A 72089-nucleotide genomic window follows, 5' to 3' on the forward strand; every position below is an offset into this window, starting at 1 on the left:
ATTTGCCTTTCAATCATATTTTGCCTTTGTTGAATTTAGTTACTAAATCTTCCATTTTAGTTCCCATTTACAATGCTACAAGCTAAATCTTGCTTTATTCTTCTATTTTAATTAGACAGTGGAAGGATCATGATCTTTCTCTGGCATGTGGGGCTTATTTGGGGATTTCGGTTTTGGTTTGTTTAGCACTATTAGAACATCTTTGGGTTTTTTAATGATTTTTGTCTTTTTGCTATTGTTGCTCACAAGACAACTTTCTTCTTCCAGTAATAGATTACTGTCATTATGAAAGGTCCTTCTGTTCCTAATGAACTTCAAATTATTTGTTCTAGTCCTTTGGCTCTGGTGGATATTAGTATTGCCTTTTTTGTTTCCCTTCTCCATTTTCTACAATGCCTAACTTCTGTTTTCTACTTATCATTTTCACCTTTTTCTTTCTTCCATTTGTTATGGGCATTTGAAAATTTGCAGATGCTTGCATTTCCATTGAAAGCCTGCATTTCTGTAACCACTGTGATTCTATTTTGAATCATGACATAGTGGCTTTTTTGGGGTATCTAATACAAGGTATTCTTAAACCCTTGCCAGTCATTGTCATCTTTGCCTCATATTTTGGTTTTTCCTGCTGGGTGCATTCAGGCCTAATTGCATTCACCTCCTTTTAAGCTGACCCTAGAACAGCACCAAGTGGAAAGGTAAATGGTTTTGTGTGCTGTGCAAATGTAGCAGATGTGATGGAGCCCTGCTTACTTGTATTTAAGGAGCTAGAGTTCTCAGTTCTGTTTCTGTTCTTTCTCAATGGCTAAAACATTATGTTGTATGGGATGAAGGTACTCCGTGGGATGCAGAGAACTTCACCCTCTCCTTGTTTACTGAGTTATATTGGCTTTGATGATTTTCTTTTCCATTTCCCCAATGTGGAACAGACAGAATTAGCTAATAATTGATGCTTATCTTGCTGGGACATTGATGTTGGTTTGGGCTGGTTGAAGGGCTCTGTCAGAGGTGTCAGGCTTAGTTCTGCCCCTCCTTGACTTCTACTGTACGTTGGTAACAGATGTGGTGTGCAGGCTGCTGCTTCCCTGGCAACCCTGGTGTGGTGAATGCATGGCAACTACACTGAAGTCCAGCTATGTAATACAGATCCAGAGCAGCTCACAACAGATTTTCTCTGTTAAAAAATAAGGGGGGGGGGGGGACCTGGGGGGGGGTACTGTAACATTAGCCAGATGTGAAACCCTTTAGGGCAACTTTTGCAAACTGGTTCACAAATAGGTGGTAATAGAGAAGATTCCACCTGTTTTCCCTCCTTATACAAGAGCAAGGGAAAACGAGTATCCTACCAATGCCAGTGAGGAGAGCCAGATGGTTAGCTATTCTTGGTTATGCACCTTTCACAGTGTTGTGCTGCCCTTCTTGCTTTGTTCCCATCTGTATCTGCAGTGCTGCATTCCATGTTGAAGTGTTGTTGAAGCATCTAGGAAACATGGGGATGCAGCAGAGGAAAAAAACTGTTTTGTCCAAATTATCCAACTCAGAATTAGGGCTGAAGATTATTTAACCCTGGTGATAGTATCTGGGTGAGTTAGGGATTTCCATTCTCTTGCAGTAATGTCCTCCTAGAGAGGACACCAAACTTCCAGGCTCTGTCAAAGGGTAATGGAATATGCAAGAAGGGTTCATCCAAAGAAGAGAGGCTGACAAAAGCTTTTCAAGTAAAGTCTTGGGAAGAACAACTTAGAAAGCATCTTATTCTCTCCAATTAATCTGTCTGATCTCCAGTTCAGGTAGAGAGATGCTACATTCCTGATGGGCATGAATGTCTGATTCCACTTTCACTCCTTAGTTTCTGTGAAATAGGAAATTAGGCAGCTCTGTTTGCAAGCTGGGAGGGAAGCATGTTAGAGACTATTTGTGACAAACCCCAAAATTTCCCATCTTGACAGAGTCTGAGATCAGTGACTGCACAAATAATATGTGACAGGCCACACCACTTGCAGGGTGTATGGCAAGTGTGTGGGATGATGATTTTTAGTAGTTTGTTCTTTACACATCTTTTCAATCTGACATACATATGTCTGTGCAATTCATAACTCACCTTATTAATAATTTGCATTTCAGACTGCTAAGCACATACAGTAGCATGCATGCATCCCAGGTGGGTAACTCTTGTTGATGTTTGACAAAACCACAACTCTTTTACAGTCTTTGCAGTCGCTTGAGAGGACGTTTGAAAGCTGGAGTAGTGTGGCAATCCCTGCTAGGTCTGACAGTGTATGAGGAGAACTTTTGCGTTTTATCTTTTTTTCCTTCCTGATGCTACTGACTCATCCATACTTTTTGCTGTCTGCTTATGCTCATTTATATGCACTAATTCAGCTGACTGGTTAAGTTCCACCACCCACTCAAAGCTCCAATGAATAATGTTTTAGGCCCAGTGTCTCACAAGTGCAGGCCCCTCACACATCAATGTCATTATTGGTACTGCTTTTACTGATAGCAGCCACGTGGCAGGTGTACAGAGAGCAGCCTGCAGAACGAGCAGCATGAAGGGCATCATTCATCAGGTTTGCTTACAAAAACTTGCCTTGTCTCTTAGCATGAAAAACTTGTGGTCCCCTGCCTCCATTCTTTTTCTTCTGCTGCCTGTGATGACAATGTGTGCTTTTTCTCACTGTCTTGATTTTTCACATTTTCTTTTTGAGTGAGGAGTCCAGATAGGATTAGTTTGTGTCTTACTGTTGCATAGAAACCTTTGAAGAAGATTCAAGGAATCACCTGTGCTTTTGGAGGATGCAGGAAGGTTCTACCTACTACCACATACTCCAGAGCAGTTTGATTATCTTTAGTAAAATATATACTTGTCTGAAATACTTCAAGTGAGTGGCTCAAATTAAGCTGTTGCTTAAATTTAAACACATATTAAACATAAGTTTTTCCTGAACTGGATCCATGTCCTCATAGGGACAGACTGCAACAGGTTTATAGCACTACTTGTGGGAGGGACAGTCCTCACTTGGTTCTTCTGGCTATTGATGATTTATTTGGGCTTTTATGTTAACAAAGTGTCTCTGCTTGCTTGGTATAATCGCCGCAATGAAGCCAGTAAGCTTTCATGACCTTAAGAAGGGTAACTTAATATTGGCATTAGATTTTAAAAGGGGGGGGGGGGGGTTGTTTTGTTTTTTTTTTGTTATGATTGTTCTTAATTGAATCTGAAAGACAAAAAAGACTATAAAGATCTCAGCTGGCATTTGAAAGAATGCCCTCTTCTTGTTCTAGGGTGTATTTTCTCATTAAAATGCCCCCTTTCCTGTAATCACTATTTCACAGTTCAGCCATCTCTAGATACTGCGAAACAGCTGTGTAAAGGTCAAGTACAAGAGGGCAATAGGAGAAGAAAATGACACCACAGCTCCCAGGGTTTCCAACCACCCTGTTAACAAATTTACTGACACAGGGCATAATTTTCACTGACGCTGCCCATTTTTTACTGACACTGACTCTTAAGACTCCGTAGGGAGCAGATGCTGACATCTCTCTTGACTTTGAAAAGCTCATTGCTGAAACAAAAGGGGTTTATGCAAAGATTTACATAAGTGTCTAAACATTAAGTGGGGGATCAATAGTTCTTCAAGTCTGAGTAATGATCCCACATAGCAAAGCTACATTTTAATTAATAAGAATGCATCCATACTTTATCTTTGTATTTTCACACACAGAGACACCCCCTCTCCCCCCTGCCCTGGCCCATCTTGGGCTTTTTCAAGCATATACTCTTTCTTATCACATCCTAGTCTGAGTCTCTTTGGGCGGTGATTCTTCTTTGAGACTTGTGCTGACAGACCTAACACCTTTATGGCTTTTTAGTGAGGCCAACAGACCTAACACCTTTATGGCTTTTTAGTGAGGCCAACAGAGCTTGGTGCACCTGTACAACCTTGCAGATAATACTGTAAGATCAAGCCCTTGGTTGAGAGATAAGGGTAGCTGGTAGATCCCAAAGAGCTTATTCCCTCCTGGATAGTTTTGATTTAAACTAGACCTTGCTCTTCAGAAACAAGAATTTTCTGCTTTAGTACCATGCTTAGGTTTTGTCTTCTTGGTCTCTCCAGTTATTTGCTGTTGACTTTTCAGTCTCACATAAACATGGTTTTGTCCAGTTCATCTCTTAAACCTGACTGCTATACTGTGCTCTGTGTGGTGCACTTGTAATTCCTTCTCCTTTGCTGCTTGTGTTCCCTCAGTTGTTGACTGTGACTGGAAAATAGGCGTACAAAGCATTTTGCATTCTCTGAATGTACCACACAGTAATTCTGCTGTCTGAAAACTCTGTAATGTCAATAATTGATGCACTTGAGAAGTGGTAATTAAATTAGTTAATTATGCTGGTAAAATTACATGCAATTATGTGACTGCAGGGTATGTTTAGTAAATTAGGCTTTCCCATACTCACTACATATTGTGGTGCCAATTTTGTTCCTTGATGATTAGGTAGCTTTTGATACTTCTTAATTGATTTAATACCTGGATCTTCATTAGCCCTCGATTGCTATGCAATGTATGTCTGACATTTTTCTCTCTGATATTTCACAGAATATCATTCATCAAAAAAAAAAGAAAAAAGGGGGGGAAAAAAAAAGGAAAAAAAAATCAATCCATACATATATACACATTCCTGTCGGAAGTTAAAGCATCAAGACTTCAGGGAAAATGCTGTCTTCTACAAGTGTCTTGCAGTGACTTGCCCACTAGTAAGAGATGCCAATCAACTAACTGTCCCTGGGAACCCTCTAATATAGAATGACTGATTTCATTTATGTTTCTCTTGAAAGATCCAAATAAATAGGTGTCTCAGGGAAGACTGGCACAGTGACAGCTGTTTTAATGACACCTGTTATCTTTGCAGAGAGCAGTGAAAGGTTATTAAAAGGTAACATTAACTCAAATGAAAATTTCAAGAGGGTCAGATTTGATTGCGTCTGGTGCTTGGGTGGGGCTTGCTGTATTTCATTCATGCTGCCTCAGTATTTTATGTGTCAGAATAACCTCCCAGCAGATGGTTACCTTCATGATGGCTGTGTTTACTATTGCACACCTCTCCCAGATCTGCCTGTCTCCACGCCCTGTGTTTCCCCCCACCAGTGCATACTCTATTGCTGTCAAAAATGATTCTTCTGAGTATGATCCCTGTTTAGGGCTGCTAGTGACAAACTGCACTAAAGGCTAAGAGCCAGGTTTGGTTTTTTTGGTGGTGGTGGGTTTTTTTTTTTTTTGTTTTGTTTTGTTTTTTTTTGCTTATAGAGCAGAATCTCTGCAGGGGAAAGGAAAGGGTGGGGTGGAACTTGTTCTTTGGTTTTGGAGTCATGAAGCATATAACATGGTCTCTACCTGTGCCCAGTCCAGCAGTGGGTCTGAGTGACAGAGCATTTAAATAACTGGGCTGAACTGACCTGAGAAGAAAAGGCTCCACTACTGTGATGACTTCAGAAAAGGATGAATGAACACTATCCTGTTCATGTTATATTTCCAGGGATTTGATACAGATAGAGGCAGGCTGGACCCTTGGTTTGTCAGTCAACTGTTTGTGAGACACACCTTCCTCTGATTCTGTCCCTTCATGGTGTCATTTGTGAGGTAGCTGGGAAGCATGGACTGAGTACTTGTGTAAGAGAACAAAGGGTGCCCATGCTCATTAAATCTTTACTCCCCAGTAAACTCAAAATATACTGGTCAGAGAAATAACTTGTGAGGAAAGATCTTTGGAGGTGTACAGGCAGCTTTGTCTGAGCTTTACTTCTTAAAGAAAAAACAACTTTTTGTAATTTTCTGTGGCTGCTAGAGCATCTTTATGATGGATTGAATATTCATCTGGGGGGATCATTTCATGTTGCTTCTGTTTGCTTTGTTTAGGCCTTCAGTATCTTTTCCATTTTCCTACTTCTTTTTAACAATGTTTATTACCTAAGTCCCTTTTCTTCCCGTCCCCTCAACTCAAATTTTGGCCAACTCTTTTTATATGGCCAATACACAACTTAGGCGTAAAACTTTCCAGGAGAGAATTTCCAGTATTTCCAGAGGGCTCAGTCATAGCTAGAGCTGGCAAACCATCTGGCTTCTTAAACCCTGTCTGTTGTGGCTCTTTAGACTTGCTGGTGTTGGGGAACGGAGGCTGTGTGGTTCGCAAGCACAAGCGAACTTCCAAAGAGAGAGTCTTCATTTCTCCAGACCCTTAAATTATTGTGAATAGGGAAGTTTCTACTTCTATGAATACAACAATATCACAGATTCTTGTGATGTTTTTGTAATTTTCATGCTCACATTAAAATTGAAGTTAAATGAGTACTACTGGATGTGAAGGCTTTCCTATATACTTACCAACAGCAAGAACTCTGGTTCTATTTGAGAGGCTAATCAATGCTTGAAAAATCATAGTTTTGTTCAATGAAAAGAGATGCTCTTAAAATAGGAATGAGTAGAATCAATTAGAAAGAAAACAGTGAAGAAATGTGCCGATTTAGACGGGAAACCTCTTTCCTAAGGATTTTAGTGGGGAGTATAGATGCAGGGAGGGGACCTCCTGGAGGCATGCAATGGCCTTACCAGTGAGTCTGTTAAAATACTCCCTGCTTGGCTTGGTAATTTAACAATGTTGTTAAGACTCTTCTGTGTTGTTAAGATGCTTGAATATTGAAAATAAAAGGGAGATCAAACCTAAAATAACTTGGGTAATGCTGGGGATATGTAGAAGCTCCTTGCTATTTGTCTATAGTGGGAACGTGGCTCTTGCTGTCTTCTGAAAGCAATGCATTCAGAAGAACCTATCTTTATTTGGCACATTTGTGCTAGTAAGGTTGGCATGCTACCTTGTTAGCTGGCATCATGCCATCCCAACAGATGGACAGGAGTATAGACAGCCAGGAGACCATGTACAAGCATCAGTATGTGTGTTGAGGGCAAGATCCCCTAGCTAGAAGTGTTGAAATGCTTGTCTGTTCTGTGTTTCTGCACTTGTGGCTAAGTAAGACTATGTACCAGCCCTGAGTGGAATCAGCTGCACTGGTATAAGCTAATCCTTCACCTCCCAGGCAGGAGTTGCTCACACAGAATTTGGGTTGGTATTCCTGTGGGAAGTCTGGGGCTTCCTGAAAAACACTAGTGCTTTCTACATAGCACATAGTTCAAAGTGTGGTGAGACCAACTTTTAAAGTCATGTGTTCAATAGGTCATACTCAGACAACAAACAGAGCTCCATCAATGGTGAAGAAGCCAGAGGTGTAAATGACTGGGTCCAAGTCTGACTGATTTATTGAGTGAAGGGTTCTGCTAATCTTGGAGAGTGGAGAGAGCTTGTCTGTAGATTGCCACAGAAATTCATTGTTAGACTTCTCTGAACATCTTTCATGCTGTTTGTCTTTGCCTCAGGAGGCAGCGTTTTCCTAGTGAGACACACAAAGCCAAATCTGTTAACATTAAGTGCTTTTGTAAATTCAAGTAGTAACTTGACTGAATTTGTGGAATCAAAGATGAAGAAGAATGGATACATCTAATGTGTAGTTTAACGGGTAGAAGGAAGGCCATGCTTCCATAAGACTATGACATTAGTTGAATTCTAATCAGCTTTAAATTTAAAATTCAAATAATGGATGTTTAGTTTGAGAACGGTCACTTTTGTATAAGTTCAAATTTGCCTCAAGGTGCTGTAAAGTACACACACAAAAAAAAAAAAAAATCCCTGTTCATAATTGAACTAGCACTTATTTGTAACTTTCTTGCTAACTAAATTGGTTTAAATTTACTGGAGTTAAATTCTAATCAAACTCCAAATACACTTTTCATGCTTCTGCTTGAGTTTACTTCATTCAAAGAACTGGAAATAATTTCAGAAGAGTTGTGGGGCATTTTTAAAACCTTGTAGAAGAAAATGATAGAATGCTATGAAGCATCACACAAGGGGTTGGGATCTGTGGTTCAGAGGCCTGCACAATGCTGAGCAATGGCAGGCAACAATATTAGCAATGATTCATGAAACCAATATTTGGAAAATTATCCTTGCAACTTAAAGGCTGTATACTTATATTTTCTCTTCCATCATCAAAGTATTAGATTCAGCTATTAGCTGAAATATTTTCATCTTGCCATAGGTGTCTAGGTAGACATTTTGGTCCCAGGGTCAAGGTCTTTGGTAGGTACTTTATCATGTGATACCTTTCCCATACCATGTACTAACAGATATTTTAGGATAACTTTGTGTGAAAGACATGTATTTATATTTTGCTAATTATAGGAAGTGGAACTAGCTGAAGTTGCAATATTCACACTTGTGCATGAGCAATCTAACAAATGAATTAGCTCCCTGTAAGAATATTTAAATGTAAAACCCAGTAGCTACCTGGTTTGAATTGCAAAGAGTCTCACAGATAAGTTAAAGTCCCCAGTATGGTTCATGATCTTCATGTCTAGTGGACAAAATACTAAATGAATTGGTCCTAGTTTACTTCCAAATACTTATATATGGATAGGTAGCAGAAATGTGTGCTGGCTTACACCCAGCTTTAGGAAAGATTGTTGAGATATCTGTTAGACTGGAAAAGGAAAGGCTTTGAGGATCACAATCAAAGTATAAAAACATCTGAATCGAGGGAGGGAAGAGGACAGAGGCAGGCTATTTTCAGTGGTGCCCAGTGACAGGACCAGAGGCAATGGGCACAAACTGAAGCATGAGAGGTTCCCTCTGAACACCAGGAAACACTTTTATTACTGTGAGGGTGATTCAGCGGTCACACAGGTTGCCCTGGGGGTCTCTCTCCTTAGAGATATTTAGAAGCAATCTGGAGGTGGGCCTGAGCAGCTGGCTCTAGGTGACCCTGCTTGAGTGGGGGTTTGGACAAGATGATAACCAGAGCTCTCTCCCAACCTCCACAAGGAAACTAATTGCTATTGTGATTGAATTCAGTTCATATGTGCCAGACCTCTCAGCCAAAGGGAATTTGGTTCTTTTTTTTTTTTTTTTTTTTTTTTTTGGTTATGTGCAGAGGTAGTGAGATGTATTCATCTTATCAGCATACTTCCTCCTTTTGTCTGCAGGAAGTGCTCAGCATCAAAGCACTGAAGAGCAGTTAAAATGTACTCAGCAGGTCCTTGATTCTCTATTAGTGCTGTTAGCGATTTTTTGTAAAGCAGGTCCTTATGTGAAGGCACAGGAGAAAGCTGCTCCTGTGATCTTTCTGATCACTCTTTCCAAGAGTTACAGCTCCCAGCATGGGGCTATTTGGGTGTATCCCAGTGAGAGATTCGGATCTTTGTGATAATGGCCTCTGTTCCAGTCTTTCACCATGGCATGCTGATGAACTAGGTAGGAATACTCTTTGCCTGCAGAATACTCTACATCATTACTTGCAGTGATAATATCATCACTTGTATATCCTTAAACCAAAAAGAGAAACCACTTAAGTATAATCTCCTCTAGAAACCTGTGGGTAACCAATTTGATTTCACAGAGTCATTCCAGGACCACTTAGATTCATAAAGGCCCACATACAGTGTGACCAAACATGCAGTGGAGTACTAGTGCATGTCAGTTTGCACAAATATGCCTACACTAGATATTAAATCTTCACAGTAGACTTTCTACCAATATATCTTTGTCCTTTTCATTTTATATTTGAAATTATAATTAGTAACAACAGGTGCAGACTAGATTCTCCATGCAGAAAATGCTATTGGAGAGCTAGCAAGGGAAGGAATGAAGATTTTAGAATGGTACATGGAACAGCTACAGTACAATTTTATGCTGGATTGGCTGTGGCTCTTCTGAGCCACCACAGCTTGTCCGCTATTTGTATCAAGTTCAAAGTTGTCTCCATAAGAAACATTCCATTTCCTCACAAACCAATGACACTTGTTTACTCTTGCAGCTCTCCTTTCATCTTTGTTACTTAATGATTCTTGGCTTTTCTCTCTTTGCTGTCTTCACTGTCATGTTGATGCAGCTGATAGTGAATGCTGTCCTTATTTTAACCCCAGTCATTTTATGTTTGCCTTTTCAAGCATCCAATCCACAGCGAGTCTGGAATCAGACATTTAGCTACATTAGTTGCAAAGTGGGTGCATTGCAGTGGCTTTCGTACACTGGCTGGATGTTTGACCATTTAGAGAAATTTCCTCCACTTGCTGCTGCCTAATATACATGTTTAGACTGCTGGGCACCAGTAAATATGCTTCATTGCCCTTTTAATTTTTTTTCATTAAGTCTGAAATCTGCTACAACTAGTTTTCTGTCACATAGATACCTTACACATGTCCTGTCTACTTTGTTGGTTCCTGATGGGAAATACAGCTGGGAAGTCTAGGCAGAGGGTTTTGAGAAGATTGAGACTTCAGAGTAACTCAGAGCAACTGTAGTGTCTCAGTTTACTGCTACAGTTGAACAAATGACAGGACTGTTAGTATGCACCTGGAGCCAAAACATATTTGAAGCTCAATCTAGTCCTATCCCAGAGGCCCTGGAAGCTCAAATTTGGATGCTAAAGCTGTACTATTATATTAGAAATAACTGTACAAAATGGTGGCTCAGCTTACAAAGACCTTGGGTTCTGTTGACTTTGCCAGGGGAAGAGGCAAAATGGAAATTGTGCAGGGTGAGGTTTCTAGGTGAAATAATTTAATATCTTGTCTGTGTTCTGATACCACCAGTCTCAAGTATTTAAATGCTCTTAAGTTAATCCTCTAGAGGGTTTATGTTGTGAGATGCAAGACACTAAAGCAAATTATCAACTGATAAAGCAGCTGTATATTTTCTTTTTAAGTATTTTCTCATTTTTGAGTTCCAAGGTGCCAGTTTGGCCATGATTTGAAGTGATTGTGTTGTTTTGAATTTTGTGTTCCTTGTTTGTGTTTTCACTTGTGTTCTGTTGGGTTTTGGGTGTTTTTACAAAACTGCTAGTTTTTTAGAGGAATTTTAGATCTCGCATAACTGCTAACTTTTGGGAGCTGGAACTTTAACCAGAACATCAAAGGCTGAAGACTTTTGATTGAAATTGTTAGAGCTGGCAAAACTTGACTTTCTGATTGCCAGTTTATTTTATAAGCATGATCAATTGCAGTAGGTCACATAAAATAACACCTGTTATTATTTACAGTTGGTTTACAGCTGTGAAGAACCCAAAACCTAAAATGGTGTATTCCTTCAGTCAAAGTAATCGAGAACATCAAACATCCAAATCCCAAATGTGTTATACATGTTGATCTGTAATTACAGGTTACAGTGCGTATATACAGTGTATTAGATTGCGTGCTTTATATGCATATTTGCAAAGATTTTTGTGTCTTTGCATAAAGAATATTTTTATTTTACAGTGCATCAAAAGTAACCCTAACTAAGCCATATAAAGGCATATCACATCCTTCAGTTTTGTGACTCACTTCATTATATGCCAAGCACAAATTCCAGCTCCTTGTGTTTTACTTACAATAACATTAGTGTTTAATTCCACAAACTCAATCAAAGCTACACTTAATATAAAGAAAACAGAGTCCTTATTTTATAGCTGCATTAAATACTTTCCCCTAAAATGGTTTAGGGGGTGGTTTTTGTTTTTTTTCCTTTTAGATTTATGGATTTTTTCACAAAGCTAGAGACTGTTTTGTTTTTAGTACTTGTATTTATAGTTGTGGAATGATCATTTTCTGGTTGATTTCACATTGAGCTCTCTCAAAACTTGTTTTAATAGTTCCATGCCCTTTAAATCTTTTTCTTTCTATCACTGCTGTTACAATATATTATACTTTATATTCTTAAGCTATTAACTTGGCGCTCAGTTAATGATTTGTTGGTGGTTTAAGGGAGTGTGTCTGGGTTGTTTGTATTGGTACTAGCTTTTTTTATTTTTTAGAATAGCAAATGATATAAATAATTCCAGTAGCAGAAAAAAATAAACCATCAAGGAGTTTCATGAGGCTTAGATAAGATGAGCCAGCACATAATATATCAATCAACCTATTTTTGGCTAAAAGCTTGCATGGTTTTTGGTAGTTAATGATGATATGCTTTTCTTGGAGAGATGCAAAGGACAAAAGGGATTTTTCTTTTCTTGATGCCTCACCTCAAATGTTTAAGGAAATTTCTGACTTACTTCTGGGCTGTTTTCACTAATCTACAGTACCTGTTGGGTCTAGACTGTGGGATGATCTCTAAGCAGAAGATGGAGAGGGAGTAAAACAAAGCAGGAAAGAGGAATCTAGGGAATGGAAAGTGAACTGCTTCCCCACTCTCATATTGTGCCTGTTGATGAAGCTTCACTTTGTAAGGAGCAATCTCTTTGCTGTTCCTAGACTTTCAAAATCAGATGGTTATGTATGACAACACCACACCTGAAATGATGCAGCACACTATGCCCTCTAAGGACCCTGGGTTTCCACTGTGTCCTAGGTTAGGGCAGTACAGGGATACTTCTTTGAGGCTCCCTGAAGTTTGCTATGGCTTGAGTATGGAGAGTAACCAAGTGCCTCATATGGAGTTCCTTTGTCAAGTGTGGACCTGAATGTACTCCTGTGCCCAGTGTCTCATTTGTTTCATAGGTGCTATTTATTTTCCTCTTAGCTCCACTGTCCCTACAGGACAAAATGTCATCTATCTTTCTTGCTCTGGGACTGGCTGCTCTTTTAATTCCTGAACTAAGTGCTGGTCTTCCTTGTTTTTTGACAGGGCTACTGCTTCCTAATGTCTAGTGTCTTCTTTCTCTTTAGTAAATGTATATGCACAGAGTAATGTATTAACTTTGGAATGACAAAAAGATATCTATTTCAGATAGACCAAACTCATGGCATAGCTGTACTTAACCACAGACTTATTTTTTCCTTCTTGAGAAGTTGGACAGGTATGGAAGATCCTTTTCAGGCTTTGATAATTGATACTTGATCAATATGTGCTTCCATGAAACAAAATAACCCTTATGGTTATAATTATTGAATATTTATATTTTATTATGCTTATTCTGAAAAGGTTTGCATGTACATATAAATCATATAATGGCACAGATGATCAAATCAAAGGTTTTAGTTCCTTGAGGCTAAGAATTTATTTTGATAAGTATGGTCTGACGTTGGTCTGAAGTATGAGAAGTATGGTCTGAAGTATGGTCTGAATTGTGGCACAAACTGGACAAGGTTTTACAGTGAAATATCATAAAAGCACACCATGAAAAGGTGAAGTCAGAATGGAGAATGCGCCATTGAAAGGTCTGATTTTTCAGCTGTTGTATTTACAAGTAGGTAGAGAAAATGAGTAAAACTGCATGGAGCGAGGAAAAGTTAGTGTCCTTTGCTGCAACCTGTGTTTTGGCACTCCTCTTTCTCCTCGGTACCAGAATAATAATTCCAGGAAATGCAATTTTTCTGCTGAGTTCCTTTAGGGTCTGGATCTAAGTACATATGGGTAGGATTCTTAACACTGCCTATTATGTCCTGCATCTTTTGAAGAGATGTTCTTCCTCTCCATCTGATGGAAATGTCTGATACGTGCTGAACGTGCACCTGGAGTTACTGTCTATTGGCTTCCCACTGTAAGCAACCCAAGGAAAGGTTGCAGCTTTTTACCTGTATGGTGATTTTTCCATCCTCCAGGCGACTACAGAGGTGATGTTGGTGCAGGTCTTCCTTTGAGTCAAAATCTGCCAACTCACATATAAATATATATAATTCCCCTAGTGCTGTCAGAAACATACCTTTGCACTGAATGTTTTAAATTGAGAAACATGTGAAATACCTGGCCTCATCTTCCAAAATCAATGAAGTTTATAAGATATTTGCAAGTCATATATGTGTAGATATGCATCTAGTCCTTGTTGTGCTGTTCCAGGGCTGTGTTAAACTGCTAAACATAAATGTGCTCAGGGAGGATTTAAAGTCTAATGCTCTTTCTGAAGCAGAGTCACCAAGGGTTTACTATTCCCGTATAGAAATGTTGCTGTAGGTGATGTTTTGTCAATGGGAGAAGATATTGCTATGCTGTTTCTGGGAAGCACTAAAATCTATCTATTTTATAACTGCACTTTTTCCCACCTTAGCAGTCTCTAGTCTTAGCATCATACTTTTTTGGGCTTTTTTTGTGGGTTTTGGTGTTTGGTTTTCGTTTTTCTTTGTTTTTTTTTCTTTTTATTTTTTCCATTCCTAATATTAAACCTGGATGATACATTTTATTTTGGAAAGCATCTCTCACATAATATCCACCATCACTTGAGGGATATATAGGATAGCTTATGCCATCTGGTATGCGTATAAAGGTTATTATATTGAGTAAGGTAAGGGATGTGGAAGAGAGATGCCTCAACTTTCTTTGTCTGAGAAGCCTTTTGCAGTCAGGACATCAGCAGAGGTACCAAAGAAAATGGTGAGCTGTAGTCGAAGGGGAGAGAAATCAAGGGGAAAATAAGGTGACAAAAAAAGTCTTTGAGGGAGTAGGAGCTTGCTTTTTGTTGCTGCTGCTGAGTTTTTTTTGTGTGGGTAGACTGGTGAATCACAAAGCAGATGTAGGAAGTTATGGGAGAGAAAGGCAAGAATGAGTGAAAGGATAGAAAGAAAGCCAGTACTTGTTGAATAGAGGGGACACAGTTCACTGGTTGGCCAGATTAAGCCTGTGAAGGATTTTTGAAACAAGGAGATTGATTTTGATCTGAATCCCATAATGATGTGAAAACCAGTGGAGTTGTCCATGGCAGACAAATCCAAGTATTCAAAGTTTGTGAGTTTTCTCTTTGTGTTCTCTCAAGTATATTGAAATTGGTCTAAATGTCACAGGACTTAAAAAAATTATCCAAAGTGGTTTTGTTTCCTTTTTTTGTTAAAACTTAATTCTTTTCATCCAGATTTATCAATTTTCATCCTTCTCTGAGACCTTGCTGAGCACCAAAACTACCAGAAATACGTATGCTGGCATGGTCTAAGGTTACTTAATTCTGTCTAGGAGATCACCTCAGATATTACACTGATGACTTTCTAAATATGTCATGCCACAAAATATTTGCCAAAAGTATTACTTTTGTTTCTCGCTTCAATTCATATAGAATGTGTCTTTCATGAAGGCAAGTTTTTTGCTTTGTTGTGTGGTTTTTTGTTTGTTTGTTTTTGCTGTTGTTGTTGTTTTGTTTTTTTGGGTTTTTTTTTAAATATATTGAGAGAATCATCTACAACACGAATGTGCTCATGGACTTCTTTTAATAGTCAGCCTCTTCAGATTGCAAGTGAGACTCTGGCATTGTGCAGAGGCCTGACAGTTCTTAAGCTATCATAAGTAATGTTGGTCTATGCTTGGTTTACCTTTTTAAATAATGTTAGTGCAGCCACCATACTGCCAGAATACAGAACCTCTCACAAGCTGCCTAGGTAGTGAGTCTTTTTATAAATGCTATTGGCATGTGGTTATAGGATTCTGTAGTGGTATACTTGGGGAGATTCAAATGCAAAGCAATTCTGACTTTTTTCAACAGAGGTATGTCTATGCTCTGCATTGGGCTCTCTGCAGCAAGCTTTTAACTGGCACAGCAAAGCCAACTTGCTGCTTTTAATTGTCCCTGAACAGTGGACAGTAGTGATAACAAGTCCTTTGTGTGTGTCACGCATTATGTCTGCGGCCCCTAGTTTGCAATTTTCACCTCCTGTTTTGATAGAAAGCATCCCAAGGACCATGCACAATTTCCTGGCTGTAGTTGTACTTCTTTAGGGCAAGCTGTGTGCACCTTTCACTGGTCCTGCGGCAACTACAGGAATGACTGCATGAATTCCAAATGTATGTTTGGCACAGGTGCAAAACTTTTGGATTTTGAAAAGAAGTTAAAACCTTGGCTCCATTTAAAATAGAGGGAGAGGAAAAAAAAAAAGATTAAATTTTGTATGGCAAGTCAAAAATGAAGTACCTTTAGCCTGGGTCTATTTTGATTTGACTTTGAAATAAAGCCTTAGAGGCCAAGCTGTAAGCTTACTGCTTCAGCAATAGCTCTATTTCTCAAGTACAGACTGTTTGCCAACTGTTCTAACCAAAGAGGATTCTGGAACTCAGAAGTCCTGGACCATCCGTGATTGTTGAGAGATGTCATAGAGCGTTGGGTTCTGCTCTAAGTGCCAGGAATGGGGACAGGACTATACTGATGTGGACGTCTGATGCAGACAGCAGAATTACTCTGAGTTAATTTGGGGGCCAGAAGCCAACCTCTGCCTTGTTTTTTGCACCTTGCTTCCCAGCAGGGCTGATGGAATGGCAATGCTCTTGGTATTTCATTGTGTCCTGTAGGCAAAGAGTCCCAGCTGGTGCTGAGCCTCCTCAGGCCTGCAGAGTTGCTGTGTTAACCAACTCCATGGCAGCAAGCCTGCAAGCTCTGGAGTCCCTGACCATGGATGTGATTTCACTGTGGAAATGGTTGCTATAAGGCATTTCTGGGGCCAGAAGATTTAGCAGGATTAAGCAAGGGATTAAACAGTTTTTGTATAAATAACCAGAATATCCAGAATTATAGCTGTTAATGCTAACAAACTTTTCAGGTGTAAATACTACCTCAAGCTTTAGAGTTTAACATCTAGTGATCGCCACAAAAAAAATCCCACAAACAAAAAAAAAAAAAAAAAAAAAAAAAAAAAAACCCCAAACAAAACAAACAAACACAACAAAAAACCTTCCAAGGAGTGGCATATCTGAAACCTTACCTCTAACAGATTTTCTTGCTTCTTTTTCTAAGACACTCAGTACATGGCTCAGGCCAGAGGCAGGATGTTAGAATAGACAGGTGACAAGTAAGATTCCATGTGCCAGTGTTTATGTCTCCAGTGGCTTCCTCTAGTCTTATTCACCATGAAGACTAAGTGATTTTGGTACATTTATTTATTTACAAAGCATTATCAAGCATTACTAAGGAGAAGTGCCTGTAAGTAAAGTGTATGTTGGCGTGAGCTCGTCTCGATAGTTGGACAGCAACAGCAGATGCTCCCTGGCTGTACTTGTCCCAATAACTGGGCATCTTCACAGAAACATGTCAAAGGGTGGCAAGGAAAAAAAAAAAATCTCACCTTTCATTAGGCTGCTTTTGTGGGCTGAAGTTATGACTCATCTTTCAGGCATGAAAAACACCCACAGCACCACACCTCCCTGGCAAAGCCAGGTGCATGAGCGGTCCAGAGGCTAATTCTTGAGGGAAACCCTGGAAAGGCACTTGTTCTCCATGCCTGAATAACATCTAGTGTTGTTACCTTGGGCATTTTTCTGTCCAGCCCTGTTAGTAAAAGATCATCATACAGAAATGTTGCTTTGCTTAGAATAGCCTTGCAGTACATAAAATAAAGGTCAGTAGCTGTGACCTGAAGAGCTTAACAAGAGAAGGCACTGATTTTGAAAACAAATGGGCTTTAGTCAGTGGTGCCTGGTTCTTACATCTTTGATCCAACTGAAAAATTTCCATCTTCCCTTTTCCAGTTTATAGGTGGGAAATTAAACATGGACAGGGAAAGGAAATGCTGGAGACCAGCACTACATTCCGAGTAGTCTTGAAGAGCAGCTGCTAAGAGGGCTGTGCCTGTCATGGCCTGCTGCCCTTAAAAGAAACAAACCATGTTCTTCAGGATTTCATACATGCACATCAGCTCCAAGTCTTATTTCTTAATATCTTGGTTGTTTCTGATCATCTTCTGAGCTAGGGTTCATTGTGGAAGTACTAAAAATATCACAAACACATAGGCTTACCAGACAGATTTTGTGCTTGTAATCAGTTAAGTATTTAGTTCTTTGGGAGGGTGTTCTCTAGCTCCTGAACTGTGAACATGGGTCAAATGTCATCAAACTAGGTAGAAAAGGACTCATAAAAGGCAGAAATAATGAGATTCTGTAATTTGAGCAAGGCTTGTTGATTTGCCAGATCCTATACAACTAATGATTTAAGCAGCATGAATTACAGAGGCATTATCAGTGCAGGTTACAACTTTATTCTGCCTATAAGTTGCTGCATTTTTCCATTTGATGAAGGATGCTATGGGGTTGAAAAGTGCTGAGCAAGTGAAATGCTGTGATTCCTGCAAAGAAGCATACTTTGGACAAAGCTGCTACTGTAGACATCCCACGTATTTCTTTTTCTTTTTCATATTTTTTCTTCCTCTTCTGTTCTTGTGTAACAGTAATTAAGAATGTTGCAGTGTTTAAATGCATATGCAAGAGTTCTACCTGCCTGTAAGATGAGGAAGATGACTTAGGCTGCAACTTGTTCTGCTACACCACAACTGCAGATGTCATGTTCCTTTCTGTTCCTTTTGTCCTCTGAGATGTGTGGCTAGGTGTCCACGACAGTCACATAGTTAAGTGACACTCAGATAAAGAACTTCAAAGCAAAACCTTCTCTTTATTGTAATTCCTTAATCTATTCTGGCTCACAGCAAAGGCTTGGAGAACTACAGCAAGGTTTTTATTTTTTTCTTTCTTTATTTTGCCACAGTGTGTTCTACTATACATTAAAATATATGTTCAATGCCAAAAGGGACATCTATTGAGATCTAAGCATATTTTCTTTAAAGCGGCTCTTTGTAAGCATACCTACTTATGCAGAGCAGATAGAGATGACAGGAATGAGAAGGGAATCCAGACTTCCTTCCTTTTACAGGTCAGGAATTTTAAACCCTGTGGGACAGCACACAAATGCACCCTCTAGGATAGCTAATGACTTTGTTCTATTCCTCACATGAAAAGATATTTTGCCTTGATTTCAGCCTTTTTTTCTCAAAGATGCTTCTTCTAGTAAAAATGGCAAATAATGGAAACCTTTTTCTTTTGTGCGCATGCATTAATGGATCCAGGCCTCCCAGCTAACAGCATTGCTGGAAGTAAGTGGAGTATCCTACTTGCAAAATGATGCTGGAATTAGTTGTTGAAAGATTACTCCCAAGTGGGCAGTTTCTTCAGTCCAGTTGAACTACTTCTGAAGTAGGAAATCAAGAGTTTATTTTTTTCATGTGGAAACAAGGTTGGGAGGATTCTAGCTGGAGCACATTTTGTGCACGTTTTCTAGTTTTCTGTGTAGTTGGTGGAGGGATGTTAGCCAACAAAAGGGTACAAATAGTTTCCTAATTGGACAGTTGGACGCTAATGCATGAGTCATCTTTTGTCCCTTTTGCTATTGTCCAGTGCCATCCCCACTTTCACATTCATTTCAGATTTCACAGGCTGTAGCTTTCTGAAAACCTCTTTCATCCTTTCATCCAGAAGTGTCTATGAGAACTCTGCCAAGGCCTTCATTTGCTGGATCCAGGTGGCACTGATGTGACATGATGTCCAGGAGAAGACCTCCGGTGAGGTGATGCAGTCAGCTAAAAGTGAGAGCAGCAGCTCCTTAGGCCTTCCTCGTGCATGAATTGGCCTGTCTATTGCAGTTGTGTTTCAGTGAGACCTGGCTGTCACTATTCGAGTTTCAGAACTCATTTATCCACAAGGATCTTTTTCCTGCTCTTTCCTGTGCAGTGTAGCCAAAAGGCCAACATCTCTTTTATGATACAAAATTATATAAAGTCCATTGGGTCAATTTATGCATTTACAACCACAATTCAGATTATATAATAAGTGAAAAAAGTTCCTGCTCAATAGAACGCATAAGCAGATATGTTCTCTGGTAGTTTATGATGCTAAAATTGCCAGCCAATTTCATGAGCCTTGTGTTACAGCATCAGAGTTCTCTGGATATCACGGTAGTTCAGACAGAACACTCTAACAGGTAAGTATATTATTTTGAGGTGTAAGAACTGGTATCAATTGTTTTCTTTTCTCTGCTGAAATTCTGAAAATATATGCACAGCTATGACATATTTGACCACTCTTGCTAAGTGAGGCAGAAGGAGACTCCCTCATAGACTTGAGTGGGATACCACCAGTGATAGAACGGGAGCTCAATCTGTGGTTGTGGTGGTGTGTTCCAATCCAAAATATCTTAATTAAATTAGGTTGGGACTGAGACACATAAAACCTGAATTAAGTCTTTGAAATATTGGAAGTAGTAACTATTATCAGACTAACATTAAATTATTTGAAACAAAAACAATGCATGTGTACTTCTTCAGTTTGTGATATATGAAATCTTCTTGCACAATGAGCCAGTTCAGAACAGATTTTTTTGTTTAAGTCTTCAAAATAAAATTGAAGGCTTCCAAAAACCTTCTTTTCATTATCTGTTCTGTGACGTTTATGAGGATAAATAGAAATTTGTAATTGATTCTTCTTCCATTAATATGCAAATTAATCAGAGTTAAGTGAAATCATGAGCCAGTGAAATTGGGAACTTGCTGCTATCAAGCTTCCTTGAGAACCTGCTAGGGGCATAATGGGCTTTCCAACATCCCTATGTTACTGTGATCTCTAATCTAGAGGGTGAAAAAGGAATAGGAGGGAAGATGTGTTTAGTCAGAAAGTCATCAGAACTCATTGCTTGAGGTGGTTAAAAAAGCTGTCAGAAAAATTGCTGTGAGGACTTCTCTTCTGAGCTTCTTGGTCAAGGCAGAATTGTTGACAGGGCTGAGGTCGGTACACTGTGTCGACTAGGTACAGAAAAAAAGGATAAATCCTGACATCTGACTACCAGGCAAAGCAGGCAGTGAAGGGTGGGGGGCATATGGAGTATGTTAGGAAGAAGAGAGGGCTCTCAGGAAGTGCATAGCCACAGAGAGGGTCAGCTCGCCATTGTGAGATCCAAGAGAATGGCAGCATTCATCCACAGTGACTGCTGCTTGGGCTCAACTCTCTTGCCTGTGCTCCCAGTGCTAGAGGAAGGGGATGAATAGGAAGAGTGTAGCTGTCACCTTCCATTTATTGTTGTGCCTAAAGGTTGTAGAGGTGAGTGCCTGGAGGCTGGACAGCTGGGGATTCAAGAAGAGACAATTTTGGTGTTGCTGCTGCCCTTGGGGCATGTCTCCTTGTGCAGGTCTGTGCCTCAGACACAGGCTTTATTTTTTTGCTTTATCTGCCTTACAGCAGTCTGCAACAGAGATGTGCCACTTTATACTATATCTTAATTGATAGCTTGGTGAGCCAGGACAAGTTGGAGGCTGAAAATTCATTCTTTCTTTTTGAGCCCTGTACTCTGAGGGATACCTTGTGTTTTGGCTCTTGCTTGTGTTTGCCATAAATTCTCCTCTTCAACATTCTTCTTCATTTCTTGGGGTTATTATGCAATGGCCCTGAAACTGCTCTCCAAGTATTTCTTCACATCAATACCTTATTTATTACTTTTTCGTTCCCAAAGAACGTATCTAAGTGGGGGATTTACCTCTGGTCCCTCCTGTTTGTACCACCCATCCATTAGTCACAAGGCTGATAAATATGGGGAGCTTTGCAGAAATGGTGGATTTAAATACTAAGGGTTTGCCCTGATACTTTTTTACTTTTTTTTTTCTATTTCCACCATATACCTGGCAGATATTATCATTCAACTAAGAACTGAATATCTGAAATTTGTCTAAAAGCCGTATATGGAAAAATATGGGAATGGGTGAATGCTTCCAATGAAGAATTACAGGTCTGATAAGACATAGAGATGTTAATATAGGAAGTGAATGTGCATATTGGAACATTGTTTATATTGACTATGTTTTAATGTTTGTTTTCTTCAAAGATAGTTTAAAATATAGTACATTTGATGCTTTTAAGCCTATTTTTCCTGTGTTTAAATGATTTCTGAACAGTGTAGGGTTTTCATGATTTTTTCCATCACTGAAATTGTCTTGATTTGTAAATTGTTCTCAAGCAGCTTGTTATAACTACATGGGATAAAACATTTGTGTTAGGTACTTTTATTGCATTAAACCAGTTATTGGAATAAGGATTTGGGTGCAGATACTTGAAATTTCAAGTCCCAAATTTGATTTCCACAAAACATTTCCTAACATTCAGATTGTTCCTGCTTAATGGCTGTGCTTGGTTAACTCCTCACAGAAGCAGTTGAAAGTATTGGCTAGTTGTTACTGCTGTAGTTATCTTGGGTTTATTACACTGTTTTGTTTAATCACAGACCTATTTTAACATGAATAATTAGAAAAAAGAAAACAGAAATTATACCTGATCTAGTGTCTGTGAAGCACATTCTGAGAATCTTCCTCCAGAAGAAGGAAAATTAAACAGCAAGTGGAAAATGGCAGTGTTATAGTGACATTGCAGCAAACATTCATTCGTATAAGAAGGGATTTCTAGAAAAAATAATCTTATACATAAGGTGATTAAGACAAGTAAACCCAGCATTGCTTCTTTGTTGTTAAACAAAGATGTTATTCTCGCTCTTGTAAGATTTAGTAAGACATTAAGCATGTGTGCGTGATGTCAAGATATTGGCTCTAGCATGTGTTCTTACAGCCTTTATAGTTTTGATGACATAATTAGGTACATTCTGTGAAAGTAACTTAAAATTTTACTGTCTGTTCTAGTGAATTGAATGTGTTTGGGCCGGGATATCTTGCTGAAACATTTGCAGAGCCTTTTGTCTGGAGGCTTGAGGAGTTCAGAAGTGAAACCCTCTTTCTTTTGTTCAGTGCAGTCACGTGCCTGCAGGTTTCCATGTGTTTCCAGTGCCCAGAGATGCTGTCACCACTCAGTGCCTCATAAAACTCCAAGATCCCTGGCGAGAATCCTCCTGTGGATATCTTGGTCTGATGAACAGCTGTACCTCATTGCAGTTTGCAGGCAAACTGATGTTCAGCCTGGAACTGAAACTGCTGGCTTAGATGTTCAGAGGTACAGATCACCAAGCAGCACTGAGCTTGGTAAGCCCAAGCTCTCTTTTTGTATTTCCTGCTTGTCCTCTCTCAAAAACAAAAACAACAACAACAAAATCTTGCAACTGGTTTGCCCTTCTGTTTCTGGTTCCCAGTTATTAAATACTTTGTACTTGGAATATTGCCATCCTTTGCAGGATCTCAGAGCAGTTGGAGACCTTGTTCACAACATCCTCTGAAACAGCTATCTAGTGCATCTCTTGTAGAAGTAGATCAGCTGAGGGCAACAGGTTACCTTACCCAAGGTAAGACAAGCATGTCTGCACGCAGCCAAGAACAGGCTGCCAGGTGTCCAGGCTCCAACTCCTGCTATTGTACTCATTGTTTATGTAGTAATATATACAACAAATATGTTGTAACTTAAACAAAAAATAGGAAGCATACAGTCAATGAGCTGTTGTTAAATTTCTGGTGTTCACTGTCCAGTGTCACCAGGAAAAAAAAAAAAGGTAGTTTGAAAACCAAGCTCAGTTTATGTGTATTAAATCACACTAAGAATATATATAAGAACAAGAAACGCTGTCTCTACAAGAGCTACATTTTTGGAAACTAGCAGTTTTTAAGACAGAATGGACAAAACAGTAGTAATTTGCAGCTGAGGTCCTTCATCAGTCTGGGATTATTCTAGCGGTATTGACTCCTCGGTTTCTGTAAATCAGGCCTCTGTGGTTGAGCTCCAAATGAGCAAGAGTAGTTGAAAATGTTCTTTTTTTACAATTTCAGACTTGGGACTCAGCTGGATCTTGACACTGCAGTATTTTATAAAAGAGTAATTGTGGTTAGATTTCGTAATATAAGAGCTTGTGTTGGGAGGGGAACCAAAATGAGGTGTGTGTGTGTGGTGCACCCTGGATCCCAGAACAATGTCTGGTTCGAGCTGCTTGTTCAAGTATATTGCCATTCTGCTGTGAATGGAAAAAAACCCAGAACATGCTCCAGTCTGGACTTGGCCATGATGTTTCTTTCTCTCAGGAACTCAGCTGGCCTTGCATGTGTCTCGAGGGTGGAGACTAACAGCTTCAGGTGGACTTTCCAAAAAGCTGCACAGGTTGCGTTTGTGAATTTTTAAAAGCTGTGGTTGTTGTACCAAAACAGCTGGGTCCTGCACAGAGAATTTTCCATCTTAAGTCCTGAGCTGGTCTGTTCAGAGGTCTGTGGGTGAATCACTTGCTGCTGGGTAGGGGAGGGACTTACAGTGTTGAACCTAAGTCATCCAAGATGGGTGATCACACTTGGTGGGGTTCTCTATAGGTTGTGGTGAGAAGCAGTAAATCAGGCTTTGACATCAAATCACCTGTCGGAGAAAATGCCCTCTCTTTTGAGAACCTCAAGTATTTAATATTATTTGAGAATATCTGATGTGGAGCTCCCAATGTGACAGGGCTGAACACAGTCCTAAATACAGACTGGTTGTGCCACTGTGGATTGTTTTGAGAATGGTCATCCTGTCTGCTTCATGTTTACTTGCATGTGAAATGACGTTTGCACATAAAGGAAAGTTGTGGATATTTCAAAATAGCATGGCATCAAATTCTGGTTTTCCAAAAGGCAGGTAGAGAGAAGAGAAAGGGTAGGTGTGGCATTATGGAAGCAATGACATGCATGTGAGTGGTGCGTTTGTATTTATGCACGGAGCTATTCCCCGAGGTGCCTGCCTTGTCTGACTGTCTGTCTAATACAATTCCCTTAAGGCTGACCTCCACTTCCAGCAGAGAATGTTGCAGGATTACTACTGTAGCTGAAATATTCCGTGCATCTAAGTGTCCTGCTTGCAAAGAAATTTGCTAAGTCTGTTCTCGCTGTGGGAACATTCCCAACTCTTTCAATTATTAAAAAGATATATTGCTTTCCTCATCCTTAGATCATCCTTTGGCCCATGTAGGACTACTATTACTTGACTTTCTAAATTTAGCCATATTAAGCACCTCAAAAAATTAGTTTAGTGCCCTACAAAACTGACTTTCAAAAGGAGAAAAAAAATATTTTTCTCTTCTTCATAATAGTTTATGTTCAAAGTGTTTTCATTTGATGAAAAATGTTTTCTTTTAAACCATTAAAAGGAATGGAAAGTATGCCAGACAGCCTCACTAAAACAAGTTGGCACAGAAAACAACATGAAGAGAGAGGAGGGGGGGAAAAACCCAAATACGTGGAGCATTACTACTACTGGACTGAGAAACAATACCACCTCACAGCAAGCAATTTACTGGACCTTGACAAAGGACACAGAAAATTGGCAGCATTTTAGGTCTTAATGCAGTATTGGTGCTTTAATGATGGTTGATGAAAAACTGAGCATTGGTGTAGAGGTGATATATGAGCAGGGCTTTTTTGGGTCTACTTTTAATTTTAAATTAACATATCTTTAAATCTAAACCCAAGTACAAAACACAATGGAAATTGGATATACATATTTAAGCTGCCATCTTCTCCTTTGTAACTGGCAGGTGGTGTGATAACTGAGATCCTTTTAATCTGTGTATATGTAAACAAACTTAATGTATTTTTGGTTAATAAACATTGCACATGTGTGTTGCAATGATATTACTTCATGGGCTCTCACCTCTGTTCTTTGGTTTATGAATTTACAACAAAAATATCCCCACGGGATAAATATGGGGTTATCTCTTTTTCTACTTTGGTACCCACCTGTGTTGTGTCTGCTAGGCTCTTGGAATGCCCTGGAAACCTTCTGCCATGCAAAATCTAGTAGGATAAACATGAATCACTTCCTCTTTACTGGTTTCCTGGTACTTTGTTGTTAGTCCCCAGGCACTAGTTTTGAAACCTTCCTGGAAGACATTGTTATTTCTGAATCAGTTTTGGTCTGGCTGTACTCTTTGTCCTAGGAGACTTCCCCAGAGTTTTTTCTTAATATGCTGGTTAACCACACAGTGCATGAGCTGGTAGGTGCCAGGGCAGCCATTTGAAGCACATGTTCTGCCTCCACCTGAAATCCTAGCATTGAGGGCAGGGGACCTGCACCTGCTGGCCACACTCTTCCCTGCATTTTGGGTGGACAAAGGTTGCTGGCAGGGCTGTCCACTGTATAACATAGATATAGCTGGAACATGCCCTCAGGCCTGGGAACTGGTGTGTGTTGTGAGTGCATCCCTGTGCCAGAAAAGTCTTCTCTCCTGGAAAGATAGCCACATTTTCTGAACATGTACTTTTTTCCCCTCTAATTACCCTCAGCCCTTACAGCAATACTGCTGGGAGTCTTTCCTTGCCTTTGGACCTGCACTTAGTAGGTAAACAATTTAAACCATCCAAGCATGAGATGTAGCATAATCAGCATCTGCTCTCTCCCAATTTGACACCTGCAATGTATCTGCAGTAGCCCAAAGGGCTGTGTTCACACTGTCCTGCTGTGGTAGGGGAAGACCAGCTCTTCCAGACTCAAGAACTGAGTACTTGTCCACATACCTCTCATGTTCTTGTCCCAGTGGTGACGTTCCACTGCAACTAGAAGTTACCCTCTACCCTCTTTCCACCTAGTTCCTGGGAATTTATTTGGTTTCTTTACCACGTTTCCAGTCATGGAATTGAGTCTTCAAATTTGAGTTTCCTGTGTGGTCTGGAATTTCCTCCTCCTTTTCCCAAGTTTGCCTACTAGGGCTTTGCAGTTAGCATCAAAATAACATGGCTTCTACAATGCTTTCCATGTTTTGGGGTCCAAGCATGTTAGGAAAGATGGTAACATTTAGGTAGCACACTGAGCATGAGCTGCTAGGAATAACTAATAAATAGGTCCATAATGCTTAGCTGTGGCTAAATAACCAGCTTGCAGGTGATCCCTCAAATATTGAAGTGATGAATGCGAGAGTTTAGGGGGTACACTGAGGTGGTGGAGTCAAAAGTGGCTCTTTAATTTCCCTGTGGACATACAAATGGTTAATTCCTAAATGCCAGTAGATGGCTCCCAAGAGCATTGTCTATAGGCTATATTCCAACTCACATGAAGCAGGATTTTGGCGCACCAATAACCAGCCTCCTGTGCTCCATGATGCACCAGCTGAAATTTGCACAGCATCAGGACATCTGTCTCCAGGCTGGTGGTGTTGTCCTGTGGTCACAAGGCAACACAGATGCCTCATGCTGTATGGGGAGAAGTCTGATTTCCTGGTGGCATGGGAATGGTGGTGAGGAAGAGTGGCCCACAAGTGAGACAATAGATTGAGGTCCTGAAATAGCAATTGTGCTGTGGAATAACTCAGCTAGTAATACATCAATAATGTTGGCTAAGTGGAGTTGATCAGAGCAGGTGAAAACCCTTCAGAGTCTCTCTGTGCTGGCCAGCAGCACCTGACTGATTGTTACTTTTGTTGAATGCCTCTAAAATGAGGCCTCTGATTTCTCTTCCAAAAACAGAGATGACAAATAATTGTTATAACTGCCTCCTTTTTATAATTACCTCAAAATGGATTTTTTTTTTCCACAGAGATTCTAATTAAGTTTTACATTAATACTAAGTGTGCAGAGTCCTTTTACCAGCTGAAGAGCCTTCTGGGAATTTCTGCTGTGTTGCAGCTTTGAAGGCCTGGTTCTAGTCCATTTTCTGAGACCTGTACTCCTTGGGACTTGTTTTCTGTTTGACTCCACCATTAAAAGTCATGAGAACACTTTCACTTTCCAGTATTTGAAATCCTTAATAAGATTTGTGTTTTTGAAGGCAAATGTGGTTCCCTGGGAAATCTGGGGAGACAGTCTCTTTTGGCACTAAGGGAATTCTCCATCAGCTGAAGTCAATCAGGAATACTGTCACAAAGGGCTTTATTTGTGCATGGGAAATCTGAGGGCAGAGAGCTTGGTCAGAATGAACAGAGGGAACAAGGGAGGGAGTTGAGGCTGAAAAACAGGGAGTTTAAGGGAAGAGAGCTGTGTCTGCCAGGTCTGTAGAGAAGGATTTTTCTGTTTTTTTCTGAAAATGATGGGAAGATTGGTGTGGATAAACTTCCTGAGGCAGTTTTAGTTCTGAGGTTGTACAGTGCTTGAAACACAAGGCTCTTTCTGTTTATCTGTGTTTCCTAAACATTATTGTAGTATCCTGTGAACCTGAAAAGAGTATGGAGAAGAGGAAGGGAGCCAGAAGCAAACTGTTCTTGGAGGAGAACCCAGGCAATTATTATGACAATTCTCTTAGAAGATGTCATAGCTGCTCTGATGTCCCCATATTGCTGGTTTTGTTTTTTGTTTGTTTGTTTGTTTTTTGTTTTTTGTAGCATCATCGTCATGGCTGATGACAGGTTACCAGCAAGGAACACCATGAACCCATGCCACACTGCACATACATCTTTGGTATGGTGTCAAAAGGCACACACTTTCTCTGGCACTTAGGCAGTGCTGCATTAGCTGAGTGAACATCTGGAATGGATCAGTGCCATATAACTGTGTACAACACTTTAGGAATATGATGCACATGGGTGAAAATCAGCACTGTGTGTTATGGAGGCTGTGAGGTTAGAAACACTCAGATGGTGTTGGCCTTCCAAGTGAGGAATTTCTCCAGTCTCCATGTGTGCTTGAAGGGCATGTTTACATCTTTTTGTTATTATGTATGCATTTGTCTATATGCATATTACTTATGTCTTGAATGTTTAACACAGACAGTGCACCCAGAATGAAGAAGCATGATTTCCTATTACGATGCAGATAGTGCATTGTAGAAAAGGCATTATTTACTTTTGTTTAGTGGTAAGTAATGGCTGGAAATCTGACAAGTTTATGTGATGGTTTAATGAGTTTTTTGTGTAATGTGTTAGCCTTCAGCAGAAGTTTGGCTGCTGCCTTACAGGACTGTGGCTCAACGTATGGTTTAGGTACATTATTTCTGATATAAACCAGCCACATGAGGGCAATTATCTTGTGTGCAGTGTCTTTTTCACATAAAGTTTTTTTAACTACAGTGTGGGGAGTGAAACTAAATACAGGAGTTAAAGAGAAACAAAAAGCACTAGGTAAACCAGCACCTAATTAGCCTTCCTCATGTAGGTTTCCTTGCTTTTCAGTATGTCTGCACAGCCTTCTGGTGGTTGTAACACTTCTCTTTGGTAAGTAGTCTGGTCCCAAGGAGTGAAATAGTCCTGAGGTTTTCTGTCAACTTCTATCACTGCCATGTATTGTGGGGTGGAGACCATGAACACTGCTGTTCTGGGATCCACAGGAAGGCTGAGAAATTCACTGTCCAGCAATTTCTCTCTCTCTCTTGCTACCTAATGCATCTTCCTTCAGGAAATACAGGATCAAGGGAGCTAGCTGGATTGCTCTGGGTGCTTTGCAGTCAACTTCATTATTTTATTCTCAGTTTTGATGGTGGCCTGTCAAAAAAGAGTCCTGTTTCTCAAACTGTGTTGAAGTGGTGGGAGCATGACTGAAGTCTTGCCACAATCCTCAGATGTCCACAGTAGAGCATGGTGCATGAAAACTCAGCCAGTTCTGTGCTGAAAACCCTGCCTGTTTGCAGGCAGTGCTATACGGTAGCTGAGAACATTGCCAAAAGTGACCAAAGCTTTTTGGAAGAAAACAAATAGAATAAGTTGGCAGGGAAAAATAGGGGCATTTTTTGGGGTTTTTGCATTTGTTTTACTTACACATATAAGTATGTCATTGATGCCTCTCCTCATGTAAATAAATAACCCCACCCCATGCTATACTCACTGGATATCAGCTTATTAATAGAACATCTCATCACAAAAACCTGACCTGCAATGGCAGGGATTTACAGTAATAAATAAATTTCGTGGCTGTCTTGGAGATGTGTGCAAGTAAGTTGTTTGTGGTCATTGTGGCTGATTGGTTTAGTATGCACAGTGTGCTCATCCATGCTGTGTTCAGCTCTTTTGGCTTTGGTGTAAGCTGCTTTTAAAATTCTTCTTTACAGATATAGAGGTGGCACACGAGAAATGAATATTTCAATTATTTATCTGCCATGAAGACAAACTGTAAATGTTGCTTATATCTGCCTTACCATATCTGAAATCAACTCTAACAAAAATAGAACAAGTCTAGATCTCTAAGAAACTGTCTTGATGAATAGCTCAATACAATCATAAACCCATCAGACTTGATGTACTACTCTTGGTTATATAAATCTTCTAGTTGCTATAGTGAAAAGGTTACGGATGATTGCTAGCTCTTGCAGATCAGTGAATTAATAATTTGCATCCAAGTCCGCCTTACAAGTTGAGATCTAAGATTATAAAAAGGAAGTTCAGCCCTATATTTGTTACCATGTATGAATCTGATGCATTAATGACACATCAAGCCTACTGAGTAGAAGTCAGTGTTAATTTAGCCAAGGTGAGAACTTCAAACCTGGTGATGGTATTCTTGCTACATTAAAAAAATAAATGCCTAATTTTGAAGTATTTGTATTTGATTGAGCTGCTTTGATTAAACCATTTGATTGAACTCTTGCATAGGAACAGATATGTATGCATGTATGTATGAAATTCCTGACCTATTGTGCGTCTCAAAAGAATAATTCCTCCTGTCTTGTGATTCTGCAAGTCTGGGATTTGTTGTCAGTGGAAATTGTTGCAGGGGAGGACACCACCCAGTGTAGGGCTGGGCCAAGGATAGAACTGAAGAGCAGGCAATGAGCTGGAACAAGTTACCTTTCATTTGGGATGCATGGATTTCTGAGAATGACCCTGACTGGGGAAGAGTAACCTGCTGGTCTATGCACACGCACACAATACCCAGAGGAGACAGTAGCAGTGACAGGAGACCCTGTTAGAGGAAAACAAGCATAAGCCTTTTCCACACAGCATTGCTGCAAGTTATCAGTGGCATATTAATGAATAAGCACTCTGAACTTGGTTACAGTCATTATTTTTATAGAGCTGCTATTTCCCCTCAATTTTGTTTGCTTGGGTATCCCCATTAGGTGAAGTGACGAACTAAGGAGAAAATAGCTCACAAAACACACAGTTGTGATGCTATGGTTTCTGTAATTTATGGGATTCAATAATCTCTGAAGATTGCTAAAAGGATGAACTATGACTGTTAAGCATTTTTAAATTTGTAGATCTCCATTGTTTTAGCAGAAATTATCTTTGTAATGCAGGAATAAAAAACTAAGTTATCATAATTACCCTGATTGACCTTAGGATGGAAAAGATCTTCCTAAATCTGATTCTTATTCATTAATACAAGTCACTAAGCAGCACAAATACGATCTGGATCAAGTGTCAAATTAAGCAGAACAGAGTGGAATTTATGTTGGGATTGTGCCAGCTGTGGAAGAAAAGACAATACCTAATCCAGTGTAAGTATGTTAGAAATGAGCTGCCCCTTCAATTTTAAAGTTTGTTGTTTTTTTTATTTTTTTCTTTTATAACATGCTTGAGTGGAATGAGTTTGTCATAGCTCAGCACTTTGCTTATGGATTTGATCCAACAGAAATTGCCTTAAAACCAAATGCTCTCCTATACAGAAGAGTGGCCTGGGTCAGAAGTTCTGATCAAGTCACAGAAATGTCCTTGTGAGAAGAGCTGTGCCGTCTTCAGTTTTCAGAGGGATTTTCAGCTTTTCTTGCCCATTGTGGAAGTGCAGGAAGTCAGGGGTGTTGTCAGCAGGGTTGCACCACTTGTATTCTTTAACTGGGTTTCTCACAGTTAGTGATGACAGGTTCCTCTGCCTGCCTAAGGCTGTTGGGCAGGCATTGCCCATGGCTTATTTTCCTTACAGTGGTAGCTCTAGCCCATGGTCTTCTGGGCACATCAAAGTGCTTGCAGAAGCTGTGGATACAGTTTGGTTGTCCCTCCCTCAAATGTACGTAGTTAAACTTAATGCAACTAAATGTCAGCCTTCCAAATTTGGAATTGGGGATCAGGGAGGGCTGGAAGAGAGCAAAGTGATTTTAGGAGTACTTGGCACCACCAGGTGCTCTGAGCTTCTGTGTGAACATAAAGCTGAAAGCCACTGCTCCATGCTGCTGGCCTTATCCTAATGAGTTGTGCTGCTGGAGTAGATCCTGGACTGCTCTTACTGCTTGTACAGAAAACATGGAGTCATGCTGCTAAGCCTGCCTCTTCCCTTGCAATGGCAAGCTTGCCACTCAGGGACAAAAGTCCCCTCAAATCAATGATTTCTTCAGAAAGTGGATTGAGCACCCTTGTGAGTTTGTGCTGTCACATGCCCCAATTCCCAAAACCTTCCCTGATGTTAAAGTATTTTTGATATGCCAGAGGCATGGATCAACTTCTCCAAGATACAAACACTAAGAAAGCAAACTGCTCTCATTTATCTGTGAGGTGTATTTACAAAGTAGGTATGACATGTTGAATTTGCTTGACTTTAGGGTGACAAAAAAGCACCTTTTTGACAAGTCATTTATATGGGGGATAGCTTCTGTATCCTAATGTCTGCAAGGTTAAAATTATTGCTCTTTTTAGTGAAGGAAATCTGTAAAACTAATGATACAAGGGCATTTTATGTTGGTTTCGTTTCTCAAAAAAATCTTGTCCTTTTCCAAACAGCACAAATACATATATTGCAGAAGTTCAGTTTCCAAAATAGGCTCTCATCTTAGATTTGGAGAGATGAGGTTTGGCTGGGAGTGGGGAGAAAGAGCAGCTATATGTGGTTTCTATGGGATGTATTTATCGCTGTTTATGAATGAAACTGCATTCCAATAGTTTAAAACAGGCATGCAGAACAGGATATACAATGTATCTCCTTATTTGAACGAGCTTTGGAAAAGCTAGTGCCATACCCCTTTTTTAGCTGGTTTTCCTCAGGAAACATGGCTTAAGAGATCATGCTCTATGCTTGTCTGCACATCTGCACGCATCTCCTTTTACTCTTCTCAGTGCTTTCACTGTTTTTAACCAAATTTGACAGAAGTTCTAAAGGTAATTAGTTCTTCTGAGCCCATAAAACTGCATGACTCATGGAAGTAAGTAGAGGAGATATATTGTTCACATCCACATTGACATACAGGCAGCAACTTAACTGCCTTACTGGGCCGAGGAGAGTGATGTTATGAATGTCCTGAAAGCAGAGGGAAATCTGTGCCTCGAGCATAGACAGTATTAGACAAGTGTCTGTGGAATCCTGATTGATAGGAAACCAACCAGTTTTCATTAGTTTTGCTTCTTGAGGAACTTTTGTGCTGCTGAGAGTAAGTAGTAACAATATGTCAGCAGATCCCATAGCCATCTATTCAGCAAATTAATGTTTTTATGTCTGCATAGATTAGCACTGTATTTAAAATATATTTATATGTGTAGCTCATGTTTTCTGATGAAGTTTCTTGTGTTTGTCCTCAAAAGAGCTATATAGCACCCTACATGAAGGCACAATATATATGAGTTTCCAGACTAATTGCACTCTAAAGAAATTCAGTTTAGCTAAAAAAAAAACCCAGATAATTTTAATGAAAAATATAATTTATTTTTTCCTCTGGAAAATGAGTATAATGAAAAAAATCTGGGTTGGTTTTACTCATCACAGTGTAATTCCATATTGAGCAGGGTTACATAGGGAACTTCACAGCAGGTTTTCATGACCCAGGGACTTGCTTCTTCCCTTCCCTGAGAAGAGTCAACAGCAACTCCTCAAATAAAACCAAGCATCACCTCCAAGAAGTACGTCCAAGGAGCAGGTTTTTGAATACATAACAGATACCCTGAGACCAGGGATAAGATTGCAAAACTGGCGAGGCTGTATGGCAAACAATCCAGTCTCTAGTCCCCTCCTGTGATTTGGCACAACCAGGACAGAGATATAAAAATATGGATTGTTCACCCAGTATTCCTTCCAGTGCTGTAATGAAATTACAGTTACCCTACTGCAAATTTGAACAAGACAGAGTTTGATCACTTCTTGCTGCCTGACCAAAAAATCTAGCAAGATGAATTTTACTACTTTTTACGACTTACTAGGACACCAATGAGCTTCTCATCTTTTCTCATTTTAAAACCAAAAAGGTTCCAGAAATAGAAGCCTGACAGTGCCCAAATTTACCTCCAACTGAACTCCCCAGCCCCTTCTGTTTTCATTTCCTGAAATTCCTTTAATATGAAAGTGTTTGCCTTCTTTGCACACAGAAAGGCATCCCATTTTCTTCTTGTTGGGCGCTGACACTGCATTCCTGTCTGTCTGCTGAGTTATTGTCTGGATTAATATTCATTAATTGTGCTGCCTCAATGAGGCTGTGCTTGGTAAACAGCTTCTTGAGGACTTCACACACTTTCCTGTGGATGGTGCTTAGCGTCCATAAGATTAAAATGTTAGACTATAGGTATAATCCAAATCCAACAAATGCTAACCTTTCTTGGATGTTTTAGAGGACAGATAAGAGGAAGGGAAGAGGAAGGAGCTATAGAATTGCTCTCACATCTATAGCAGGGTCTGTCCTGTTGTGCTGAATGGCCAGTGCAGACCAGCCCACGGCGTCTGGTACTGATCAGCCATGGATAAAGGGAAACATACCAAAGCAACCTTTTCCTACTACAACTCAAAACACCAAGATATGTTTCTTAATGCTATTCATGTTCATTTGCATAATCAGTTTTTCTGAAAATGATTCAGGCATTAAGATGCATCTGAACAGGCCTCTTTCCTCTCTGCAAAGGTAAATCCCTCTGGTGAACTGAGCATTATAAATTTAAATCCAGGATGTGGGCTTGGTTGACACATTGTACTTAGCAAGACAGGTACAAATAGATTGAGAAGAAAAACTTGCTCTGAATCTCTATGTGTTCCTATACCCAAAGGGGTTTGCTTTAAAGAAGATTATGAATGTTTTAAGATTATCTTAAGGTAATATGTAAGCAATTAAGAAACCATGAGCAAAGGAAAGTGGGGTTTTTTTTAACACAAATGTTGATTGACAGTAATCTTTAAAAAGAATAAAAGGTCCTGAGGACGACAAAAGTTCAAGCCAAACTTTCCTCCTCTAGTGGAAGATAACTCAGTAGGCAGGACTTGTTAGTATGACTTCTTGCATGACAGCAAAAGTTTACTTTGTAGCATGTGGAATCCAGGGATTTTAATATCTACATATAATTTAATGACTGTTAGAGGTACAGTATTTACATTTTTTTTTTATGGAGAGAAAATGCTGCCTAGATCTTGCCTGGTGAAATTGACTTTGTCCATTCAGCAGGCAGAGCTGGTTTTGTTTCATTTTTAAAAAAATATGCAAATTATATTTCTCTATTTGTTTAAAACAAAGCCCAGATATAAGCTTAGTTGTACTTTTAAGTCTTCTTTTAAAGTGTTTAAAAGTACTAGCAGTAGTTAAAAGTAGCACTACTTATAAAAGTACTTTTATTTTCCTCTTCTTCAAATGTATCTCTTAAAAGATAGCTACTGCTGGGAGGTTGCAACCAAACTCTTGGAAAAGTTAATACCTTGCACCATATTTGAAACTATTGGTGCATTGCTTGATCCTGCGCCAGCTAGTCTCCTTCCAAATAGCAGTAGTCATAACTCTGTAAAATTCACTCAAAATTAGGCAAGCATTTCGAGCTGTGCTCAAGGATTCTGTACTGTCATTGGCTGCATTTGACTTTTCAAGTGTACTAAAAGCAAGACTACTCACAGAACAAACCTTTTAGCAGTAGCTGGCCTGGGTAAGAAAAAGGGCCTGAACAGGCTACCTCCCATTCTTTCCATTCTTTTATGTGTAAGCTCTGAGTAAGAAAAGATAGATGTCAAGAAAGCTCTCTGCTTACCCTGAAGAAGGAAGGGCAGCATCTAACTACTGACAATCTTCATTTTCATACAGTACATACATACAGTATTATTTATATTCAGCATGAATATGAAGCAGCTTCTTATTTGAGCTTTGTCCCATGGAGTGGTGTATGTTGTGTTGTGTAACCTTCCTTTGTGCTCTGATTTTAGGAAAAGGTAGCAACTTCTTTCACTTCAGCCATGAAAGAGATGCTCAGCAAAACGCTGGATAGCCTGGATTTACAGTCAATGTGTTTGTGTCAGTACGGGTTTGAGAAAGCAAGGTAAGACAGGCAGGGTGAGTGTTTCTGCTGGTCAAGAGGCCTTGCTCTGGAGAGGCAGTTTGTGGGGAAGGCAAGCACTGATTCTGAGCAGCTGCAACTGGGGAAAGACTACTCTGGTGAATTAGCCCATATATGCAAGAGATTTGGTTTTTCACTGGCCTTGGTTTCACTGTATATTTTTCTATGGTTGCTGAAATTGCTTCACCACTTTGGCATGGCTGCAGTTTTTAAAAAGAGGTGACCTTGTTGTTCCATAGCTTTAGACACCCATCATGCGGCTTAAATGAGAAAGTGGTACCTTATGGTGTTAATTACTTTTCTCTAAATATTTTCTATTGCTTCAGTTCAAAAACCCTCCCATATTTGTAATATCTCTTGTGAACCTTAAGGACTCAGAGTAGATGGGGAAAAAGCCCAGAAAGTTTCACATTTGCATTTTTTGGGCCTGGAAGTGAGCAGTGTTTCAGGTGTAACTTTGCAGGTGGAAGTTACTTGAAAAGGGACTTAGTTCATCCACTTAAGAGACCACAGGACTTGGCCTGTAGAATTTTAGCATGTTTATTGCTTTTGATGTCAGGAGTATGCTTCACAGGTATTATAAAGCCTAGCGTAAATGTCCAATCTAAGCTTTTCTTATGGAGAGGGTAAACTTAATATTCATTTTATGTTAACAATTAAATTCCTTAGGAAATTGTGTCAATTGATGACTTTTTTCTTTTAATGTTCTTTTTTTCATTAGTAGCAAAAGAGTGAACTTTTCAATTATTACTTGATCAAACTGAAATAAATGGAAATACACAACAGAGTAAAAATATATCAAGAGAGTTGTGATGGATTACTGTTCTGAGAAGCCAGTTGGGAAACAACAGCAGGAACCTAAGCTACAGTTAGTTCTGCTGAAACTAGTGTTCTGATGCCCTTTAAAGAAAAAAAAACCAAAAAACCACAAACCAAAAACCCAAACCAAAACAAACCCTAAACAAAACAACAACAAAAACCCAAAATAAAACAACTGAAAACAAACAACAATACAAACACAAAACCAAAACAAAACCAAAAATCCCCAGGAAAACAAAACCAAAACCCTACCCCATTTATGAGCTCATCAAGACAAGGACTTGTTATCCACGTGTTAATCTCCTTCAGAAGTAGTTTACATAGCTAAGATGCTTCCTAGTTTAGGCCAAGTTTAGGTTCTTATGCTAAGAACCTTTTGTGGCTACAGTTTAGGATATAACAACTCTTCACAGTTTGCATTTGAAGTGGCTAAAGCTATTTAGCTTTTGTGGGCAGATCCATTAGTTTTGCCCGAGTAACAATAACAGAAACTTTAACTTTCTTCTGACAATTAAGTTCTTTTGTCTAATGTGAACAAAACAAACCCTTTTAAAGATAAACTGCGTGTAACCAGAGTTGTGTGTATTCTGTACAGTAGTGCATACACTTGAGCATAAACCCTGCAGAAAATTAGCAAACATGTTACCAATACCATTGCATAGCTGCAAATAAAATTGTGCTAGTTTTTTTGCTGTTTTTCAGAAAGCTAGGTCTCAGTTCAGTTAGACTATCAGGATAAGAGTCTATCTGCATGATCTCATCTTCTCAAAATAATATGGAGGAAAAATTTAAGTAATGGTGAGGGTGGGGATATGTATCCGCTGGGATCCTTTCCAGAATAAAATATTACTTTCTGCTTTGAACAGTTTCAGAAATAAACACCAATCTTCAGTAATAGTGTGAGTGCCTGCATAGAGTAAGCTTCATAGATAACTGACTGTGGCTGGAGCAGATGGAACCTTTTATAACACCAGCTGAGACAAGGTGGGAGCTGAGGGTAGCACTGCTTTTGCAGGCCTGGAAAGAAGGAAAACACTCTTCTTTTGCTTCTGTAGAAGAGGGACTATTGTGTTCTCTATCATGTCCCTCTCAGGCTCCACTTGAACTCCCAAAGGACTGTTTGGCAGTACAGAAGCTTTGGTTTATTTAATACAGAAGGACCTTTCTTCTTCACCAATAATGTTTTGATCTTAGCTGGGATTGAGAAGTGCTTCATTCATTACGACTGCTTGGCAGTGACATAAAGACATCCAGTGTTTAGCAGGTCTTCTGAATGTACATTGCTTGGAAAGAAAGCTGTGCTTCTTCATGTATAAACATCTCTTAGTCCTGTGATGCCTGGATGACTGTGTGTGTTCAAGCTTCATCCCTTAATGTACCTCTTCACAAAACTCAAATGATACCACTCACAAAGGGTGGAATTGCTTTTCTTTGACCATGCCACTTGGATCTTGTACTCATTTTTGTTCCGTTGTTTATTTTTTTTTTTTATGATGTTGGGAGCTGTAAACAGCACTAAGAATGGGCGAAGAACGTGTCTACTGTGGTTCTTAGTTTTATGTCTGAGCTCAAGGGAACAGGCTATTCGGGTCACTGTCAGAAGCTGATAAAAAAGAAAATGTAATCAAGTGTTTGTGCGTGTTTTGTTTTAATGTGTAGAGAGACAAATCTGTACAGTGGTACTGTTTGCTTTTGCCAGTCCAGGCAGTAGGATGTTATTTTGTGCACTATGCTCTGGTCACTTAGCAGTCATCTCTAGAAACAGATATTAAATAGCCCAAATATAATTAGTATGATTCCTTTTCTGGAAACCTTTTTCTCTCCTTGTTTGGGGCTTGCTGGAGGTGAAAGTCATTGTCTTGGCAAGTGATATTAAGTAGCATTAAGTCACCTTTTGAGAAGCTGCAGCTGTTCATTGTTGTCAAGAGGTGCATCCTATCAACATGTGTCCCCCTTCTTCCTGTTCTACTTCTACTGGCAGCTCTCCAATGTCCTAAATGTTATGAATAAAAAGTTATCTATTTTTTTGTTTAAAGTTACAGAGCTAAAAACTGGTGGGACCAGTTGCTGTTAAATTAGCTTAATTGTTAAAGAGTTCTTTAATTGCCCGTTAATGGTTGGTGATTTAGCCATTGTCCTCCCTGGTGCTTGCCCCGGAGCTACACCTGGACACGCAGCCCAGGAGAATGGGAGTGGCCTGAGACCACGTATGCAGATGAGAAATGCACCGCTCCAAAATTTTCCCGTTTTCTAGGAAAACCCCTAAAAACAACGAACCAATATAGAATTAGGGGACCCTGGGTGATGTCTAGGGATGGGCGTGAAGTCCAGTGCCTGCTTGGATCCTTTTTGCTTCACACCCTGACCTGAAGGATGTTCACTAAGGAGGGGACCCGGAGCGTTGGACTGAAAAACAGGAATCTGCGAATCTCCTGTGAGGACGCAGTCCCCAGCTCTGCCTGCAGACCAGTGGACAGAGATGCATCACCCTCCTCCTCCGTGCCACTCTTGGGGACAGCGGTGGCGTGGGCGGGACCCGTCGATTTCTCCCCACCTGAGCTGAATCTCTTTAATAAAGGCATTGAAAAGGAGAAAGATCTCCTGTCCATTTATGTCACTAAACATCAGGGATTTATTTGAGCCTACTACCTCGATGGGCTAACAAAAGAGAGAATATTGTGCATGTCCTCCCTGCCCTTAGGGGCACCTCTCTATAGATCATATTAGCCATTTGTGATCTATAAATGAGGGAAAATATATAATTTGTCATTTCTTCATAATTTTTTCAAGGCTGCATTTAATTCTGTATAGGATTAAATGCAGATCCATCTTGATGGAGGGAATATGATACAGTGTCTTTTTTGAGAGAACTACATGGAGTTACCTGGAGGCTGCCTGCACAAGTACCTGCATGAAGCACTGCTGTCTGCTTCCTGGTAAGGGCATGCACTTCTGAGGCATGGCACTCCACAGGAAATGTGCCTGATCCACAAAGGATGCTTTAGCACATCTGCTGGACTGGACTTCTCAAACGTCTTGGAGTTAATTTCTAGAGCATGCTGGCAATTGTGAACACCTGAGGCAGAGGGTACTGAAAACCTGGGTGATTTTTGACAGGTGCAGTGTTTCATGAAGCAGTGCTTGTTTGTGGGTGCTAAAAAATGACATGGGTATCATGTATGCCTAGGGTCTGCTGACTTGGATTTTGGCTTAATCTTCTCTGCAATTTTGCAGCTTCTCAAACCATACTAATGTCAATTTTGAAGAATGCTTCAAAGTTTCTCTCTTCCTGCCTCTCACCCTTGGTGTGAGATTTTATTTTGGAACAATTTTGGATTAAGTGACATTTCCTTGCAAGTTCTAAAATAGTCATTTCCTTTGAAGGAATGATGTCACAATGTTTGACAGAAATTGGGAAATCTAATGACCTTTGATTAAAGCCTGCAGCTGTATGATAATACAGGCAAAGACAACTTTGAAGATGGATTCAGAAGCCGGGCATTTAGAAACAATTTTCAACATTTCAGCCTACACAGATTACTAAATAAAGGATTTCAACAAGTGAGACAATGTTTTTGTTTGTAAAAGTGGGCGCTTAGTACAGTGGGGTGATGAATTAAGGACAGCCGGAATACATCAGAGTATATTTTCCCACACATCCAGTATGTTTGAGCATTAATACATTTTCATCCTTTTGTAATTATTTTCTCTTTGCAGCTATTTCTAGATTGTTACCATCTGCAACTGTGACACTTTTACAAGAAAATTAATTTAGTCAAATCAGTTTCTGTGATTTTTATTCTTGTTGTCATTGCTTCAAATCCAGAACCTTCTAATTTGGCTTGAATTCTTCAAACCTCTTCTATTGTGCAACCAATAAACAACTTTTTTTTTTTTTTCTTTTCAGAAACCTGAATTTTTGTTTGTTTGCTCTTATGACTTTAGATAGGCTCCCTAACAGACAATGGTCAAGTCCTCTGATAATATTCCAATAAAGAGATGAGCAGTTTTGCAAATTAAAGAGATTGGGGACCAAGGAGGCAGCCATTTTATAGCTGTTTTTGAAAGTTATGCGCTTGACAATGGGAGAAATAGCTGGATTGTAAACATGTATTGTATGACTGAGACAGGCTTTGGGGCTGACTAAATTGAATTCTTTCAAGACAAAGGTAGTTTGAGAAACTGCCCTTTGAAAATCCAGTCCTGTTGTAGTTACCTCCTTATGAGATGCTAAATCGTGTCGCTTCCGTTGAATTCAAGGGAATTGGAGACCATTAACACATTCAGGGCTCTTGATAGAAATTATCTAGACAACCAGAAAGTACAGATTTTTTTTTTAAAAAAACAATATAGTACACATAATTTGAAATGGGTCTATTTCCAATGATTTTTTCTATCCTGTGTTACACTAAAAACTAGACTCCAAATAATTTTTGAATAATTTTAAAAACAACTTTTGAAAATGCCAATTCACAGAAAACAGTAGGGGTTACACTCTATTTTAGTGAAGGCTAAGAAAAGACTGCTTCTAATGAAATAAAAATGTCAGTGATTTTGAAAATTGCTTCAAAATGATGTGAACATTTAAAATAAAATAATGGGGAAACATTTCTTGTAAAAGATGAAAAAAGAATTAGTGACAATTTTCCAGTAATGCTGTTTCAGTGACAAAAATGGTGTGGGGACTATTTAAAAGACAAATGTGTATTGGGTGTGTGGGGAGGGAAAACCTTTTCTGTGATGCAGAGTTGAGTTTTGTGATTGCTGTGCTTGCTGATGCATGTAGCATAATGCCTTTAGAGATGTATTATATATCTGAGTTAAATGGATCTAGCTGCCTGTTGTACACTGGTTTTCTAAGCCTGTCTAAGCCATTATGCTGAACAAGTAACTCACATGCAAGCTCTGGATTGCAAATCCCAGATTTTTGTGAACTTCCATGCTGGGGCTGGCTGAGCATCCTTGTGGATTTGCAATTTCCCACAAGAGCTCTCCTGTACGTGCTGGTATCTGTTGGAGGAGGTAAAAATGGGTTGACACTTATTCCGGAAGTATGGTATGAGCACCAGAAGATTTTCAGCCACTGCCATCAGTTGTCTGATGGGTAAAGCAAAACAAGACATTCTCTTACAGAAAGATACGACATAGCAGATGTCACCTGCTATGACAGGTGATGTACTTTATGTACTGTGTACTATGTACCGTCCTCCTACCAAGCAGCTTTCCTGGTAGGACTGCGTGTTGGTTTTGCCCCATGGTGATATTCAAAGTAGTGGTTTCAGTGGCAGGTGAGCATTATTCATGTCATAAATATTCAGGTCAGGTGTTATATTTGTAGTGGCTGTACATGTAAAAGTAAAACACAAGAGCAAAGAGTGAAGTGATTTACAGAGAAAGCCTCGTGATATTCTCAGCAGCTTCAGCGACGAAGCCATCGTGGTAAGTTAAAACTGTTGTTACAATTACGAACATATAGATGTCATCTTGAAGAAAAAATAAGACAAAAAGAAGTGCCTAGGAGGCATTTTATTTGGAAAAGGAGAAAAGACAAGGAGGTAGCTCTTTGGCTGCCATGAAGGGGAAAAATGCATACTTGTAAAAGTTAGTGAAAGTTGTTGTCTTGTTGATTTCAGTGGGAAGGAAGATCATCCCCAGGATCAGGCAATTAACATTGGCACCAAAAATGGTTTGAATGATGAGCCTTCCTGTAAGTGGTGAATGTAGAATGGCTGGCTGGCTAATGATTAATGCATATTTCATATTAATAAATCATAGTAATTGTTCTCTTCTTCTCTCCCTTTGTGTTTTATTTCTCCCTGTATATAAAAAGCATTCTATATGGATCTGAAACCAAAACAATATCTGAGAAGAGGATATTATGCTTAGGTCCAAAAAACATTGAAGGAGATTTAGACAAAAATTTCATATTTCTTGTAAAACTACCAGTCTGAATTAGGTAGATATTTGAGATTATTGAGAGTGTTGGACTGAAAGCTGGATGTTCACCAGTCTGGTTTTCTAACGTGTGGCTTTCGTATTTCACATTGTTACATGACATTGCATTATTTACAGCCATTAATTGCTATGGATATGACTCATGTAGTCCAAGGGGACAAAAAATGGAGGTAAATATGAAAAATATGAATCCTAAATAAATAAATAAATAAAATATATAACATGAACATATTTTCCACAATTCTTCTGAAACTGTAAAAAAAGTCAACAGAAAAAGCTAGAACGAAAGTAGAAGAGGCATTTACAAACAGATAATGTGAAATTGAACAGAGTAATAAGATACCTGAATAAAATCTGAAGATTTGTCTATTCATCCAGTCTCTGAATCAGGGAAATGCTTTAGCAGGTCCTTGTCCCTTAAACTGTGAGGGTGGAATATGAGCAAACCCTTCATACAACCCTTTGTTTTGGAAGTTCAGCATCTGCTGAGTACTCTAAAACTCGTGGAAGCACAAGGGATACCTTTTTGGAAAAAGAAAAGTAAGGTAATTGCCATGTTAGCCTGGAGTGACTTTAGATTTGTTCCTGTTTGTCCTCAGCCTCCTAAGGGAAACTGTGCAAAGTGATTACACTCTTTCCTGCTTGTACTAACTAAATAGCCCTGCCTTCGTTCCTCAAGTATTTTGAAGATGATTGTTGGGCATCAGGCAGCTGACATATATGCTTTTGAAAATTATTTCCTTATATCACCTACCATGATGACACTTAAAAGACCACTTGCAAGCCTGCTTTTCATCAGAAAACATTCCAGATTACTGCAAAATATGCAAAAAGTCTCCAAACTGTTCTTTGTGTCCAATTTTACAGAAAGTTCAAATACTCACATTATTAAGACCCACTTACCTGAATAGGATGTTGCAGGATTTAGTTTTTAGTCCTCTCCTAACATTTGCAGCTGCTTTTTTGTTTTTAGTTTTGTACAGCTCCCTTTAGTGGTTATCTTCAGCTGTCAGTGAGTTTCAGGCATGAACTCTACAAAATTTGTAAACTGAGATACTAATAAAACAAGAAAGAGGCAGATTAGGGTGTCTGATGCAGAACATATTTTCAGCACATTTTCCTACTCCTTTATCAAGTGTTGTCGAACCTGAAGCACAGGCCACATTATAGGGTTTGAAGTGGGTATTTTTTTTGGTTTTTATTTGTTTTGCTGTTTCTGTGATGGCAAATTTGGAGATTCTATCTCCAGCAATCCTATGAATTCTAATTCTATAATAAATTGGGAAAGCTTTTCTAGGAGATACCTAATGATAAAACAGATGAAAATAAGCAAGCAGTGGCCATTTCCTAGACATCTGATTCATTAAAGGAATATCCAGATTTGGAAGTTCAAGAGGAAAATTTCAAAGGTTAGTAAGAATTCCATGGGGAAAAAAATGTCTAATGTCTAAATAGATTTCCCTGTCTCCTTTAAGCTCTCACTTCTCACAAGGAGTCTCCCATTCAAGGCCAAATAACACTTCATTCTTATTAGTCTTTGGCCTTAGGGAAGATTTCAACTGAAGGCAGCAAAATAATGTCTTTAAAACAGTGAAGACCTATTTTATTCATTATGATGAAGCATTATTAGATGAAGTAATTTAGATTTTTCACTACTGACTTTTCCCTGGTGCTGCCTCTTGATAATACATTGACTACTGAAACTAACCTGCTGTAGGTGGTACTGAGGTTGTCTTGTGCATGCAGCAAAGTACCCAACCATGTCTTGAGGCTGATAGAGCGTGGGATACATTTTTTAGTAAGGGTGATGGTGACCTCAGCAAATTTATGAGTTTACTGACACTGTTAAATATCACTTCTCTATCATCCAGAAGAAGGAGCATTATATAATCTACAAGTAGGCTTTTTTTTTTGTTCATCTTACTCTTTTTCCTTGTTGGCTCTGAAGTCAACCTTCAAGTTCTTAGAATCAATTAATCTAATTAACTTGTCTTATTTAACTTTATATGGTTTTACTACTTTCAAAATAGATGTTACTGTAAATGTGTTCTGGGAAAGAAATCAGCACCCTGAATTATTTGTTGCAAATGAATTATGCAATAAACAATCTACTTTCTATTGTTTGCAGACCATGCCTGTCGTCTCTGTGTTGGTTGTAAGCAATAGGTAGGTGCATCATTTTAGTGTATGGATTATTCATGAAGGGTTCACTTCAGCAAGACAATGCTTGTGATACATAATAGATTAACCAGTTCATATTCATTCTTTCCCCATTTCCTCATTGGGTGACTGAAACTTTTTTAAAAAAAATTAATATTTGTGAAATAATCATGAGGCAGAAATATTTTGCAAATGACCTGGCAATGATCTGTACACAATGAATAATGCAACTTGGTGAATAATATCAGAGCTAACTTGTTTAATAACCTAGTTCTGAATCGGTTCACTGTGTGACCAGATCTGCTTACTTTATCCAGCTAGTAAGTAATGCAGATTGATACTCTTTTCTCTTTTACTGACTCTGCTGGTGCTGACAGAAGTCTAATTCCCTGATCAGAGATGTAAATGATGAGAAGCATGTTCTCCGCATGCAACTGACAAACAAGTGTGACCACACTCCATACTGGATATTGCATTTATGCTCCTCTAGTGCAGTAATGACAGGTGGGACTGGCTCAAGTCATGCCCTAATATCACAATGTTAACCCAGAACTCGGTTATGTAGACTAGTTTACATGCAATGTTAATTTAAAAGAACATGAACAAATATCCCAAAGGGTTTTGGTCTGTTAGGTATTAGTTCGTATTGACTAAAGTGCTGACATGGCACACGGATGACCCACCAGATTGTATTTGACCCACCAGTTAACACTTGAGAGTTGAAGAATTTGAAGTTGTCTACTTTCTTGGCAGTTACCCCACAAGACTGAGATTTTAGAAAGCTTCTTGGTGAGAAAAACGTAAGCAATGGTTATATGAGAAGTGCCTGTCATGAAAAGTCTTCAAGATTTTGGCTCGGTGGTCAGAAAACAAACCCGTTTCCTGTGAGTTTAGCAATTCTGTCATGAATTATCTCAGTTTGTTTAACACAGTTTTCAAAGGTGTGTTTTTTGTTAATACTGTGTATGATAAGTGCTACAATGTTCCTGACAGCTTGGATAAGAAGTGATGAACACAGTGAATAAGCTCCATCAAGTAAGGCCAGGAATTATATCTGTTCTAGTAATGTCAGCTTGTCTTAATGCTGCATTACTTGGCACTATACCTATATCACATTTCATAGCTTTCTTTGCCTCTTCAGTCCCTGCCTCCAGTTAGATTGTCTTCTGACACCTACATTTCTGTCACATTTCTGTATTTCTCTTGGTAGAATCCAAGGGAATATCAGAGCTGTTGAGGTATGAGATACATGATCAAGTTACAGCATTTCTCAAGTTTGTTCTTTGTCAAAGCTTCATCTTTTAGAGATTTGCAATAGATCTGCTTCTCTTTATGCTTTCTTTTTTTTTATTTTTTTAAAATTCATCATTTCTTGGCAAGTCACTTGTTTTCCAGTGAAAGCTGTTGCCTTTACTGTAAATGACCATTCAGAACTTTGAGCACCGCAAGAATAATGCGTCTGTTTGGCTAGAAGACATGAGCTTGGGGATAATCTTCTACCTCTTCTCTTACAAAAAGATCTGTTAATGAGCCAGCACATTACTCAAGTGCTGGCAGCAGACAGCCTGCATTTTAGAAGGAGATCTAACTTTAAAAATATCCATCAACTCAACAATGTGTCAGGTAACTTTACCTCATGGCAAATGAAAGTCCAATTTGCTAGGTCATGAAGAATTAATTCTTTTAACACAGATTGTTCTGTAATTTCTCTAGAGTTTTTTTTAAAACACAAAATAAAATCTCTTGCAGCTTTCCTGCACTACTCTTCAAAATACTATTGCTAGAAAGGAAAAATTCAGTTTTGTTCTATCTTTTGTGAACTATAATAGAATTTTTTTTTTATCTCCCAAATGGACTAGGTCGAATATTAGGAGAATCAAATATGGTCTCAGCCTGGCCTCACTGCTTAATTTTTCATGTGTGTATGGCAGGAGAACAGGCTGTGATATAAAACTGAAGAAACTCTCCACAATTTATGTGTTCCCCTGGCTGTGAGCTAATTTCACTTTCTAGATCTTATCTGCTGATACTGGGCTGTTTTAAGATAGTTGTCAGTGAGGGGGGAGCTATTTAAATAAATGCATCTCTTTGTTTAGGCAAATCACAGGACAGAAGTAGCTTGTAGAGTTTGGTATATATTTCAGAAGTAGCATGTTTATTTGATTCATATCCGCAGTAGCACATGAACATCTCCATATGACTGTCCCTGCTGACTGGAACAAGGACAGTAGAAAATGCACATGAACTACAGTGATTCTTTTGGAATTTGGGGAATATTTTTACTAATTTAAGTAAACTGTCTTGATTTTTGCTATTTTTAATAATGGGTGTCATATTTCAGATAAATTGCCTAGCTCAGCTCCATGCGCATTCTATGTCAAAAAGGCAAGAACATTTTCCTTCTGTAAAGAGCCACATGAGGGGCAGAAGTCATGGAAGAATCCTCATAGAATTACTCTAAATTTTCTAAATTTCTAAATTATGCCTCATTTTCAGATAAAACTGAATGAGACAGTGATCTCATTCAGGTACCAAATGAGATGGTGATCCAAGCAAGGCTGAGAGATGCAGTCCCAGAAATCAGGAGGACCCTTTAATGGCATGTTATGCAGCTTTTCCTTCACAGTTTAGCCTATCTCCTTCTGTTTTGAAGGTAAAACCAGAAGTGCTCCTGTAACTGAAATGGAGTTCCTCTTCCCTTACCACTGAGCTGTGTCATTCATACACAGCCATGTAGCACAGGTTCTGCCACCCCAGAAAGAGATTCAGTGTTTGTGTTAGCAGCCAGAAAGAGTCCAGGCTTCCAATGACAATTCAAATGGATCTTCTGGTTGGAGAACCTCCCAACACAGCTGAAAGAGTTATCTTTTATCTGAACTGAAATACTGTTCTCTTTGAATACAACTGTTCTCTGACTGTTGCAAAGTCCTTGCTGTTTTGGCATTTTTCCTGGTGTTTTTATGATACTTGTTTTAACGTACTGCCCATTTTTCATTCTGGGACAGTGCTCAAAAATTTTCCCATAAATGCCACTTTAACTGAGTGAATGCTGCTTTTTATCACTGAATTGCTAAAGGCATTTCTGGTGTTTTTCCAGACCATTGCTTTAGTTTGTTGATGTTGAAACCAATTTGAGCACAGACACAATGGGTTAACATTTTCCTGCTTGTTTGAGTAGTGATTGATTGTTTGTCCAGGCTGTGAGACCAACCTGTAGCAGGCAACAGAATACAGACATTTTATAAGAGAGACACATAAATATCTGCTCACATTTATGAGAGGAGAATTCTAGGGGACAGAGAGAGGAAAGAGACAGGAAAACAGAAAAACTATGTATGGTATCTGATGAAATACAGTGGAACAGGATTAACATTAATTTTCCCATTTCATGTTCTCCACAATTTTTTACTGTGCAGCTTCTTGTTATATGGGAAAGGCCTCTGTTTCAAGGTGCCTTGATAAGGGGTGCACAACTTTCTGTGCACTCAGGTGGGATACAGAGTTCAGGAGCCTTGAGGAGGGGGCAGTGGGAAAGGAGGCAGTGCACGCCCATGTTGTACTATGAACAGAGTAGCACTGAACCACTGAATGACTCATTGCTATTCCTGCTTTTAAAAATGAGAACTAAATGGCAACAGTCTTCTCTTTGGTCCCTTAATTTCATCTCCTTTCCAAATTATTTGGACTGAACAGTTATAGAGTCACAGAATGGCCTGGGTTGGAAGAAATCTTAAAGATCATCCAGTTCCAACCCCCTACCATGGGCAGTGACACTTTCTATCAGATTAGGTAGACAAAAGGATGCAACATTCTCTCCTCTGACCCTACATTAGAGGTGCCTGGGTAGAACAGGAGACTCAATCCCCTTGCTTCACAGTGGGAGCCTGTCAGTGGGATTAGTCCAATGAGATTAGAAACAGCAAGACTGGTCCCTGACAGCTGTAGTTCACGCCAGGGTTGCTTTCAACCCCAGGGGCTGCTGAGATTTTCTTTACAATCCACTGTATGGAAAAACTCATCACAAAAATCCATCTCTGTTTTTCAACCAGATCAAGCAGATATTTTAATTAAAAACTACCAGTGGCAGTACTGGTATAGCGGGGCACTAGGAACCCTTTCTCTGTGGCAGCACAAATGATTCTGTGTGGTTGTGGTCACATATTTGATTGACTTGGTTCCCAAGCTGATGTTCACAGTGCTGTATTCATCTTGTTCAGATGGCTGTGACATGCTGCCTGAATGCACTGATGCTGACAGTGAATGTGAGGAGAATCAGACAGTTGACAGCATCTCCATTTTTCAGAGCTGATGTAGGATGATCTATCACATGATGCTAGGCCACAGCCTGTCATTTATACAGCTACAGCTGTAATGTAGGTAAAATGAGCAGAAATGAGAGAGAAGTGACAAGAGGGGAGAAAAAAAAGAGGGGAGGTGTTGACACTATTTTGCATGAACATATCTTATTTAAATGAAGACTATATTCATCCTACATCTCAGGTCTACCTGCTATTTCTATGGGTTGGAACAGCATTGGCAGCCCATCCTTGCCTGTTGTTTGGGGAAATGTGTCTGCCCAGGGGCAGGCATTGGAGATCTTTTGGGCTGGTCCCATGCCCTATCCATCATGGCTGTTATGGAAGTCTTTCTCATTATTGCTTGGAATGCACAAGCATCAGCCAGAAACACAGGGGATTAAAAAAAAAAAATTCTCTTGAGCTAAATAATTGCATGCTCTAGCTGGGACCTGTAACAACACTGTATATAAGAGGTGTAGATGAGGGAGAACCCTAGGGATGCATTTATTGCTGCTATTGAGCACCTAGGATGGATATGGGGACCTCTTCTGGAAGGAGATGAATAGGTGACTCAAGCCTCCCTTCAAGGTCAAGCATATCATCTCTGTGCAGTTAGTGGGGAGATCATCATAACTGTATGTTTACAGTTCTTTACCTGGATTTTTTCTTGTGAACCAACTAATGCTGTTCATTGTTTTGCTGGCCTTCCCTGTAATCTGGAATGAATAGTTCTTGTAGCTCTGGACTCTCCGGAGCTGTCTAAGGGAAATGCTGCATAGTAAGTGCAGTATTCAGGAACGTCTTCCACTTGGTGACTGCCTGTTTGCCCACCTGTTCCCTAGTCATCCCTGAAACAGGAGGTTGAAACCTGTTGTCAAGGGGTGTGGCATGAGCTGGACGATCCCAGGCTTTATGCTAAGATTTGTGAGCCCTAGCTGACCCTCTACTTCACTTTTTCTCTAGCATGTGTTGCGAATTAGTGGGGGACTAAATGTGCAGGGAATGTGACGTGCACTGGCTGCCACACTGGGGGCTTAGGAGAGAAACAGAACAAAGCTCCTGCCCATTCCTCTCATTCTCTGATCACCTTCTCACAACTGAATGGAAAGTCAGTGGCACTCAGCTTATTTGTCCCTGGTTATGGGGGTCACACCACTTGCAGAGGCAGGTGTGTGTGTAAGGAAGGTTGTTCCTGTGCATCTTTTAAAGCCTTGCTTGGCTCTGTCAATCGTATTCTTGTGCCTAACTTGGGTTAAAAAGAAAGCCCCATGATGTTTGTGGTACTTTCTGTGACAAATGTTACATTTTTCTTAGTATCACATACTTCTGTTGAGATGACTGGAGCACCACACTTGACAATGATGAATTATTTACAGCAGACCGACAGCCATTTATCCTGTGGTACCATCTGCCATAAAGATCACATTTTTATCTTAGCAGTTTTCCCCCTTTATTATTCTTTGAAAGAATATCTGAAGATGTGGAGGCAGTGAGGAATGGACAACCACCTCTGGGCCATGGTTTCAGTGGTGTGTTCAGATGCTTCTGGACAACAGTGTTAAAGGTTAAATGCTCTTGGCATTTGATTGGGAAAACTCTAGCAAAGGTGAAGTGAATGATGCAAGCCTAGCATGAGATTTAACTGTTTAGGATGTTTCCCATGTGCATCCTTTGCTGGTCTCCTTGGTATAAGGGTCATGTTGAGGGCAAGGAGGAGGTGTGACTGGAGTAGAACTGGCAGATGGTCCTTTGAAGGTCGTTTCTTGTTGCTCTCTCCTGTAGTGCTGCCATATGCTGTGCAGGGGGATGTTTCCTTCCTCTTCATGCAGTGTAAACTCATCAAAACAGCAAGTGCAGCACGCCATCAATCCTCAGCTCTTGAAGTTTCAGAACAGGTCTGTGGCTTTAAGACATTTTTAGTATGTTGTCAAATAGTATTTAGATCAAGAATTTTTGAAAAGAAATTTTAAAAAAATCTGTCCATTGTGAAGATGGAAGTTTTCTTTTAATGATTTAACATTTTTCTCCTGAAATTATCTTTATGCTTATAAAAATTTTTACATATTTTTTTTTCCCTAAGACCTTTCTTGTTACCAGTGAACATCCAGTAAGATGTAAGAATTTTGGGGGGATTGAATGCTACCACTGCTTCTGGAATCATAACCACTCCTCTCATTTGCTGGTAACAGCACAAATTTCCAACAGAAAATATCTGAAGAAAACAGCCACACCAACTGGGGGATAAAAAGTGTGTCAAACAGAAGTTGTTAGTAATGTCTTGAATTAAGTTAGTATTTCTGAGCTGCTTGTGCAAATTTAAGTCCATTTCATAGTGGAGTCTTTCTAAAGCTGGGAATGAAAGCACATGCATACCACTGTTGCTCCATACGGAACATGATCTTTAGATAATCTGTTTCCCCCTTCATTTTCTTTTGTTAGTTGTGATTAATAACATCAAGAGAAGTTGTTTATCCTGAAAGAATAGAAAAAGGTATAAATTAGTTTGTAGAGGTACAAATCCTGCTATAATCTTCCAAGGAAATTTACTGCCAAAGTAACAGGCAACAAGTCTGAGTAAAGCAGAAAAATCAGGAAGTCTTTGCCCATTCAAATTGAAACCTATTTAGAAAGGGCTTGACTATCTTAGTGTTAGACCACCTTATGCCACTGGAATTAGTGTTTAATATTACTCAGTCGTCAGTGCTGGCTATGACTGGGTTGGCCCAGACAATAACTATAATCCTGAATTTTACAGCTCTTAAGTGACTCAATCAACTGACCTAGAACTAAGGGAAAGACCCAAGAGTTGTAGCCAAGCCACCAAGGCTCAGAGTGATACAACTTTGCTTTACTTTTCTCTTTAGCTCCTTAGGGTTCATTGGCATATGTGTGTCAGTCTCTTTACAGTTTGCTATTAAAGCTATTTTTGAACACAGTATTTGATGAGGTGAATGGCAATAGGTTGGTATGGGATTGCAAGGACTGTGCATGAAGTTTAAAAATCAATTAGCAAACACTGACATTTGATACTACTGTTAAAGCTGTGATATTTACCTGTGGGTTGTAATTAAATACTACAGAATTACCGAATCAGTTAGGTTGGAAAAGGCCTCTGAGATTATCGATAGAGTCCAACCTGTGACCGAATGCCACCATGTTAACTAGACCTTGGCACTGAGTACCACTGCCAGTCTTTCCTAAAACACCTCCAGGGATGGTAATTGCTACCTCCCTGGGCAGTGCATTCCAAAGTCTAATCACCTTTTCGCTGAAGAAATTCTTCCTAATGTCCAACCTAAACCACCCCTAAGACTGTATCCTCTTGTCCTGTCACTGATTGCCTGGTAGAAGAGACTGACCCCACGTGGCTACAGCCACCTTTCAGGCAGTTTTAGAGAGTGATAAAGTCCCCTTTGAGCCCCCTTTTTTCCAGACTAAACACACTCGTCTCCCTCTGACACTCCTCATCTTATTTGTGCCCCATAGCCTTCCCCATCTTTGTTGCCCTTCTCTGAACACACTCCAGCTCCTCAATGTCTTTCTTGTGGCAAGGGGCTCAGAATTGAACACAGCACTTGAGGTGTGGCCTCACCAGAGCCGTGCACAGGGGAAGAATGACTTCCCTGGTCCTGCTGGCCATACTATTGCTGACACAGGCCAGAATGCTGTTTGCCTTCTTGGCCACCTGAGCACACTTTGGTTCATGTTCAGCCACTTTCAACCAGCATCCCCATGTCCTTTTCTGCCAGGCAGCTTTCCAGCTACTTTGTCTCCTATAGTGCTGCATGAGACTTGTGGCCAAAGTGTACAACCTGCTACTTGGTCTTGTTGAACCGCGTACTTTTGGTCCCAGCCCATCCATCCAGCCTGTCCAGATCCCCCCGCACAGCCCTGCTACCTTACAACAGATCAACACTCCCACCCGTCTTGGTGATACCTGCAAATCTGCTAAAGGTACAATCAATCCCCTCATCCAGATTATTAATAAAGACATTAAGCAGGACATATATAAACAGAAATCCTGACAGTGTATGCAGTTATGCAATTTCTCTTAACACCAAATGCTTAATTTACTGTATGTGTAAATGTTGATCCAGTGATGGATATCATCCTATTGTACCAAATTACTAACCTTGTTAAATACCTACATTTTCTGGGTGGATAGTGGTGGTGATGTATTTAACAAGCTACATAATTTATGTTGCTGAACTGACCCTTTATCAATGAGACTTTTCTTCTTTGTAGTCCAAAAAGCATATCCAAAGTTCCTGTAACTTCCTTGATCACTTCTGTCTCTGCAGCAAGGCAATAATTTTGTACCCTGGTAAGTTCAGACATGTGGAAACTGCAAAGCTTAGAGGAAAATAATGATCATATTAAATTTTGCATTCTTTATCCTTTGACATTGAAAGATGATTATCACACTTATTCAAAGGTATGAAAATTTAAAAATCATGGTCTGACTTATGTTTCAAGGTTTTATTCTCTTCTCTAGAATGGCAATTTGAAACACAAGTGTATTTTCAGTCCTGACCACTGAAAATGCAACTTTTGCTACTACTTCTGACATGGCTTATTGTAGTGTTCTTGTTGAGGAGAAAAGTGATCTCCTTCTTATGAAGAAAATATGGTATGATATGGCCTGGCCTTCCTCTCTTTAGGGAAGACTATTGTAGCCAATAGTTTTTTATGTGTTCCTGGGCTTTCCTTAGGTCTCAAAAATTTTGTTACTTGGTGGAAGCAACTCCTGTGTTTAATTTGGCTGGGATTGTTGTAATAGTATAATTGGCATGGTGATGGAGAAGGATTTTGGAAACATTCAGAACACCCAGGTACAAGGTGTTGAGAAGGAAGCTGGAGAGATGCAATTCATCTTCAGGAGAAATGCAGCTTCTCTGGCTGAGTGCACTGATGGAGCATCTCAATGTGACCTGCAGCACCTGCTCCCCATGCCCATCTTCCACAGCAGCCAATTACTTCACAAAGAGTAAGTCTTTGTGTTAATGGGAGTGTATGACAATGTAATGTGACTTTTGGAAGCGTTACAACAAGTTCTGAATGATAGATGAAATGAAAAATCCCTGTCTGGTGAAGAGAAAGCATGTACTGCTCTGGATGATACACTGCCAACCATTCTAACAAGAGGCTCCTTCACAGATTTTCCACCTCAATCAGCAATGCAGTTGCTGTCCCCTGAGCAACTCTACGTTTTTTTTCTGTTCTGTGCAAGCAAAGAAATATTCTTCAGCTTTATAGCTTACCTACTGCCTAAAATATTGAATCATCTTTCTCTCCTTCCAGTTGTGACAGTCTCTATAGGAAGCATCCTCTCCCCCAATTAATTCAGATTGTTCAAGTACTTTTACAGTAGTTTTACTCCATAGACTGGGGGAGTGAGCCAGGCAAACCTTAATCAGTCATATAGTCAGTAATGTATAGCATCTGCTGATGTATAACATCAAGTTTGAGGAAAATTTTAGCAAGAAAATACACAATAAGGTCAAGTAAAGAGTAATCATCTTTAAGATTTCTCGCCTTTTAAGACCTTAAGATTTCAGGTTAAGTTTAAGATTTCTGCTGCAACAAAAAGGTGGTTTTTAATACAATAAAGCCTGGGATGGTATATATTGACTTGGAGAACACAGTAAATCACATTTTGGAAAATAGTGGTTTATGGATGGACTTAGGTGGCATCAAGGATAATTTCTTTAATTTTTCCTCCTGTGTTGTGGCAAAAAAGGGATGGTGTGATCCATAAAAAAGAGAAACATTTAGTACTGCTTGTAGGCTTCTTCATCAGGCAATGTGTCCTGTTCTGTCTAAGCTGGGCTATAATGTTGAGTTAAGGACTGGAAAACAAACATCAGGATGAGGGGTGTCAAGAATTCAGAATATTCAGGTAATTTGAGAGCAGGGTGAGAGGTCAGTCTGAAGAAGACACCTGACAGCAGAGGCTTTTCCAGCTGGCTGACAGAAGATGATGTTCAGCTAGCTCAGTCTTGAAATAAGAAGCTGCTTTCTGGCTGCGAGGTCTCTTGAAAATGGGAGCTCAAGCCTGGCCTGGACAGCTTGCCTTTCTCATCCTTTTCCTTAATGGAAAAGCATTCAACTCCAAAGCCTGTAGACAGCAACTCCACATTAAGACAATTAACAGACCCAAATTTCTCTGAAGATGATCAGGACAGATTTCTTTTCATCTCCTCCCTTGTGCAAGGAACCAAGGTTTCTGTATGCGGCTTCTTTTCTTTGTTATTAGCTGCTTTCCCCTGCAGCACAAGAGATTGGCCAGGGTAGGAGATCTCTTTGTAGGTGGCATAGAGAGTGATTATAGATTGCCTTAGTTGGTTTGGGAGGAAATTTTCCCTGGGTCAGGTTGGCAGGCTCTGTGGATCTTTCACCTCGTATAGCATGAGGTGTGGTTCGTCTGCTAGGATCATTTGTGTACATCTCAGATGATTAATTTCTTGCCATTGCATGGCTTCCTCAGGTCTTGCCAACCCTGTGCCTGTAGCAGATAGTTTTTTAAGTAGAGAAATGTTTTTCCCTCACTAAAGTCTTTGAGCATCAACTAGATGTTTTGGTTAAAATTAATGGTCTGTGAATACACATTTAGATGCAGCTGGTATCCTTTTTGGCCTTAACTTTTAGGAAATGATATCTATATATGCTGTCTGATTGGTTAAGGCTGGGGTGGTTATTTAGGAAAGCCCTCTTTTCTGTTCTGAAAAATGGCCTGATTCCTTTAGAGGTCTTGTTCTGACAGCCTGAGAAAATCTTACTCTCTATGGAGCAGAAGTCTAGCTTGCTTTAGTTTAATTTCAAACAACAAAGACAGTCAAATGGTGCATTTTCATGCATAAAAACCAGCAATTCTATAGACTGAGCTCAACTGAGTGTCTGTACTGCCTGAAAGAATATCCTCTTCAATGATCTTTCTGACTCTGTGTGGAAACTATCAGTGCAAAAGTAAAGATAACTCATGTTAAGTGGTTTTTTGGTAGCTAAAGTAGCTCAACAGCTAATGGATTCCTGTCTTGCTGTGTGCTGGTACCAGAGGATCATCCTTTCTACAGTGACTTTTTCCATGTCAGTGAAGTCAAACTCAGGTATTCCTGAGTTTGAATTCTTTTTTCAGAAAGCATTTAGCCCTTAAGTCTGTCTACTTCAGCACATTAACAAATCCTACCTTCAAAATACAGATTTTACAGCCTCAGGGGCCCTGTGATATATGTGGCGCAGAGCCTGACCTTCTCTATATTCAAGCAAGTATTTGTAAATGTTTATGTGCATAGGATTGTAATATAATATGTATTTTAAGAAAACTTTTGCTTCACTGGAGCTAGAATTTCACCATACAGGTATAGACAGGTGCGTAAAACCAGTGCATGCATGAAATGTTAAATCGAAGTTCTGCAATTTGTGAAATATGCAGCAGCACCACAGAAACAGACATCATATAAGCAGTGGTATTTGATAGTTGTCCTTCACATTATGACCAAAACCAGAGATATTTCAGAGGTTTTTTTTGTGAAGGGGCCTTTGCAGAAACACCATAAGTAATCAAGATTCACTCTGTGCATATCAGGAGAAACTGTGCCACTTACTCATGTCTGGCTTCATCCTGTAAAGTGGAAAACAGCAGCAATTGTGTTACTCTATTCAAGCGCTATCTGTTGTTCTGCATCTTTCTTCTTTGCACCCAAAACTAAAAACTTTCAAATAAAAATAACTGAAAACCAGAATACTGTATTTCTAAGCTGAGTTAGTCCTTAAAAATTTGACTGAGTCATTTAGATAACATTCACAATACCAGGAGCTCCAGGGCACTTTAGAGAATATGTTTCAGCACAGAGACATTTGAAACAAAAATTGTAATGTTCTAAATGGAATTGGATGAGCAAAACCATGTCATGCAGAGATGAAATATAAATAAGTGCTTTAGGCCTACTCCATGAAAAATGTATGTGCTTTTTTAAAAAGAATTTTTATTCTGCAATGGTTTAATTTCTGTAGAAAACAGTGGTTGGCTGTGAGTTGTTTTTGTTGTGTTTTCTTTTTTTCTTCCAAGTGCATTCTCCCAGAATGTGCTTTTGCCACTCCATAAAGCCTTCTTTCTACTAAATGTCTGTCTCTCTATTAAGCCCCCAAGGAACTGTACAAGCCAAAGGCAGATGGAAACAATAGGCATTCCATGTTCAAATGTACAACCTACAGAAAGTTCATTTGTCAAAAGTCTGAGGAGCACTTCCAAGGAGGCTGCTTCATAAACAACATCCACATGGGGCAGATCTGACTTGTGCTACCACTTTTCATGCACACATTCCATAAGAATTTAATAGGATGTTTACTCTTCAATTAATAGTTAAAGCAACATTTGCAAAAGCTTGTTCCAAATCCCAGTCTTATTTTTCCCTTCCTTCCCCTCCCACCCTACATTTTAAATCTCTTCATCTTTTACATGCGCCAACTACTTAACTGCTTTTTACTGAAGACTTATCCTAGCCCCTCTATTAAGAGCAAATCAGTCTCAGCCTTCTTGAACTGTTTATTCTCTTACACTTTTTGAACTCTATTTTTGTATCTGTTGGAGTTGAGCTCCACCTTCACTGGTGAGTATGCTAATCCAACCACGATGTCAGTCTTTGGTATCAATAACTAATACCAGTATTGAAGTGTTGAAAGTTAATCTAACCTTCTGACGCATGCTTGGAAGAGAGAAGTTACTCTGGTTGGTGCAGACAGCATACCTGCTGACAGCATACCTGCTTTTTAAAGCTAATTTCTTATGGTAAAGATTTGCTTTCATTCCTTGGCTTTGTATTAATTAAATATTTTCAACGTGATTAAGACACTGATTCTCTAAAGCTGTGAAGACACTTTGGCTCCCATGTACTTCAACAGCTTCCCTGATCAAACCCCAGATTAGGGGCAAGGAAAACAGGGAAGACTTTTTCAATATCTGGCTATAGGGACCCTGCTTTGAGTATCATCAGTACCTGAACTTGTTCAGGAGTAATCCAGAGCTGAGACCAGCAGAGCTGAAAAGATATTAGCCAGCTCTTCTACCCAAGTACCTTCTGCCAAAATAGGCAGCTGATTCAGAGGCCTCTCATCATAAAAATTGTAGTAACCACCTTCTATATTAGGCCAATTTGAATTTACCTAGGGCACCCAAATCCTGTATCTGGTGCTTAAAATAGCATGTAGTAGTTTCTGGTGCCAAAATGAGATGATTAAATTGTGATATTAGAAAATTAGTCACCCACCAAATGCAAGATTCAGTTTTGATTCTGTACTTAATCAATAGCCATGTATTGCTCTGCAAAATAACAAAGTGTTTCAAGGTGACTGGAAACCAGAGGTACATTACTTATATTTCTACACATAATCTAGCACTAAAAAAATGCATTAACAGTTCTTAGTCTCTGGACTTCAAGAATGGCATTTGCAAATAATAGACCAGAAAAAGTGAAAACCACCCCAAAGAGTAGAAGCTACTCAGTGGCAGCTTGCCATGTGCCAAAGAACATTGTAATTTCTGCCCAAAAGCCATCAAATTCGTCTGAATGAGCCATTACTCAGAACTTGGAATTCCCCCTTTCCTGAGTTGCATAGAGGTGCAGCGGTGTGAATGAGCATGAAGTCAATGGCATGTTGACAGCTTTGGGTAAGGTTTTTCCAGTGGAAGTTCTTGCCTCAGATACTAAGGTCACTGGTAAACTTTTGTCTGTTAGGACGATGGAAGTTGGCTTTGCAGGGTCTGACCAGTACAAGAAGGGAAGTTGCAGTCTGATCCTTGTGTAATGTTGGGTAGAAGTGCAGAGTGAATGTGGTTTATAAATGGATCCAGATCTTTTCACTGGAGCTGTTAAGTGTGCTTATGGCTGTCACAGGAGCTTTCACCTGCCCGACTTGGGGCCAAAAATCTCCATCTGCAAGATGCTGATGCAGTCTATGTGTTTCATTGCCCTCTGGTGGTGTGTCCACCAGAGCAGGAGGCTATTGCTGTTCCCAGCTGCAGGAATCTGTGCTACTGGTGTAAGAGAAGCAGGTGCTACAGGAAGTGAAGACAAATCCAGCAAGTATCAGTCAGGGCCTTATTTTTTAGGAATTGTCTGATGTTGCTTTACTTTACTGCAAGAGTTTAAAAGAACAGTGGGCTAAAGTCTGCTACCAGTTACCCTGTGCAAATCTAGACTTCTGCTGGAGCCAGACTCAGCAGTCTGGATTTATACCTGTGCAAAAAAAGTTGGAAAGTGGCTTGAAAAGACAGGGAAACCTATAAACTGCTTGACTATTACAATAGCAAAGTTATAAGTTTGCCCTTGCAGCACATAGGTAGCTTCTTAGAGCACAAGAAAGAAAAGAAAATTCTCAGTGATTTATCCAAGTGTATTTAGTACTGTATGGTCTCTGAAGCCAATATTCAAGTAGGCTGAACCTAGAACCTCTTCTGTAATAGTCACCATCTGGACTTTGAGACTGGGCACCTCACCTCAAAAGTGCCACAGCCTTAAGTCACCTACAGCCCTTGACACCTTACACTGGATTCTAGCAGATGAAGTCATCTGCTTCTTTCAATTGTGCTGGTACTAGTACAGTCAACCTATATTTGCAGCTGTGGATCTGCTGTCTCAGATGTGGGAGAATAAGAGCATTATACTGTAAAACATTACTATTTCATTCTTGCTAGAAATGGTTCTGAGGAGAAAAATACTCTGAAAAGAAGAGATAGTCCAGGAATCAGATACTGTAATTTTTTCTTTATGTTGGTTGACTTCAGTGGCTGTCTGCATATATATTATGGATCATTTGCAAGTCTGTGGTATTTTTACAGGTGGGGAAGAAGTCAAATCAATTTAAGTGTGCTTTCTGGAATAGGTCTTTGCAACCCATGGCAAAAGCATGGTAGGAAGTAATCCAGAGAAACAATGGTTTTTCCATTTATGCTGCAAGTTTTTTTTCTCCCTAAGGTTATCTGTTAGCAGAAAGAAGTCCAGATCAGGAGAGGCAATGGAGAATTTTCTTTGTGGATTGTTTGTATCTCAGCTACTTTTACTTGCATTTGTCATGGAATATATTAAAGTAGTCATATTGCAGAGTCCACACAGCATGTCAGCTTTGAGACAGGCACTCTGAAATGTGCTCACAGATGATAAATTGCACACTATGTCAACTACATCTTTGTCATGAGATTCTGTTTTCTATTTATAGTTGAAATGAAACACTTGAGAAAATTCTAAACCAGAGCAATTTCACAGAAATCTCGCAAATTTTTCCTTATGTGTATATCAGCAAAAAGACCCTCCTGTGCTATCTCTTTGCTCTGTGGGATTCCAACAATCAACTTCTGAGATCAAAGTAGAATGCTCTCAAGATTGTGGAACTTATAATGTGCCCATGTAATCTAGCTGGTGTGCCTTTGGAGTATGTTTCCTTTTAAACATGAAGGAGAAAGAGCATGTAACCAGAGCAGAGTGCAAATGCATAAAAAATTTGATACAGTTTTTGGGAATCAAAACCCATTATCTCCATAAGAGAAGAGATTATTTAGTTTCTTTGGCTTGTCGTGCTAGTTTTTTTGAAGCTGTCAGTGCAGTACTTTGCTTTTGTTTCACCCTCTTTCTAGGATGATTCTTTTTCACTTGTGCATCTTAAACACATAATCTGCTGCAATGGAGTAGTGGGTAGCGAAAATTGAAAAAAGGCACTAGGTATGCTTTGTAGCTAGAAATGCTGCTGATTTGTTGTGATTTGTTTTTCTTTTTTCTCTGATTCCAGCAGCCTACTTTAGGAAAAGCGTGTCTGGGTAGCAGTAATGGTGCACATTGATGGGACAAAATCTCACACTGGCCTAGACAGGGCAGGATATCCTGTAATCTGCTGAATGAATATTTAAGTTAAGTAGGCCTTGTGATGTCTTCCTTCTACCTTGGACACTCATATCTTCATGGACAGAATGCACAAGGAAAGTTTCTCAAAGAGAATCATCTGGGCAAGAATGGGTAAAGTACATGCAGGAGAGAGGAACTGGTCAGAATTCTATGTATGGGATTCAAACAACAGCTTGCTTGATAAAGAGCTTGTATCTTTCTGCATGGTGAACAGACCATTTGCCCAGGAGGATCCAGGATCCAGGTCTCTGAACCCCACATCCTGGGGAAGCCTGGAGCAAAAGCAAATTACAGCTTCCTTGCAGTTGTGGAAGAGGTTTTGTATGTGACACCAATAGAAGTGTTTTCATTTCTGTGGCCTTTGTGGCTTTCCCTTACTACTTCTGGGCTTCTCAAAGTGTGCTTTCTACCCACCTGTCCTTTGTTAAATCTAAGAGGAGATTTGGCAGTTTATTTCAGATTTTTGTGTGTGTGCCTATACATATTTCTAACCGATTTGAAAGCAACTCTAACTTGAACACTAGAATGGCCTATGAACCTGAAGATATCGATACTTGTTCAAAATGTGTGTTCCTACTTCTGACTCAGCTCTAAAACTGTAGTTTTAGAAAAGACAGGCCTTGGATTTAACTTTCCTTCAGCTCTGTAACCTCAGCCATCCATTGATCAGAGTGCCATGATCTAGTTTAGAAGTGCACATGTGGGGTATTAACTGACAAAGAAACCATTGCAACATCAGTGTACCAATCTGGAAAGGTTAAGACACTTACTGAAACTCAGTTTGACTAGAAAGGTAACTGACAGTATTTAGCAACATTTTTACAGCTAGTGAGCCAATACCTTGTGCCCTGTCTTGAAAAATGGTGCAATAAGTGTGTTTCCTTAAATATTGTATTATGAAGAGATCTTTAAAAGCTACATATAAAAAAAAATAAATAAATCCTGATGTTAATAAGATCACCAAGAGGAACATAAAATATATTTTCCTTGTTTGGAGTCACTATCATAAAAACAGTTTGACTTTTTTAATTATTAAAAAAATTAAATTATTAAAAAATTATTATTTTTTTTATAATTTCTTTTCTCTCTTCCATCTTGCCTTACTCATTTCTGGCTCTTTCCTTTTTTTGCTATTTAATACACTTGCTCTACACACTTTTCTTTCATATTTTGTATGACCTTAGAAAGTGAACCTCCCGCCATGACACATCGGGTTTGCTCATACTGCCAGTTTTCAGCATTATGTTTATTCAGGCATCTTCCTCCTCTGCAACAGGTCTGTCCTGTTTATCTAAATCTTTTTACCCAGAGCAGCAGTAGTGTTTTGCTTAACTGGTGTGTTGGCAGAGATTACTGTCTGGATGCTGATGTGATATGCACTTGGGTCAGCATCTTCAACTTTTACTTCATGGCTTTGTTGTTATCTTGTTTCTTTAAAATACTTTATTGTTAAATTTGCACTCATGAGAAATAAGCTAACTAGCATCAGGCTCCAAAGCTGTTGTGGGGGGAGGGTTACCCACTTGAAAACAAGCAAAAAGTCTTACAAATATTTGGACTGATTAATTCACCAGCTTTTCTTTACAGAGCTCTATTGTGCTATAAAGCTATTCATTGACCAAGAGAGTACATTGTCCATTTAGTTACTGTTTTGTATCTTGTGTCAAACAAAAGACACTGCCTCCTACAACAGTAACAGCTGAATATTTTCACTGCTCATGCAGTTTCCTCTTCTAGCTGCTGGATCATCAAAAATTCTAATCAACTCTGATCTAACGCAAAGTACTACATGGCATTCATCATCTGTTTTAGCCTTTAATGCACCATGCAGGTTTTAATCAAACGTATGCAACCATTAGCAAAAAAGAAAGACAAGAATTATGATGGTGTCCTAAGCAGTGCTCTTAAGCCAACATCACAGGCAGCAGATAAGTTCACCTCCCCCTGCTGAGTGCAAATACAGGAGAATAAGATGGGTCTTTTTATGAAATAATTGCAGGAGAGTGCCACTGAGGTTTCAGGGCCATGACTTCTGTTGTTTTCTCTCAGTATAACTGCTGAGACTTATTTGCTTGGCTTTCCTGAATATTGAAAACAAATGTTGGCACTGTAGCCTTAGCGTGGGGTGGCTGTTGCTGGATCATCTACTCAGTTCAACCTATGCCTGTGTCTTCTGCTGTTGCCAGAGGAAGCCAAGGGCATTGGCAGTGACTGGCAAAAGAGCCCAGAGCCTTCCTTGTGGCAGACAGGGCTTTGGGTCTCTCACCTCCTCCTAAGCAAACTCCATTAGTCACCCTTCTTCTTAAATGCAGGACTAGCAGTGTCACTGTTGGATCTTGGGTAGAATTAGATCCATGTGCTCTTCTTCCATGCAAGCAGCAAACTTATCCCATTTCTCCTGCATTTGGACTCTATTCCAGCACCCCTTGCTTCCCTGCTTGTTTGACCAGAGCTACCCATCCCTGACAGGGTGGCAAGCAGCCCCCTTCTGTCTTTGCCTGACTCATTACTCACAAAACACCAGGGTTTCATTTGACTGTAAGGATACACATTCTGTATCATGTCAAGCAATTTCTCCTCCTGCTTCCCCACCCACACCAGCCCAGTAAATCAAAACCAAGCAGCAACCAGCCACTAGCATGGTGTCAAGCATTGAATCCAGATTGTCATGGGGTACAGGCACTGGTCCATACTGCAAAACTCTTTAATTTCTGCTGAACTGAGGAAAGGTTGAAAATAATCTTTTTGGGGAGGGGAGCAGGCTGTGGACATTGTAGTGTGATCTTTCTCCTGCCACGTGAACTCATGAATGCCACCTTGCTGGAAGTGGCTCAGGTGAGGTTGGCAGACCTGACACTTTACATGTCCTGAGCAATCCTATCAGATTTGAGGGTTCGCTCCCCTAAGAAAACTGCTGTTGTTTTCTCAGCCTTCTCCATTGCCCACTTCTTCCTTGGTTCAGGTATTGGCAGTGCAGTTTCAGGTCCTGATTTAAGAATAAGTGATTGTGACCTGTGCCAGCTTGTAGTGTTTCCTTGAAATCATGATGGCAGCAGGGAACAAAGCTATGTATGGTTCTTTGGCTGTGCCCCATCTAGCTGGTATGGGTAAGAGTGGGGAGCTGACAATTACCCATGGAGTACCAATTTAACTGAGTGGTCTGGAGGCCTTTGGACTTGTGAATCCATGCAAATGGTGTGTGGGTGGAGTTCTTCCTCAGGCCAGCTGATGCGGGATATGAACTTTGTAAATTATTTTGGGGTATGCAGGAGAATTTCCCCACACCATGGCAAATCTAAAGTACTTTCTGTGGGCTCAAATCCCACTTATAAATCATTTCCACTAGCTTGAGCTGGCTCTGGTCAGACATTAAAAATCAGCCTTTCTAATGTGTTGTCTGGGGGCCGATTCTGCTCGTGTGCTTTGTTCGTTGTGCAGCTGCCAGTGGGGGACAGGGCTCAGTAGGACTCAGTGTGTGCTTGCCTGCATCAGCTCCTGTGTTCAGCCTCCTGCCAGATGGAGGTCCCAGGCGTGCCTGGGCTTTCGCACTAGCAGAAACCCTATGTAAATTGCTGGCTTTGATTTCCACATGGCCTTTAATGTGCAACATGTGCGTCTTTTAATGACCACCTCTGGCAGAAGCTTAATTTGGTTGGGGGTGGGAGGAATGGATACTTTAAATCTACCTGTGCTTCCCATGTCTGGCCTGTGCCCAGCTATGCATGGGAGCCAGAGATTTTCCACAGCACCAAACAGTGGGATTATATATTCAATTTCCTACTTAACTAGGCTAAAAAATAAACAAATTTCTGTTGTTTTAACCCAGATAGGTCATGAGCTTTATCCAATTTCCAAGTATTGGTTCATCATTGCAGTGTATTGTTGTGAGAGGCAGAGGTGGATAATCAGCAGCACAGTGTTGTAAGGATCTGGTTCCAGGTCACAGACAAGTAATGAAAAAACAGCAGTCACTGAGGATTTGATTTACACACTGCAATGGCTATGTGATAGCCCCTTTTGCAAGGAAGAAAGTGTCCCTCTGGAGACCTCATTCTAACCAGCAGCAAACATTCGAGCTCCCTGGTGCTTCAGATGTCAATTATACCAAAGCCTCTTATTGTATAATGCAGGTCTGTCATAATAATACTGTCTGAAGCAGCAATAATAATGTTGAATGAATTTTCAAACAGTGGAGATGGGAGGGGGAGCTTGATCAATACAGTACTAATGATGTCCTTGTCTTTCACTGAAATAATTGTGATAGGGTTTATAGCACTTCCTTCCTATACCATGCTGTGCAGCAGTGTTAGTTTACTACCTGCTATTATTGCTTTTGTATAAAAAGGTGTTAAAAAGAAACGTCTGTCAAGTTTTAAGGCTGCAAGCCTTAATGCAGCAGGGTTGTTCTACCCAACATGGTCTGAGGATATGAGAGGTACAGCACTCACAGGGAGAAGTGAAATCTTTTATTAGACACACTGATACAGTGAAGAATAAAGAAGATTTTGGGCTCAGAAACCTGTAGTAACGTCCCAATTTTTATAGCAGATTGCTCATATTTTATTATAAAGGTGCCATTGGAAGGACAGATTTTTTTTCAAGCAGACTCATTCTGCTTGCTTGGATATACAAAGGTATCTGCTTTGAGAGGAAATGCGAATTCTTGAACACATAAGTGCATGAAAGAAAAGCTCTCTGGCACTCTAGGAATCTTTTTTATTTATGTGACCCAATTTCTCACCTGATAATTATGGGGTTTTCTCTGTTACTCCTCCATGTGTGTAGCATGCATACTAAGACCTGCAGGACCTATGTGAATGTTGGGGGAGAAAGCAGAGAAAATCCTGTGAAAGAGAAGGATAACAGTATATTGGAAATTTAGTGTTGGAGGGGGGGTTTGTTTTGTTTGTTTTGTTGTGTTTGTCTTTGGTTTTTGCAGGTTGATGGGTTTTTTTTGGTTATATAATAAGTTCTAACATTTTCTGCAGTATTTCAGAGTCACTATATTTCTCAATATGCCGGAATGATGAATTCCATACTTTTTTTGGTGAAGTGAGAGAAACTGAAAGAAAATACAGCCAGAGTCTAATGATAAAAATCCTCTCTGTTGAAGCTCTTTATTACAGTACTTTTCAGAACAGAAAAGACAAACTGCTTTTGCAGTGGCACAAGTCCAATCTCAAACTAGAATCAATTGCTTTGCCAACGCTGAACACAAAGGATGTTCATTGTTTGCAAACTGAATTTTTCTTAGTGTGTGTGCACAAAACCAATGATCATATTATTATTTTTTTCCTTTAGAGAAACCCCTGCAGTGAAAAAACTGCAGCTGATTCTGTGCTCCTCATCCTGGTTTGCAGGAAGGCTTCTTGCTTCACAGTGTGATTTCTGCATAATAGCTGCATGACAACAATATGCCAATATTTTGAAAAAAACTACATCTAAAGTTAAAACGCGGTTGCTTATGTTGGCTACTCACTGCTGGGGTTTGGTTTTTTTTTTTTCCTTGAGGAAATAAATTTGCTTTTGTTCATATTGTTTTGAGGCTTACCTTACTATGTACAACCAACCTTTTTCTATGTCTGTCTCTCCATCTATGTCATATACATTTTGACAGGAGTAGAGGGACCTCCCAGGCCTGTCCCTTCCTGCAACAAGCAACTGCATTGTATTATGCTTAGCATCAACCATCTTAAAAATGAGGAAAGGATTTCTTCCCTTGTTATATTTACGCAATATCTGCCCTAGGGTCACTTTTTTCCCTGAAGCTTATGACCTTTTTTTCTAATATCTAAACATGTTTCTGGCTGACTTCTCCCTATTGCTGTGCCAACATTGTTTTTACATTCTTCTTTCCTCCTATCATATACTTTGTCCTTGGTATGTTTGCAGAGTGTAATCACATCCCTTTCCATGTCTTTTGACACTGAGCCAGCATCTGAAAATTTAAGGTCATTATGGGGTGGCAAAAACTCACCCAGACAGTCATGTTTAATCCACACAGTGGATATGGCATCTGCCTGGAGTCATCCTGACTCTGACTGCATCATTTTGTTCCTCAGGGACTGAATCCCGACTGAACACCAGCGATGCAATTTTGCGAAGATCTATTTATTTATTTGCCATATCCCTCCTGTATAGCATTGCCTGGGATTCCCTGATACAGAAAGCAGATCTGTGTAACAGCACAGGCTCTACATTATCCATGGAAAACAGTCCCACTTGGTGACAAGAGAGTGAAAGTAACGTAGATGCTGCATTAACTTATGTAAGTATTAAAGCTGCCTCATTTGCTTATTTGAATCTTGCCTCTTTACGCAACACCTCCCAGTTGGCTGCCGTTTCCTCAGAAGTCTTTGCAGCTGACTGATATGTTGTAAATTATTCTGTGGTTTGTGGGGGTGCTCCATATTGGTAATTTAAGCTGTACAGCCTGTTTGTTATTGGTCATGTGGCACAGTTTTTCTTCCCTGAGTGAATGAGCTTAGCAGGTCAAAATTTTCTGTTGAATCCTCACAGGAAGTTATTTGAAAACTTTTTGCAGAATATGCAGAGTTAAAGATTTGCTGGCTCTTGCACATTTGCACTGGTATAACATGACCACAGAAATGCTGGTGGAAGGCTTAACAGGGGGCTGTGTATATAGTAGCACTAATTTGTTTTAGGGCATCCTACAGAAAATTACTTGCAGTATTCCTGAACAATTATGTCAATACATCAGCATAAAAGCTTCCCTTGACATTTGCTGATATGTATCTCAAGCTGACACGCGTCTCTTCTGAGAATATTTGCTAAATATTTAACCCAGGGCTGTAATGAGAATTTCTTTCCTATGTGTTATATATTCTCATACATTTTCTGAGATCCAGTCTTACAGGATATTCCCTGGTTCTCTTGGTAAGATGTTTCACAGTATCAGTTATGACATTTTTCAAGTAAAAGAAGCAGCATACATTTTGTGAAGCATTCTGCTTTGCCTGTATTTGCAGATTTTTTTGCCCTGCTTGTTCAGTAATTGGCAGTGCTGAGTAATTTGTAATCTGTCTTCCCACTGAACCAGTGAGTGTTCTGTGTGTGTATGCATATGTTTACAAAGTCTTAGGATCCATCTATGTGGTAACAAGAACCAAAGGAAATAACTGCATTCTAATTAATAATATTTTGATTAAGGTCTATTTGAAAACCCTAGTTTTGATGTAATTTAAGCTGAAAAAAGAAATCACATTTAACTGTACTAAAATGGCCCTGAAATCTCTGTCTCATGCTAACTACTGATGAAATGTTAAGAGTGTGATTTACAGCTGATTTAATTGGATTGGTTTCATTTACCATCTAAACAAGCCCTTAAATGTTGCAGTGCTCACCACCTGTTGTGACTCGTACCTTGCAGAGATTTTTTGTTTGCAGGTAGGAGAGTGTGTACTGCAATGAGAGAGGAAGAGGAGGGCTATAAATGTTCATCTCTGTTTGTGCATGCTTGAAACTTGGCACTGGAAAATTGTGAAGATTTTTCTTAAATTTATGATAATTTTTAATATGTTGGTGGTGATTTCTTCTAGTTTCTGACAAGTAGTGCATTTACTTCTCATCAGCTGGGATAATTAATGTGGAAAAAGGTTTCTTTGTTGTAATTGTGTTATATAATGCTAGCTCTTCTTCTGCTGTTTCTGTACAGATCTAGGTCTTGTAACAGGTTGTGAGCAACTCTGACAAACAATCCTGAAAAATATGAAGGATTTTTTTGAAATTTACTTGGAAGATGGATTTTTGGTGTTGAGTCTTTGCCATAGTCCAAGAGAAATATACGAGGCAGAAAGGTCTATACTGAGAAATCCCATGAGATATTTTGGTGTAACCAGGCTGGACTGTTGACACAAGCAGTCACCCTGCTTTTCTCATAGTCTTCTTTGTAAAATGTAATATGTTGAGTCTTCCTTTGCTAATCCCCTGCAATAGTTCTGTCTTATGTGCCATACTGCAGAACAGATGGGTCAAAGGAGATGACCCTTCCCTTCCCTCTCCTCAATACGGGTTCCTCCAGTACCTGGAATTCTGGATCCTGTTCTGGGCTCTCCAGTGTCCAGCAAAGGGTCATGAGGATGCTTAAAGTCCTGGAGTATCTGACATTGGAAGAGGATGACAGAGCTGGAACTATTTACCCTAGACAAGTGAGAGTCTACTGGGGCAGGTCTTTTCAATGTGCAAAAATACGTGATGAGGCAGTGGTAAAGAAGACAAAACCAAACTCTTCTCAATAATGCTCAGTGTAAGAACAAGGGGTAATAAGCACAAACTGAAACACAGGAAACTCTGTGTAAACATGAAAGACAACTTTTGTACTATAAAACTGGTTGAACGCTGGAACAAGTTGCCTAGAGAGATTGAGGATCCTCCATCCTTCGAGTTACTCAAAACCTTACTGGACCAACCTCTCTAGTAGTCCCTGCTTTGGACACAGATGTTGTATTAGACAATCTCCAAAGGCCCCTTCACACCTCAGCAGTTCCATGAATCCATCATTTTTGCACTGTTGTCTACTTAAGTTAAATTTGATTGTACACTCTGGTAGATACACGCTTTTATGGGGAAACTAAACTGAAACAACAACAATGAAAAAATCAGTCTGAACTTAAACTGAGATAGCTGAGGTCACAACACCACCAGCAGACTTGGGGAAATATATGTAAAGAAATGTAGCAATCCAAAAGTAGGAAGTTATCCTCCTCTCTCCAGTGCATGTTTGCCCTACTTCTACCATCTACTTCCTCCCTCTTTGACTCCAGGTAACTCTTTATTTTGTTGCTTCTCCTTTTTGATGTTCCACCTTTCACTGCATATTCTCTCTCTGCAATGTTAAAAATAACCAGCCCATTAGGCTCACCATTTTCTGTTGGGCCAACAATCACAATTAAAATGTCCAACATTAGAGCCTGATTCAAGCAGAAAGCACTACTGGGACATGAGCTCAGTGGCAAAAGCAATGATGAAGGTTTCAACAGGATTTTCTCATGACCTTGTTGCATTCCTGAGATGCTGATATCTTTAGGTACCAAATTCTGTCATCTTATTCATATTTAACTTCCTTTTTTGCTCCTTCCATTTTCCCCACTACTTAGCCCCAAATTCCCTGTGTTCTCTAGGATGCCATAATTTAATTACCATTTCTTATTATTTCTCAGAGTTCTTCAGAATTATGGATTGTTCTGTCTACATACCACTGCTCAGCTCTTAACCACCTCCTTATTCCATCCAGACTCAAGACCTAAAAATGGAACATATTATTTGGGTGGAGGTCTCTGTTGCTCATATGCTGTCATCAGTGAGCATCTCAAATTGCTTCATACATTGGTTTTCACAGCATTCTTCTTTAATGGCTTCCAGCACTAAATTTTCAAGATTTAGTAGATTCAAGATGCCAGATTAAATCAATAAATGGGTTTCTAAGACCCACGTGTTTATTGACTTCCATGTGCTCCCTCTCATTCAGGTTGTTTGTCATCTTCTTGTACTCAGAATTGTTATGATTCCTCTATAAGGTGAAGAGTAACCTAGACCATATCTGCCTACCTTGGACATATTCTCTGTTCTCCCAGTCTATCCCTCCTCTCCTTTTCCATTCTTTCTAACTCTGGATGCATCTATCATATGTTTTCATTTGCAATTTATAGATATATTTTATATGGCTACGTAGTTTATATTTCGTAGTCTCTTTAAAATGCCTTATAATTTGTTTTATTCCTCCAGAATGGACCCTCAGAATTGCAAAAAACCAGACACAGCTTTTAGGATGCCAAATGGAGTCTTTAATTGGATGACCCATTTGTGCCTGCAAGTGATGATGCTGATTCTCTGTACAAACAGTTACATAGGTACAAACTATTCTCATACATAGAGACTGACAAGCCATTAGTAGCATTACTTGACATTTTTGCTGTTTTTTGGTGGTACAGAGGCCATTAAGAAAAAAACAAATTCAATTTATAAATAGATTATGAATTCTACTGAAAAATAATCTGTCCATGTCCTTCTAATTCTGAGAACACTGAAGTTTTGTGCTGTTTGTTGTGTATTAAAATAATACTAATTGTTTTTAAAAAAAGCACAAGCTTTTGGGGAGAAATACCTAATTATGTCTGTAAAAGTGCATGTATACTGCTATACTGCTGGCTTTAAGACTTGTCTTTCTCTTAGAGAATATGTTTACATTTCATGCTTTTAAAGTTTTTATTAGTATTAGATAGAACATTGTGCCTGGCAGTGTTGTCTGTATTTTGTGAGCCTACTGAATCCCAGAATTATTGGAGTGTTCTCCAAGCTGATGAGTGGCTTCCCTCTACAGCCAGAGCCCATCATCACAGACTCCCTTTGTGATGAATTTTCTAGAGCCATCCAGAAATAAAAACTATAATAGCTCAATCTCTTACTTGGAGCCTAAAAGCAATTTATTCTGTCAAGGTAATAATGTGAAAGCCTTGGATGTAATTTTCACTTGTCCTTTTTGGCAAAGAGGAGGCAGGAAAAGGTGGGATTTTTTCCTGATGTTTCTAGAAACACCAATATTTTTCATTTCATTTGGTAACCACAAGGATTTCTGCTTCTGAAAGTTATACTATGGGGAACATTCCCACTGACTAAATTGAAGCTAAATCTGTATTTCTTCCTCTTTGGGTTAGAGTACGCCACAAAAAATCATGGGGAGACTTGTGTTGTCTCAGAGACACGCAGGTGGAACATGCAGGTATGAGGGCATTGAAGGTAAAACCTGAAGTGCAGACAAATCTTGGTAATAAAGCTCATTGAAAGAAACTATAAAGATTTCAGATTGACACTGTGGTTTGCATCGGGATGCTGACAGCAATTAGATTTTGCATACCTACCACTTTATAGCAGATTAATCCACTTTTTTGGTCTTTTGAGTGGAAAGTGTAGTGTATAGAACTGAACTGAAGTGCTGTAATTCTCGGTAGGACTGAAGATCCTGGAGAGAGAAGAACATGATTGTAGCGTGGCATGGTATATGTAGTTAGGTACATCTGGCCTTTCCACAAACATCCTTCTGAAATCCCTTTTGGCTTTTAGTTCTCCTCCACAGGCAACTTGTAAACATTTCAGCAGAGATTACATTGCAGTGAATCTCTTGCAAATTAAGTGTGATTTGACCAAGTTAAATTCTGTTTCCAGTACTGTTTTAGATT

The sequence above is a fragment of the Onychostruthus taczanowskii genome, unplaced genomic scaffold (genome assembly GCF_017590055.1).
Source record: "Onychostruthus taczanowskii isolate IOZ18803 unplaced genomic scaffold, ASM1759005v1 scaffold94, whole genome shotgun sequence".
NCBI classification, from domain to species: domain Eukaryota; kingdom Metazoa; phylum Chordata; class Aves; order Passeriformes; family Passeridae; genus Onychostruthus; species Onychostruthus taczanowskii.